General features: G+C 40.3%; 1 long non-coding RNA gene across 1 annotated transcript; it reads right to left on the bottom strand.

Moving 5' to 3' along the window:
* Window positions 1-34,012: 34,012 nt before the first annotated feature.
* Window positions 34,013-50,046, bottom strand: LOC144994570 (uncharacterized). The gene is made up of 2 exons (XR_013658133.1): window positions 48,537-50,046; window positions 34,013-47,510 (listed from the first exon to the last, which is right to left on the bottom strand). It is a non-coding gene; the product is annotated as an uncharacterized LOC144994570 (long non-coding RNA).
* Window positions 50,047-70,575: the final 20,529 nt, after the last annotated feature.

Genomic DNA, 70,575 nt, shown 5'->3' on the forward strand with positions numbered 1-70,575 from the left:
ATGAGTGTGGTGTCGTCAGCAAACTTCAGGAGTTTGACAGACAGGTGACCAGCTGTGCAGCTGTTTGTGTACAGGGAGAGTAACAGGGGTGAAAGGACACAGCCCTGGGGGGATCCGGTGCTTGTGGTCCGAGTATCTGAGACGAGCTTCCCCAGCCTCACATACTGCTGTCTGTCCGTCAGGAAGTCTGTGATCCACCTGCAGGTGGAGTCAGGCACATTCATCTTGGAGAGTTTTTAATACTAAAGATGTATGAAAGACATACCGAAAAAATATGTCTTTCAGTGTTTAACTGGCTGTCTTTGGATTATGCATGCCTGAGTAATGACCATTCTTACTCCTCATCTCTCTGTTCACTGCTTGCTAATTTACATAGCAGGGGTCCCAGCAGGAGGGGGCGGGGTTGTAACACGACTCCTTCAGCAGAGCCAGGCTGAGAGAGGCTTTGACATGTAAGATGTTAGATGTTAGAATGCCAGATGTTAGAATGACCAGTTCATTTTATATCTATATAAATATACAGGTAGCTATGGGACATGTTCAGCTTTAGGTCTGTGAAAATTGGTGTCGATTGTTGAAACATAAGTTACCATAAAAAAATGTTTGTTTGGAGTCTAGACAGATTTAACACAGGTTTTTGGATGAAAAGGATTTTTTATAAATCATCTGTTACACTTTTAAGTCTGAAAAAAATATGGAAGGCAGCAAACACAGATCCCTACCGTTTTTAATTTTTTTGTGCTGATATTTGAAAGATAAGTTATGCAAAAAAATAGGTGTTTGCAGTTTTGCCTAAAAAGACGTTTTCGGACCTTTTTGGATGTAATGCTCTCTAAGATGTCACCTGTAACTTCAATCATTCTGAATTTTTTTAGGAAGCAGTAGCACATAAATGCCTATGAAAGTTGAATTCTTGGTGCTGATAACCTAAACAGAATTTATGCTAAAAATCTTTGTTCAGTCCAAAATTTCATTAAAAAAATCAAGTGATGAAGTTTCTCGTAGACCCTATAGTGTTACATATCAAAGCTGGAGGTTATTAAAGGCATCTAATTCTGAAATCTCAGCTTCCTGAGACAAACGGCTGATTTATAATAAATTTCTATTATTTGGGTGCACATAATCGACCACTTCCTGTTACGCAGGCACCGTCAGGTGTACACCCATGAAACTTTACATGATGAGAGAGGACCCTTCTGAGTATCTCCAGTTTTAATTTCATGCACATCGGACAAAGCAAAGAGAAAATACAGGGCAGAATGTGCCCAATGCAATAACTAGGTGGCGCTATAGAGCTCGTCCAAGATTGTCATATCCATGGGTTCAGAATAGAAGCTTCATCATATCCATTGAATTTCAGTGAGATTGGACAAGGAATGTGCACGTGAGAGCAACTTTTGTGTGCATAGCGAGATGCCCAACTTTGCCGCTCTGTCACGACCACACCCCCGCATTGAAAGTTATGGTTTTTTGTCAGAGTAAACTTCAATGGCTTTTCAACAGGTGGACGTCATTTTCAGGTGTGTCGGCTCATCCTACTCGGAGCAGTGATGCTCCAAGTCAAACATGTCATTTCCTCTTGCCAGCAGGTGGCGCTACACTTTTTCCAGATTCTTTCACTGCAGATGTGTTCAGAGTCAGACTACAATCATGCATATCAATTTTTGATCAGATTGGATTATGCATGGCTGAGTAATGGCCATTTTTCTTTTCATGGCGTGTTTTCGAAACAACGTCGAATTTCTACGCGCCGCCACGGTCACAAACTTCTGTAAAAACTTAAAAGCTTTGCAATTTAACATCGGACATGTGTCTAGTTTACAAAACCAAAGTTTGGAGTCATTATTCACAAATCTCTAGGAGGAGTTCGTTCTAGAAGGAGGCCTGCAAATGTCCAAAATAGAGCAAAAATGACATATTGACATCAATATAGCAGACTTCCTGTGCGACTGACAGCTTGGTACCTACAGACTTTTTTGTAGGTTTCCATCTGATGAACATGCCCTGAAAAAATCAAGCTTGTACGTTAAAGCGTATGCGGGGCGTCGGGACAAAAGTCAGTGTAGGTGGCGCTGTCGAGCCATTTTTGCGCACCCATGCCAATTTCTCATAAAATACGAAATTTTTCGCGACCCCTGATGTGTGTGCCAAATTTGGTGAGTTTTGGGGTATGTTAAAGGCCTCAAAAATGCGATTCTTCCGGCAGAAGAAAAATAATAATAATAATTAAAGCTACAAGTAGCATTTAGCGGGCCCGAGCACGTGCGACCGCATGGCACGAGCGACCGCCCCGTGAGCAACGCCCTGCTCGAGCCATTCTCGTCGTTTTTTCTTGTCCATTCTGGAGCTCCAAGCTATTGTTAACACGACAGCAGCCTGGGGGGGGGGGGGGGGGGGGGGGGGGGGGGGGCTGTAATCTGTTGCCTTAAGGGACAAAGACTTTTGCATATAGCATGAAAAAAATTCAAGCAATGATGATAATTGCTATCACTGTCCCTAAGGATGGGAACAATAGAACTCATTCAATTTCCACTACAATGTCTAGATGAGTGTCAGCTATGTCTGATAACTTGGCCAATTAGCTGGACCGGGATCTTGCAAAGTGCAGGTGGTTAACGTCCAGTGTGATGAGTCTGTGGACGGCAACAGTACAGCATAGCTTTTGGTTTCCACAAGAGAAGAACTCCTGACACATCTGCCCTAACAGACAACTACAAGAGGAGTTGAAATGTATAACACGGTGAAGGAGTTTTTGTGCAGAAAAAGGTACAATTAGAAAAGCTGGTAGCAGTGACTGCAGATGGGACTCCTGCTATGATCAATAGACAAACAGGTTTCATCACTCACTGTAAAGCTGACCCAGACTTTCCAAAATGTCTGCATTACTGCTGCGTCATTCACCAGCAGGCCTTATGTGCAGAAGTGATTGGCTCTGGACATATAATGACTCTGAAAATCGTAAACAACCTCAGCTGCAAAGCAAAACAGCACAGGATTTTTAAGGTGCTATTGGAGGAGATGTCTGTTGAATATGGTGAATATGAACATTGTGAATCTGAACTTGCATTCTTGACTGACATTACTGGAAAACTAAACCACTTGATCTGCGAGCTGCAAGACAATGGCAAAACTATTTTTTTTTGACCAGCCTGCCTGAGCCAGTGTTTTTCTTGTGGGGATCTTTTCTGCCAGGGCTTGTCAGCTTGGTCAGTGGATGTTGCTGCAGTTGTCTACCTTGCTGGGACAGCTGGAGTTAAACACAGCAGCTCACGGCTCTGAAGTGGACCCCGTTGCTGTCCCAGTCTGGATGGGCACTGTGGCGATGTTCCAATGGCCAGGCTGGCTCCTGGTATAAAGAGATTCCCAAATACCATTTCCTAACCGCAGAGCCAAGGATGTGTTTACATGTTTAGGTCAAAAATGTGATGGACAGCTTCATGTTGTCTAAACATGCCACCCTGTTATTAATCCAGTTGATATGGTTCTCCATCTGTGTCTAGGTGATAGAAAAGCAATTTTTTTATATTTAGAGCTCTAAGCAAACAAACAGTTGTCTATATAAAAGAGCTTTTACAATTGTGCACTTTTAGCAGGTCTCTGAGTTCATGTGACCAATGTATGGTGGATTTTCACAGACCTTGTTTAAAACTGAAGGTGAGAGAGACTTAGAGAAATGGCTTCATTGTTCTGGAGTTCTTTGTTTCATCCACAGAAGAGTAGAATTGGTGATTGATTTTGAAAAGCTGCTGAAAAAAGTATCTTTTTCAAATTGCAATTTCTAACTTGGGTTTTACATTTTGTGTTCCATTTTTTGTGCTTTAATTGGGAAGCATTTGTTATTTGTTTGGTGTTTTTAAGGTTCTGCAAATATACACATCATTTTTTAGAGACATTTGTTATCAGTTGTGTTTGTTGATTTGTAGTTTAATTTCATTGGATGTATAGATGTCGTGTGGGGGGGAGGCTCGAGAGCAGGTAGGACCCAGGCGCAGAGACGGGAGGCAAACGGGTTCAGGGCAAGTGGGTTTATTTAACTAACAAAAAGCGCTGCAGAGCAGGATGACAAAACTAAAAACAAAAACTTACTGTGGCATGGCAAGGGACATGGACGCCAGACAAGAAGACGTGATCAACATGAGCAGAAGTTAATGGACCAGCACAGGAGGAAGGCAGAGACAAGACTTATATACAGACAGGGCAGACAAGACACAGGTGAACACGATTAGGGCAGATGGGGACCAAAGGAAGTAAAACTCAAGAAACATGACAAGACAGGAAACCTTTCAAAATAAAACAGGAAACAGAACCAAACAAGACAGAACAAGAACTAAAGCGAAAAAAAAGACAACAAACTGAAACCATGACAATAGAAAGGAAAAGAAGTTCAAACATTGATTATAAAAAAGGATATAAGAGATAAAAAAAAAGAAAAAGGAAAAGAAAAAAGATAAACTATTGATTTAATTGCATTTTGAATGAATAAAAAACAATGATTAATAGAATCAGAATCAGAATCAGGAATCAGAAAAAGTTTTATTGCCAGGTTCAGTAGAGCGCACTGTACAAAACGAGGAATTTGACTTGGTGTATAGTGCAATTAAGAATAAGTTAAAAATTAAGTTAACAACAACAACACACTATATACAGTAGAGTAAGGTGAATTAAAGTGGGAGCACAGATGGACTGGGATGGTGGGGCCTGTAAGTGGCACCGACAGTCCTTTGGTGGGCGGGGGGGGAGGGGGGGTCACCTGGGGGAGTTGGGGTTCTGTTCAGCAGGCTGGCTGCAGTGGGGAAGAAGCTGTTCTTGTGGCGCGAGGTCCTGGTCCTGATGGACCGGAGCCTCTTGCCAGAAGGGAGGGGCCGAAAGAGATTATGTCCTGGATGAGAGGGGTTGGCTACAATCCTGGCTGCCCGCCTCCAGGTCCTGGAGATGTGCAGCTCCTGGAGAGACGGGAGGTGGCAGCCGATCACCTTCTCTGCTGAGTGGATGACGCGTTGCAGCTTGGCCTTGTCTCTGGCCGTGGCCGCAGCGAACCAGACTGTGATGGAGGACGTGAGGGTGGATTCGATGATGGCGGTGTAAAAGTCTACCAGCATCTTTTCAGGGAGGTGAAACTTCTTCAGCTGCCTCAGGAAGTACATCCTCTGCTGGACCTTCTTAGTGATGGAGCTGATGTTCTGCTCCCACTTGAGGTCCTGGCTGATGATGGTTCCCAGGAAGCAGAAGGACTCCACAGAGGTCACCGGGGAGTCACAGAGGATGACAGGGGGGAGGGGGGCTGGGGCCTTCCTGAAGTCCACTGTCATCTCCACTGTCTTCAGAGCATTAAGCTCCAGGTTGTTAGCGCTGCACTATGACACCAGCCTGGCTATTTCACTCCTGTAGGCCGACTCATCTCTGTCAGAGATGAGGCCGATGAGTGTGGTGTCGTCAGCAAACTTCAGGAGTTTGACAGACAGGTGACCAGCTGTGCAGCTGTTTGTGTACAGGGAGAGTAACAGGGGTGAAAGGACACAGCCCTGGGGGGATCCGGTGCTTGTGGTCCGAGTATCTGAGACGAGCTTCCCCAGCCTCACATACTGCTGTCTGTCCGTCAGGAAGTCTGTGATCCACCTGCAGGTGGAGTCAGGCACATTCATCTTGGAGAGTTTTTAATACTAAAGATGTATGAAAGACATACCGAAAAAATATGTCTTTCAGTGTTTAACTGGCTGTCTTTGGATTATGCATGCCTGAATAATGGTCATTCTTACTCCTCATCTCTCTGTTCACTGCTTGCTAATTTACATAGCAGGGGTCCCAGCAGGAGGGGGCGGGGTTGTAACACGACTCCTTCAGCAGAGCCAGGCTGAGAGAGGCTTTGACATGTAAGATGTTAGATGTTAGAATGCCAGATGTTAGAATGACCAGTTCATTTTATATCTATGAAAATATTCAGGTAGCTATGGGACATGTTTAGCTATAGGTCTATGAAAATTGGTGTCGATTGTTGAAACATAAGTTACCATAAAAAAATGTTTGTTTGGAGTCTAGACAGATTTAACACAGGTTTTTGGATGAAAAAGGATTTTTTATAAATCATCTGTTACACTTTTAAGTCTGAAAAAAATATGGAAGGCAGCAAACACAGATCCCTACCGTTTTTAATTTTTTTGTGCTGATATTTGAAAGATAAGTTATGCAAAAAAATAGGTGTTTGCAGTTTTGCCTAAAAAGACGTTTTCGGACCTTTTTGGATGAAATGATGTCTAAAAGTTCACCTGTAACTTCAATAATTCTGAATTTTTTTAGGAAGCAGTAGCACATAAATGCCTATGAAAGTTGAATTCTTGGTGCTGATAACCTAAACAGAATTTATGCTAAAAATCTTTGTTCAGTCCAAAATTTCATTAAAAAAATCAAGTGATGAAGTTTCTCGTAGACCCTATAGTGTTACATATCAAAGCTGGAGGTTATTAAAGGCATCTAATTCTGAAATCTCAGCTTCCTGAGACAAACGGCTGATTTATAATAAATTTCTATTATTTGGGTGCACATAATCGACCACTTCCTGTTACGCAGGCACCGTCAGGTGTACACCCATGAAACTTTACATGATGAGAGAGGACCCTTCTGAGTATCTCCAGTTTTAATTTCATGCACATCGGACAAAGCAAAGAGAAAATACAGGGCAGAATGTGCCCAATGCAATAACTAGGTGGCGCTATAGAGCTCGTCCAAGATTGTCATATCCATGGGTTCAGAATAGAAGCTTCATCATATCCATTGAATTTCAGTGAGATTGGACAAGGAATGTGCACGTGAGAGCAACTTTTGTGTGCATGGCGAGATGCCCAACTTTGCCGCTCTGTCACGACCACACCCCCGCATTGAAAGTTATGGTTTTTTGTCAGAGTAAACTTCAATGGCTTTTCAACAGGTGGATGTCATTTTCAGGTGTGTCGGCTCATCCTACTTGGAGCAGTGATGCTCCAAGTAAAACATGTCATTTCATCTTGCCAGCAGGTGGCGCTACACTTTTTCCGGATTTTTTCACTGCAGATGTGTTCAGAGTCAGACTACAATCATGCATATCAATTTTGGATCAGATTGGATTATGCATGGCTGAGTTATGGCCATTTTTCTTTTCATGGCGTGTTTTCGAAACAACGTCGAATTTCTACGCGCCGCCACGGTCACAAACAACCGTAAAAACTTAAAAGCTTCGCAATTTAACATTGGACATGTGTTTAGTTTACAAAACCAAAGTTTGGAGTCATTACTCACAAATCTCTAGGAGGAGTTCGTTCTAGAAGGAGGCCTGCAAATGTCCAAAATAGAGCAAAAATGACATATTGACCTCAATATAGCAGACTTCCTGTGCGACTGACAGGTGGGTCCTTTCAGACTTTTTTGTAGGTCTCCATCTGAAGAACATGCCCTGAAAAAATCAAGCTTGTACGTTAAAGCATATGCGGGGCGTCGGGACAAAAGTCAGTGTAGGTGGCGCTGTGGAGCCTTTTTTGCGCACCCATGCCAATTTCCAATAAAATACGAAATTTTTCGCGACTCCTGATGTGTGTGCCAAATTTGGTGAGTTTTGGGGTATGTTAAAGGCCTCAAAAATGCGATTCTTCCGGCGGAAGAAAAATAATAATAATTAAAGCTACAAGTAGCATTTAGCGGGCCCGAGCACGTGCGACCGCATGGCACGAGCGACCGCCCCGTGAGCAACGCCCTGCTCGAGCCATTCTCGTCGTTTTTTCTTGTCCATTCTGGAGCTCCAAGCTATTGTTAACACGACAGCAGCCTGGGGGGGGGGGGGGGGGGGGGGGCTGTAATCTGTTGCCTTAAGGGACAAAGACTTTTGCATATAGCATGAAAAAAATTCAAGCAATGATGATAATTGCTATCACTGTCCCTAAGGATGGGAACAATAGAACTCATTCAATTTCCACTACAATGTCTAGATGAGTGTCAGCTATGTCTGATAACTTGGCCAATTAGCTGGACCGGGATCTTGCAAAGTGCAGGTGGTTAACGTCCAGTGTGATGAGTCTGTGGACGGCAACAGTACAGGATAGCTTTTGGTTTCCACAAGAGAAGAACTCCTGACACATCTGCCCTAACAGACAACTACAAGAGGAGTTGAAATGTATAACACGGTGAAGGAGTTTTTGTGCAGAAAAAGGTACAATTAGAAAAGCTGGTAGCAGTGACTGCAGATGGGACTCCTGCTATGATCAATAGACAAACAGGTTTCATCACTCACTGTAAAGCTGACCCAGACTTTCCAAAATGTCTGCATTACTGCTGCGTCATTCACCAGCAGGCCTTATGTGCAGAAGTGATTGGCTCTGGACATATAATGACTCTTATTCTGAAAATCGTAAACAACCTCAGCTGCAAAGCAAAACAGCACAGGATTTTTAAGGTGCTATTGGAGGAGATGTCTGTTGAATATGGTGAATATGAACATTGTGAATCTGAACTTGCATTCTTGACTGACATTACTGGAAAACTAAACCACTTGATCTGCGAGCTGCAAGACAATGGCAAAACTATTTTTTTTTGACCAGCCTGCCTGAGCCAGTGTTTTTCTTGTGGGGATCTTTTCTGCCAGGGCTTGTCAGCTTGGTCAGTGGATGTTGCTGCAGTTGTCTACCTTGCTGGGACAGCTGGAGTTAAACACAGCAGCTCACGGCTCTGAAGTGGACCCCGTTGCTGTCCCAGTCTGGATGGGCACTGTGGCGATGTTCCAATGGCCAGGCTGGCTCCTGGTATAAAGAGATTCCCAAATACCATTTCCTAACCGCAGAGCCAAGGATGTGTTTACATGTTTAGGTCAAAAATGTGATGGACAGCTTCATGTTGTCTAAACATGCCACCCTGTTATTAATCCAGTTGATATGGTTCTCCATCTGTGTCTAGGTGATAGAAAAGCATTTTTTTATATTTAGAGCTCTAAGCAAACAAACAGTTGTCTATATAAAAGAGCTTTTACAATTGTGCACTTTTAGCAGGTCTCTGAGTTCATGTGACCAATGTATGGTGGATTTTCACAGACCTTGTTTAAAACTGAAGGTGAGAGAGACTTAGAGAAATGGCTTCATTGTTCTGGAGTTCTTTGTTTCATCCACAGAAGAGTAGAATTGGTGATTGATTTTGAAAAGCTGCTGAAAAAAGTATCTTTTTCAAATTGCAATTTCTAACTTGGGTTTTACATTTTGTGTTCCATTTTTTGTGCTTTAATTGGGAAGCATTTGTTATTTGTTTGGTGTTTTTAAGGTTCTGCAAATATACACATTATTTTTTAGAGACATTTGTTATCAGTTGTGTTTGTTGATTTGTAGTTTAATTTCATTGGATGTATAGATGTCGTGTGGGGGGGAGGCTCGAGAGCAGGTAGGACCCAGGCGCAGAGACGGGAGGCAAACGGGTTCAGGGCAAGTGGGTTTATTTAACTAACAAAAAGCACTGCAGAGCAGGATGACAAAACTAAAAACAAAAACTTACTGTGGCATGGCAAGGGACATGGACGCCAGACAAGAAGACGTGATCAACATGAGCAGAAGTTAATGGACCAGCACAGGAGGAAGGCAGAGACAAGACTTATATACAGACAGGGCAGACAAGACACAGGTGAACACGATTAGGGCAGATGGGGACCAAAGGAAGTAAAACTCAAGAAACATGACAAGACAGGAAACCTTTCAAAATAAAACAGGAAACAGAACCAAACAAGACAGAACAAGAACTAAAGCGAAAAACAAGACAACAAACTGAAACCATGACAATAGAAAGGAAAAGAAGTTCAAACATTGATTATAAAAAAGGATATAAGAGATAAAAAAAAAAGAAAAAGGAAAAGAAAAAAGATAAACTATTGATTTAATTGCATTTTGAATGAATAAAAAACAATGATTAATAGAATCAGAATCAGAATCAGGAATCAGAAAAAGTTTTATTGCCAGGTTCAGTAGAGCGCACTTTACAAAACAAGGAATTTGACTTGGTGTATAGTGCAATTAAGAATAAGTTAAAAATTAAGTTAACAACAACAACACACTATATACAGTAGAGTAAGGTGAATTAAAGTGGGAGCACAGATGGGCTGGGATGGTGGGGCCTGTAAGTGGCACCGACAGTCCTTTGGTGGGCGGGGGGGGGAGGGGGGGTCACCTGGGGGAGTTGGGGTTCTGTTCAGCAGGCTGGCTGCAGTGGGGAAGAAGCTGTTCTTGTGGCGCGAGGTCCTGGTCCTGATGGACCGGAGCCTCTTGCCAGAAGGGAGGGGCCGAAAGAGATTATGTCCTGGATGAGAGGGGTTGGCTACAATCCTGGCTGCCCGCCTCCAGGTCCTGGAGATGTGCAGCTCCTGGAGAGACGGGAGGTGGCAGCCGATCACCTTCTCTGCTGAGTGGATGACGCGTTGCAGCTTGGCCTTGTCTTTGGCCGTGGCCGCAGCGAACCAGACTGTGATGGAGGACGTGAGGGTGGATTCGATGATGGCGGTGTAAAAGTCTACCAGCATCTTTTCAGGGAGGTGAAACTTCTTCAGCTGCCTCAGGAAGTACATCCTCTGCTGGACCTTCTTAGTGATGGAGCTGATGTTCTGCTCCCACTTGAGGTCCTGGCTGATGATGGTTCCCAGGAAGCAGAAGGACTCCACAGAGGTCACCGGGGAGTCACAGAGGATGACAGGGGGGAGGGGGGCTGGGGCCTTCCTGAAGTCCACTGTCATCTCCACTGTCTTCAGAGCATTAAGCTCCAGGTTGTTAGCGCTGCACTATGACACCAGCCTGGCTATTTCACTCCTGTAGGCCGACTCATCTCTGTCAGAGATGAGGCCGATGAGTGTGGTGTCGTCAGCAAACTTCAGGAGTTTGACAGACAGGTGACCAGCTGTGCAGCTGTTTGTGTACAGGGAGAGTAACAGGGGTGAAAGGACACAGCCCTGGGGGGATCCGGTGCTTGTGGTCCGAGTATCTGAGACGAGCTTCCCCAGCCTCACATACTGCTGTCTGTCCGTCAGGAAGTCTGTGATCCACCTGCAGGTGGAGTCAGGCACATTCATCTTGGAGAGTTTTTAATACTAAAGATGTATACCGAAAAAGACATACCGAAAAAATATGTCTTTCAGTGTTTAACTGGCTGTCTTTGGATTATGCATGCCTGAATAATGGTCATTCTTACTCCTCATCTCTCTGTTCACTGCTTGCTAATTTACATAGCAGGGGTCCCAGCAGGAGGGGGCGGGGTTGTAACACGACTCCTTCAGCAGAGCCAGGCTGAGAGAGGCTTTGACATGTAAGATGTTAGATGTTAGAATGCCAGATGTTAGAATGACCAGTTCATTTTATATCTATGAAAATATTCAGGTAGCTATGGGACATGTTTAGCTATAGGTCTGTGAAAATTGGTGTCGATTGTTGAAACATAAGTTACCATAAAAAAATGTTTGTTTGGAGTCTAGACAGATTTAACACAGGTTTTTGGATGAAAAAGGATTTTTTATAAATCATCTGTTACACTTTTAAGTCTGAAAAAAATATGGAAGGCAGCAAACACAGATCCCTACCGTTTTTAATTTTTTTGTGCTGATATTTGAAAGATAAGTTATGCAAAAAAATAGGTGTTTGCAGTTTTGCCTAAAAAGACGTTTTCGGACCTTTTTGGGTGAAATGATGTCTAAAAGTTCACCTGTAACTTCAATAATTCTGAATTTTTTTAGGAAGCAGTAGCACATAAATGCCTATGAAAGTTGAATTCTTGGTGCTGATAACCTAAACAGAATTTATGCTAAAAATCTTTGTTCAGTCCAAAATTTCATTAAAAAAATCAAGTGATGAAGTTTCTCGTAGACCCTATAGTGTTACATATCAAAGCTGGAGGTTATTAAAGGCATCTAATTCTGAAATCTCAGCTTCCTGAGACAAACGGCTGATTTATAATAAATTTCTATTATTTGGGTGCACATAATCGACCACTTCCTGTTACGCAGGCACCGTCAGGTGTACACCCATGAAACTTTACATGATGAGAGAGGACCCTTCTGAGTATCTCCAGTTTTAATTTCATGCACATCGGACAAAGCAAAGAGAAAATACAGGGCAGAATGTGCCCAATGCAATAACTAGGTGGCGCTATAGAGCTCGTCCAAGATTGTCATATCCATGGGTTCAGAATGGAAGCCTCATCACCTCTATTGAATTTCAGTGAGATTGGACAAGGAATGTGCACGTGAGAGCAACTTTTGTGTGCATGGCGAGACGCCCAACTTTGCCGCTCTGTCACGACCACACCCCCGCATTGAAAGTTATGGCTTTTTATCAGAGTAAACTTCAATGGCTTTTCAACAGGTTGACATCATTTTGAGGTGTGTCGGCTCATCCTACTTGGAGCAGTGATGCTCCAAGTCAAACATGTCATTTCCTTTTGCCAGCAGGTGGCGCTACACCTGTTCTGGATTTTTCCACTTCTGATGTGGTCAAAGTCAGACTACAATCATGCATATCAATTTTGGATCAGATTGGATTTTGCATGGCTGAGTAATGGCCATTTTTCTTTTCATGGCGTGTTTTCAAAATGACCTCCATTTTCGACGCGCCGCCACGGTCACAAACATCCGTAAAAACTTAAAAGCTTCGCAATTTAACATCGGACATGTGTGTAGTTTACAAAACCAAAGTTTGGAGTCATTACTCCAAAATCTCTAGGAGGAGTTCGTTCTAGAGCGAGGCCTGCAAATGTCCAAAATGAAGCAAAAATGACATATTGACCTCAATATATCAGACTTCCTGTGCGAGTGACAGGTGGGTCCTTTCAGACTTTTTTGTAGGTCTCCATCTGAAGAACATGCCCTGTAAAAATCAAGCTTGTACGTTAAAGCGTATGCGGGGCGTCGGGACAAAAGTCACTGTAGGTGGCGCTATCGAGCCGTTTTTGTGCGCCCATGCCAATCTCCTATAAAATACGAAATTTTTCGCGACTCCTGATGTGTGTGCCAAATTTGGTGAGTTTTGGGGTATGTTAAAGGCCTCAAAAAGGCGACTCTTCCGGTAGAATAATAATAATAATAATAATAATTAAAGCTACAAGTAGCATTTAGCGGGCCCGAGCACGTGCCACCGCCTGGCACGAGCGACCGCCCCGTGAGCAACGCCCTGCTCGAGCCATTCTCGTCGTTTTTTCTTGTCCATTCTGGAGCTCCAAGCTAATGTTAATATGACAGCAGCCTGTGGGGGGGGGGGGGGGGGGACTATAATCTGTTGCCTTAAAGGACAAAGACTTTTGCATATAGCATGAAAAAAATTCTTAAATCTAAGCCTCGTTTAGACCTGCTCATTTTCTCATCAAGTAGAAGAAGGTTTTTATCAGATTAAGAAACAAGCAATGATGATAATTGCTATCACTGTTCCTAAGGATGAGAACAATAGAACTCATTCAATTTCCACTACAATGTCTAGATGAGTGTCAGCTATGTCTGATAACTTGGCGAATTAGCTGGACCGGGATCTTACAAAGTGCAGGTGGTTTAACGTCCAGTGTGATGAGTCTGTGGACGGCAACAGTACAGCATAGCTTTTGGTTTCCACAAGAGAAGAACTCCTGACACATCTGCCCTAACAGACAATTACAAGAGGAGTTGAAATGTATAACACGGTGAAGGAGTTTTTGTGCAGAAAAAGGTACCATTAGAAAAGCTGGTAGCCATACCTGCAGACGGGGCTCCTGCTATGATTGACCGACAAACAGGTTTCATCACTCACTGTAAAGCTGACCCAGACTTTCCAAAATGTCTGCATTACTGCTGCTTCTTTCACCAGTAGGCCTTATGTGCAGAAGTGATTGGCTCTGGACATATAATGACTCCTATTGTGAAAATCATAAAAAACCTCAGCTGCAAAGCAAAACAGAACAGGATTTTTAAGGTGCTATTGGTGGAGATATCTGCTGAATATGGTGAATATGAACATTGTGAATCTGAACTTGTATTCTTGACTGACATTACTGGAAAACTAAACCACTTGATCTGCGAGCTGCAAGACATTGGTAAAACTATATTTTTTTATTGACCAGCCTGCCTGAGCCAGTGTTTTTCTTGTGGGGATCTTTTCTGCCAGGGCTTGCCAGCTTGGTCAGTGGATGTTGCTGCAGTTGTCTCCCTTGCTGGGACAGCTGGAGTTAAACACAGCAGCCTCACGGCTGTGAAGTGGACCCCGTTGCTGTCCCAGTCTGGATGGGCACTGTGGTGATGTTCCAATGTTCAGGCTGGCTCCTGGTATAAAGAGATTCCCAAGTACCATTTCCTAACCGCAGAGCCAAGGATGTGTTTACATGTTTAGGTCAAAAATGTGATGAACAGCTTCATGTTGTCTATTGATGTAAGTTTAAACCTAAACATGTTTCCCTGTTACTAATCCAGTTGATGTGGTTCTCCATCTGTGTCTAGGTGATAGAAAAGCATTTTTTTATATTTAGAGCTCCAAGCAAACAAACAGTTGTCTATATAAGAGCTTTTACAATTGTGGACTTTTAGCAGGTCTCTGAATACATGTGACCAATGTATGGTGGATTTTCACAGACTTTGTGTAAAACTGAAGGTGACAGAGACTTTGGAGAAGTGGCTACATTGCTCTGGACTTCTTTGTTTCATCCACAGAAGAGTAAAATATGTGATTGATTTTGAAAAGCTGCTGAAAAATGTATCTTTTTAAAATTGCAATTTCTAATTTGGGTTTTACATTTTGTGTTCCATTTTTTGTGATTGTATTAGAAAGATTTGTTATTTATTTGGTGTTTAAAGGTGGTACATAATGTATATACACAATCTTCTTAGAGACATTTGCTATGTGTTGTGTTTGTTGTCGTTGTAGTTTAATTTCTTTGGATGTATTGAAAGGAAATGAAAAGAAGTTGCAGCATTGATTAAAAAAGCATAAAAGAGACATTTACTGTCTGATGTTACATCTGTAGGAGTGTACTGAGACTGGGTTTTGTTTTGGAGCACATTCATATATTTTGTTTGTAAAAAAAAAAAGATAAAATATAAAGTTAATTGTATTTTGGATGAATAAAAAAGCAATGATTAGTGCTAAGGATGTATAAAAGACAAACAAAACAAAGGAAATTGCTGTATTTTAGTGTTGAACTAGGCTTTCTAACTGTTCTACTTTCTGTCTGCCACTCCTGGCTAATTTACATGTGAGCACACAGCCGGGGGTTGGGGGGGGGGCTAACTCCACTCCTGCAGCAGGGGAGACTGATGAAAAGCTTGAGGATGTAAGATTGAATAAAATAAAATCCTAGAGTTGACCAGTTCATTTTATAAATGTAAATATTTTTTATTTTGGTGCTGATAAACTAAACAGAAGTTATGATAAAAATATTTGCTTGAGTCAAAATGTCCAAAAATTTGCTTTCAGCACAATAGGGTGATTAAGGTGGTTAAATGTTTCTCGTACGTATAGTGCTGCTTTTCAAACGTGGAGCTTTGTAAGACGCATCTAATTCTGAAATCTCAGCTTCCTGAGACAAACGGCTGATTTCCTATGAAGCTTGATTATATGATCATGCTTCATGATCATTTATGAACATATATAGCTCGTCCAAAATTGTCATATCCATGGGTTCAGAATGGAAGTTTCATCAAATCTATTTAATTTCAGTGAGATCAGACAAGGAATGTGAACGTGAGAGCAACATTTGTGCAGGCGAGATACCCAACTTCGCCGCTCTGTCACGACCACACCCCCGCGTTGAAAGATTTGTTTTTCATCAGAGTAAACTTCAATGGTTTTTCAACAGGTGGACGTCATTTTGAGGTGTGTTTGCTCATCCTACTTGGAGCAGTGATGCTCCAAGTAAAACATGTCATTTCCTGTTGCCAACAGGTGGCGCTACACCTGTTCCGGATTTTTCCACTGCAGATGTGTTCAAAGTCAGACTACAATCATGCACAACAAATTTGGATCAGATTAGATTATTTATGGCTGAGTAATGGCCATTTTTCTTTTCATGGCGTGATTTCGAAACGACCTCAAATTTTGACGCGCCGCCACGGTCACAAACAACCGTAAAAACTTAAAAGCTTCGCAATTTAAGATCGGACATGTGTTTAGTTTACAAAACCAAAGTTTGGAGTCATTGTTCAAAAATCTCTAGGAGGAGTTCGTTCTAGAACGAGGCCTGCAAATGACCAAAATACAGCAAAAATGACATATTGACACCAATATAGCAGACTTCCTGTGCGACTGACAGCTTGGTCCCAAGAGACTTTTTTGTAGGTTTCTATCTGATGAACATGTCCTGTAAAAATCAAGCTTGTATGTTAAAGAACATGGCGGGGCTCTCAAAAACAAACATGGTAGGTGGCGCTATTGAGCCGTTTTTTGTTCACCCATGCAAGTGCTGTGTATTTAAGTTGGAGATATGTAAGAGGCCTCTCATTCTGAAATCTCAGCCTCGTGATACAAACGGCTGATTTTTTATGAATTTTTAATTATCTGACTGCAACGCAATCAACCACTTCCTGTTTGGTGGTGGCTTGCGCAGGCACCGTCAGGTGTACACCCATGAAACTTTAGACGATGAGAGAAGACCCTTATGAGTATCTCCTGTTGTAATTTTATGAATGTCGGACAAAGCACAGAGAAAAGATAGGTCAGAATGTGACATAAAATGTATTTGTCAATATCTAGGTGGCGCTATGGAGCTCGTCCAAGATTGTCATATCCATTGGTTCAGAATGGAAGCCTCATCACCTCTATTGAATTTCAGTGAGATTGGACAAGGAATGTGCACGTGAGAGCAACTTTTGTGTGCATGGCGAGACGCCCAACTTCGCCGCTCTGTCACGACCACACCCCCGCATTGAAAGTTATGGCTTTTTATCAGAGTAAACATCAATGGCTTTTCAACAGGTGGACATCATTTTGAGGTGTGTCGGCTCATCCTACTTGGAGCAGTGATGCTCCAAGTAAAACATGTCATTTCCTTTTACCAGCAGGTGGCGCTACACCTGTTCTGGATTTTTCCACTTCTGATGTGTTCAGAGTCAGACTACAATCATGCATATCAATTTTGGATCAGATTGGATTTTGCATGGCTGAGTAATGGCCATTTTTCTTTTCATGGCGTGTTTTCAAAATGACCTCCATTTTCGACGCGCCGCCACGGTCACAAACATCCGTAAAAACTTAAAAGCTTCGCAATTTAACATCGGACATGTGTTTAGTTTACAAAACCAAAGTTTGGAGTCATTATTCACAAATCTCTAGGAGGAGTTCGTTCTAGAGCGAGGCCTGCAAATGTCCAAAATGGAGCAAAAATGACATATTGACCTCAATATATCAGACTTCCTGTGCGAGTGACAGGTGGGTCCTTTCAGACTTTTTTGTAGGTCTCCATCTGAAGAACATGCCCTGTAAAAATCAAGCTTGTACGTTAAAGCGTATGCGGGGCGTCGGGACAAAAGTCACTGTAGGTGGCGCTATCGAGCCGTTTTTCTGCGCCCATGCCAATCTCCTATAAAATACGAAATTTTTCGCGACTCCTGATGTGTGTGCCAAATTTGGTGAGTTTTGGGGTATGTTAAAGGCCTCAAAAAGGCGACTCTTCCGGTAGAATAATAATAATAATAATAATTAAAGCTACAAGTAGCATTTAGCGGGCCCGAGCACGTGCCACCGCCTGGCACGAGCGACCGCCCCGTGAGCAACGCACTGCTCGAGCCATTCTCGTCGTTTTTTCTTGTCCATTCTGGAGCTCCAAGCTAATGTTAATATGACAGCAGCCTGTGGGGGGGGGGGGGGGGGGGACTATAATCTGTTGCCTTAAAGGACAAAGACTTATGCATATAGCATGAAAAAAATTCTTAAATCTAAGCCTCGTTTAGACCTGCTCATTTTCTCATCAAGTAGAAGAAGGTTTTTATCAGATTAAGAAACAAGCAATGATGATAATTGCTATCACTGTCCCTAAGGATGAGAACAATAGAACTCATTCAATTTTCACTACAATGTCTAGATGAGTGTCAGCTATGTCTGATAACTTGGCCAATTAGCTGGACCGGGATCTTACAAAGTGCATGTGGTTTAACGTCCAGTGTGATGAGTCTGTGGACGGCAACAGTTCAGCATAGCTTTTGGTTTCCACAAGAGAAGAATTCCTGACACATCTGCCCTAACAGACAACTACAAGAGGAGTTGAAATGTATAACACGGTGAAGGAGTTTTTGTGCAGAAAAAGGTACCATTAGAAAAGCTGGTAGCCATACCTGCAGACGGGGCTCCTGCTATGATTGACCGACAAACAGGTTTCATCACTCACTGTAAAGCTGACCCAGACTTTCCAAAATGTCTGCATTACTGCTGCTTCTTTCACCAGTAGGCCTTATGTGCAGAAGTGATTGGCTCTGGACATATAATGACTCCTATTGTGAAAATCATAAAAAACCTCAGCTGCAAAGCAAAACAGAACAGGATTTTTAAGGTGCTATTGGTGGAGATATCTGCTGAATATGGTGAATCTGAACTTGTATTCTTGACTGACATTACTGGAAAACTAAACCACTTGATCTGCGAGCTGCAAGACATTGGTAAAACTATATTTTTTTATTGACCAGCCTGCCTGAGCCAGTGTTTTTCTTGTGGGGATCTTTTCTGCCAGGGCTTGCCAGCTTGGTCAGTGGATGTTGCTGCAGTTGTCTCCCTTGCTGGGACAGCTGGAGTTAAACACAGCAGCCTCACGGCTGTGAAGTGGACCCCGTTGCTGTCCCAGTCTGGATGGGCACTGTGGTGATGTTCCAATGTTCAGGCTGGCTCCTGGTATGAAGAGATTCCCAAGTACCATTTCCTAACCGCAGAGCCAAGGATGTGTTTACATGTTTAGGTCAAAAATGTGATGAACAGCTTCATGTTGTCTATTGATGTAAGTTTAAACCTAAACATGTTTCCCTGTTACTAATCCAGTTGATATGGTTCTCCATCTGTGTCTAGGTGATAGAAAAGCATTTTTTTATATTTAGAGCTCCAAGCAAACAAACAGTTGTCTATATAAGAGCTTTTACAATTGTGGACTTTTAGCAGGTCTCTGAATACATGTGACCAATGTATGGTGGATTTTCACAGACTTTGTGTAAAACTGAAGGTGACAGAGACTTTGGAGAAGTGGCTACATTGCTCTGGACTTCTTTGTTTCATCCACAGAAGAGTAAAATATGTGATTGATTTTGAAAAGCTGCTGAAAAATGTATCTTTTTAAAATTGCAATTTCTAATTTGGGTTTTACATTTTGTGTTCCATTTTTTGTGATTGTATTAGAAAGATTTGTTATTTATTTGGTGTTTAAAGGTGGTACATAATGTATATACACAATCTTCTTAGAGACATTTGCTATATGTTGTGTTTGTTGTCATTGTAGTTTAATTTCTTTGGATGTATTGAAAGGAAATGAAAAGAAGTTGCAGCATTGATTAAAAAAGCATAAAAGAGACATTTACTGTCTGATGTTACATCTGTAGGAGTGTACTGAGACTGGGTTTTGTTTTGGAGCACATTCATATATTTTGTTTGTAAAAAAAAAAAAAAGATAAAATATAAAGTTAATTGTATTTTGGATGAATAAAAAAGCAATGATTAGTGCTAAGGATGTATAAAAGACAAACAAAACAAAGGAAATTGCTGTATTTTAGTGTTGAACTAGGCTTTCTAACTGTTCTACTTTCTGTCTGCCACTCCTGGCTAATTTACATGTGAGCACACAGCCGGGGGGGGGGGGGGCTAACTCCACTCCTGCAGCAGGGGAGATTGATGAAAAGCTTGAGGATGTAAGATTGAATAAATAAAATCCTAGAGTTGACCAGTTCATTTTTATAAATGTATATATTTTTTATTTTGGTGCTGATAAACTAAACAGATGTTATGATAAAAATATTTGCTTGAGTCAAAATGTCCAAAATTTGCTTTCAGCACAATAGGGTGATTAAGGTGGTTAAATGTTTCTCGTACGTATAGTGCTGCTTTTCAAACGTGGAGCTTTGTAAGACGCATCTAATTCTGAAATCTCAGCTTCCTGAGACAAATGGCTGATTTCCTATGAAGCTTGATTATATGATCATGCTTCATGATCATTTATGAACATATATAGCTCGTCCAAAATTGTCATATCCATGGGTTCAGAATGGAAGTTTCATCAAATCTATTTAATTTCAGTGAGATCAGACAAGGAATGTGAACGTGAGAGCAACATTTGTGCATGGCGAGATACCCAACTTCGCCGCTCTGTCACGACCACACCCCCGCGTTGAAAGATTTGTTTTTCATCAGAGTAAACTTCAATGGTTTTTCAACAGGTGGACGTCATTTTGAGGTGTGTTTGCTCATCCTACTTGGAGCAGTGATGCTCCAAGTAAAACATGTCATTTCCTGTTGCCAACAGGTGGCGCTACACCTGTTTCGGATTTTTCCACTGCAGATGTGTTCAAAGTCAGACTACAATCATGCACAACAAATTTGGATCAGATTAGATTATTTATGGCTGAGTAATGGCCATTTTTCTTTTCATGGCGTGATTTCGAAACGACCTCAAATTTTGACGCGCCGCCACGGTCACAAACAACCGTAAAAACTTAAAAGCTTCGCAATTTAAGATCGGACATGTGTTTAGTTTACAAAACCAAAGTTTGGAGTCATTGTTCAAAAATCTCTAGGAGGAGTTCGTTCTAGAACGAGGCCTGCAAATGACCAAAATACAGCAAAACTGACATATTGACATCAATATAGCAGACTTCCTGTGCGACTGACAGCTTGGTCCCATGAGACTTTTTTGTAGGTTTCCATCTGATGAACATGTCCTGTAAATATCAAGCTTGTATGTTAAAGAACATGGCGGGGCTCTCAAAAACAAACATGGTAGGTGGCGCTATTGAGCCGTTTTTTGTTCACCCATGCAAGTGCTGTGTATCTAAGTTGGAGATATGTAAGAGGCCTCTCATTCTGAAATCTCAGCCTCGTGATACAAACGGCTGATTTTTTATGAATTTTTAATTATCTGACTGCAACGCAATCAACCACTTCCTGTTTGGTGGTGGCTTGCGCAGGCACCGTCAGGTTTACACCCATGAAACTTTAGACGATGAGAGAAGACCCTTATGAGTATCTCCTGTTGTAATTTTATGAATGTCGGACAAAGCACAGAGAAAAGATAGGTCAGAATGTGACATAAAATGTATTTGTCAATATCTAGGTGGCGCTATGGAGCTCGTCCAAGATTGTCATATCCATTGGTTCAGAATGGAAGCCTCATCACCTCTATTGAATTTCAGTGAGATTGGACAAGGAATGTGCACGTGAGAGCAACTTTTGTGTGCATGGCGAGACGCCCAACTTCGCCGCTCTGTCACGACCACACCCCCGCATTGAAAGTTATGGCTTTTTATCAGAGTAAACATCAAAGGCTTTTCAACAGGTGGACATCATTTTGAGGTGTGTCGGCTCATCCTACTTGGAGCAGTGATGCTCCAAGTAAAACATGTCATTTCCTTTTACCAGCAGGTGGCGCTACACCTATTCCAGATTCTTCCACTGCAGATGTGTTCAAAGTCAGACTACAATCATGCATATCAACTTTGGATCATATTGGATTTTGCATGGCTGAGTAGTGGCCATTTTTCTTTTCATGGCGTGTTTTCAAAATGACCTCCATTTTCGACGCGCCGCCACGGTCACAAACATCCGTAAAAACTTAAAAGCTTCACAATTTAACATCGGACATGTGTCTAGTTTACAAAACCAAAGTTTGGAGTCATTACTCCAAAATCTCTAGGAGGAGTTCGTTCTAGAGCGAGGCCTGCAAATGTCCAAAATGAAGCAAAAATTACATATTGACCTCAATATATCAGACTTCCTGTGCGAGTGACAGGTGGGTCCTTTCAGACTTTTTTGTAGGTCTCCATCTGAAGAACATGCCCTGTAAAAATCAAGCTTGTACGTTAAAGCGTATGCGGGGCGTCGGGACAAAAGTCACTGTAGGTGGCGCTATCGAGCCGTTTTTGTGCGCCCATGCCAATCTCCTATAAAATACGAAATTTTTCGCGACTCCTGATGTGTGTGCCAAATTTGGTGAGTTTTGGGGTATGTTAAAGGCCTCAAAAAGGCGACTCTTCCGGTAGAATAATAATAATAATAATAATTAAAGCTACAAGTAGCATTTAGCGGGCCCGAGCACGTGCGACCGCATGGCACGAGCGACCGCCCCGTGAGCAACGCCCTGCTCGAGCCATTCTCGTCGTTTTTTCTTGTCCATTCTGGAGCTCCAAGCTATTGTTAATACGACAGCAGCCGGGGGGGGGGGGGGGGGGGGGGGGGCTGTAATCTGTTGCCTTAAGGGACAAAGACTTTTGCATATAGCATGAAAAAAATTCAAGCAATGATGATAATTGCTATCACTGTCCCTAAGGATGAGAACAATAGAACTCATTCAATTTCCACTACAATGTCTAGATGAGTGTCAGCTATGTCTGATAACTTGGCCAATTAGCTGGACCGGGATCTTGCAAAGTGCAGGTGGTTAACGTCCAGTGTGATGAGTCTGTGGACGGCAACTGTACAGCATAGCTTTTGGTTTCCACAAGAGAAGAACTCCTGACACATCTGCCCTTACAGACAACTACAAGAGGAGTTGAAATGTATAACACGGTGAAGGAGTTTTTGTGCAGAAAAAGGTACAATTAGAAAAGCTGGTAGCAGTGACTGCAGATGGGACTCCTGCTATGATCAATAGACAAACAGGTTTCATCACTCACTGTAAAGCTGACCCAGACTTTCCAAAATGTCTGCATTACTGCTGCGTCATTCACCAGCAGGCCTTATGTGCAGAAGTGATTGGCTCTGGACATATAATGACTCTTATTCTGAAAATCGTAAACAACCTCAGCTGCAAAGCAAAACAGCACAGGATTTTTAAGGTGCTATTGGAGGAGATGTCTGTTGAATATGGTGAATATGAACATTGTGAATCTGAACTTGCATTCTTGACTGACATTACTGGAAAACTAAACCACTTGATCTGCGAGCTGCAAGACAATGGCAAAACTATTTTTTTTTGACCAGCCTGCCTGAGCCAGTGTTTTTCTTGTGGGGATCTTTTCTGCCAGGGCTTGTCAGCTTGGTCAGTGGATGTTGCTGCAGTTGTCTCCCTTGCTGGGACAGCTGGAGTTAAACACAGCAGCTCACGGCTCTGAAGTGGACCCCGTTGCTGTCCCAGTCTGGATGGGCACTGTGGCGATGTTCCAATGGCCAGGCTGGCTCCTGGTATAAAGAGATTCCCAAATACCATTTCCTAACCGCAGAGCCAAGGATGTGTTTACATGTTTAGGTCAAAAATGTGATGAACAGCTTCATGTTGTCTATTGATGTAAGTTTAAACCTAAACATGTTTCCCTGTTACTAATCCAGTTAATATGGTTCTCCATCTGTGTCTAGGTGATAGAAAAGCATTTTTCTTTATATTTAGAGCTCTAAGCAAACAAACAGTTGTCTATATAAAAGAGCTTTTACAATTGTGCACTTTTAGCAGGTCTCTGAGTTCATGTGACCAATGTATGGTGGATTTTCACAGACCTTGTTTAAAACTGAAGGTGAGAGAGACTTAGAGAAATGGCTTCATTGTTCTGGAGTTCTTTGTTTCATCCACAGAAGAGTAGAATTGGTGATTGATTTTGAAAAGCTGCTGAAAAAAGTATCTTTTCAAATTGCAATTTCTAACTTGGGTTTTACATTTTGTGTTCCATTTTTTGTGCTTTAATTGGGAAGCATTTGTTATTTGTTTGGTGTTTTTAAGGTTCTGCAAATATACACATCATTTTTTAGAGACATTTGTTATCAGTTGTGTTTGTTGATTTGTAGTTTAATTTCATTGGATGTATAGATGTCGTGTGGGGGGGAGGCTCGAGAGCAGGTAGGACCCAGGCGCAGAGACGGGAGGCAAACGGGTTCAGGGCAAGTGGGTTTATTTAACTAACAAAAAGCGCTGCAGAGCAGGATGACAAAACTAAAAACAAAAACTTACTGTGGCATGGCAAGGGACATGGACGCCAGACAAGAAGACGTGATCAACATGAGCAGAAGTTAATGGACCAGCACAGGAGGAAGGCAGAGACAAGACTTATATACAGACAGGGCAGACAAGACACAGGTGAACACGATTAGGGCAGATGGGGACCAAAGGAAGTAAAACTCAAGAAACATGACAAGACAGGAAACCTTTCAAAATAAAACAGGAAACAGAACCAAACAAGACAGAACAAGAACTAAAGCGGAAAAAAAAGACAACAAACTGAAACCATGACAATAGAAAGGAAAAGAAGTTCAAACATTGATTATAAAAAAGGATATAAGAGATAAAAAAAAAGAAAAAGGAAAAGAAAAAAAATAAAATATTGATTTAATTGCATTTTGAATGAATAAAAAACAATGATTAATAGAATCAGAATCTGAATCAGGAATCAGAAAAAGTTTTATTGCCAGGTTCAGTAGAGCGCACTTTACAAAACGAGGAATTTGACTTGGTGTATAGTGCAATTAAGAATAAGTTAAAAATTAAGTTAACAACAACAACACACTATATACAGTAGAGTAAGGTGAATTAAAGTGGGAGCACAGATGGGCTGGGATGGTGGGGCCTGTAAGTGGCACCGACAGTCCTTTGGTGGGCGGGGGGGGGAGGGGGGGTCACCTGGGGGAGTTGGGGTTCTGTTCAGCAGGCTGGCTGCAGTGGGGAAGAAGCTGTTCTTGTGGCGCGAGGTCCTGGTCCTGATGGACCGGAGCCTCTTGCCAGAAGGGAGGGGCCGAAAGAGATTATGTCCTGGATGAGAGGGGTTGGCTACAATCCTGGCTGCCCGCCTCCAGGTCCTGGAGATGTGCAGCTCCTGGAGAGACGGGAGGTGGCAGCCGATCACCTTCTCTGCTGAGTGGATGACGCGTTGCAGCTTGGCCTTGTCTCTGGCCGTGGCCGCAGCGAACCAGACTGTGATGGAGGACGTGAGGGTGGATTCGATGATGGCGGTGTAAAAGTCTACCAGCATCTTTTCAGGGAGGTGAAACTTCTTCAGCTGCCTCAGGAAGTACATCCTCTGCTGGACCTTCTTAGTGATGGAGCTGATGTTCTGCTCCCACTTGAGGTCCTGGCTGATGATGGTTCCCAGGAAGCAGAAGGACTCCACAGAGGTCACCGGGGAGTCACAGAGGATGACAGGGGGGAGGGGGGCTGGGGCCTTCCTGAAGTCCACTGTCATCTCCACTGTCTTCAGAGCATTAAGCTCCAGGTTGTTAGCGCTGCACTATGACACCAGCCTGGCTATTTCACTCCTGTAGGCCGACTCATCTCCGTCAGAGATGAGGCCGATGAGTGTGGTGTCGTCAGCAAACTTCAGGAGTTTGACAGACAGGTGACCAGCTGTGCAGCTGTTTGTGTACAGGGAGAGTAACAGGGGTGAAAGGACACAGCCCTGGGGGGATCGGGTGCTTGTGGTCCGAGTATCTGAGACGAGCTTCCCCAGCCTCACATACTGCTGTCTGTCCGTCAGGAAGTCTGTGATCCACCTGCAGGTGGAGTCAGGCACATTCATCTTGGAGAGTTTTTAATACTAAAGATGTATGAAAGACATACCGAAAAAATATGTCTTTCAGTGTTTAACTGGCTGTCTTTGGATTATGCATGCCTGAATAATGGCCATTCTTACTCCTCATCTCTCTGTTCACTGCTTGCTAATTTACATAGCAGGGGTCCCAGCAGGAGGGGGCGGGGTTGTAACACGACTCCTTCAGCAGAGCCAGGCTGAGAGAGGCTTTGACATGTAAGATGTTAGATGTTAGAATGCCAGATGTTAGAATGACCAGTTCATTTTATATCTATGAAAATATTCAGGTAGCTATGGGACATGTTTAGCTATAGGTCTGTGAAAATTGGTGTCGATTGTTGAAACATAAGTTACCATAAAAAAATGTTTGTTTGGAGTCTAGACAGATTTAACACAGGTTTTTGGATGAAAAAGGATTTTTTATAAATCATCTGTTACACTTTTAAGTCTGAAAAAAATATGGAAGGCAGCAAACACAGATCCCTACCGTTTTTAATTTTTTTGTGCTGATATTTGAAAGATAAGTTATGCAAAAAAATAGGTGTTTGCAGTTTTGCCTAAAAAGACGTTTTCGGACCTTTTTGGATGAAATGATGTCTAAAAGTTCACCTGTAACTTCAATCATTCTGAATTTTTTTAGGAAGCAGTAGCACATAAATGCCTATGAAAGTTGAATTCTTGGTGCTGATAACCTAAACAGAATTTATGCTAAAAATCTTTGTTCAGTCCAAAATTGTATAGGAAAAAAAGAGGTATGAAGTTTCTCATAGACCCTATTGTGTTACATATCAAAGCTGGAGGTTATTAAAGGCATCTAATTCTGAAATCTCAGCTTCCTGAGACAAACGGCTGATTTATAATAAATTTCTATTATTTGGGTGCACATAATCGACCACTTCCTGTTACGCAGGCACCGTCAGGTGTACACCCATGAAACTTCAGATTATGAGAGAGGACCCTTCTGAGTATCTCCAGTTTTAATTTCATGCACATCGGACAAAGCAAAGAGAAAATACAGGGCAGAATGTGCCCCATACAATAACTAGGTGGCGCTATAGAGCTCGTCCAAAGTTGTCATATCCATGGGTTCAGAATGGAAGCTTCATCATATCCATTGAAATTCAGTGAGATTGGACAAGGAATGGGCACATGAGAGCAACATTTGTGTGCATGGCGAGACGCCCAACTTTGCCGCTCTGTCAAGACCACACCCCTGCGTTGAAAGATATGTTTTTTATCAGAGTAAACTTCAATGGTTTTTCAACAGGTGGACGTCATTTTGAGGTGTGTCGGCTCATCCTACTTGGAGCAGTGATGCTCCAAGTAAAACATGTCATTTCCTGTTGTCAGCAGGTGGCGCTACACCTTTTCCGTATTCTTCCACTCCAGATGTGTTCAGAGTCAGACTACAATCATGCATACCAATTTGGGATCAAATTGGATTATGCATGGCTGAGTAATGGCCATTTTTCTTTTCATGGCGTGATTTCGAAACGCCTTCGAATTTTGACGTGCCGCCACGGTCACAAACGACCATAAAAACTTAAAAGCTTCGCAATTTAACATCAGACATGTGTCTAGTTTACAAAACCAAAGTTTGGAGTCATTGTTCACAAATCTCTAGGAGGAGTTCGTTCTAGAACGAGGCCTGCAAATGACCAAAACACAGCAAAAATGACATATTGACATCAATATAGCAGACTTCCTGTGCAACTGACAGCTTGGTCCCAAGAGACTTTTTTGTAGGTTTCCATCTGATGAACATGTCCTGTAAATATCAAGCTTGTATGTTAAAGAACATGGCGGGGCTCGCGAAAACAAACATTGTAGGTGGCGCTATTGAGTCATTTTTGTGCACCCATGCGAGAGCTGTATATCTAAGGTGGAGATATGTAAGAGACATCTCATTCTGAAATCTCAGCCTCGTGATACAAACGGTTGATTTTTTATGAATTTTTAATTATCTGACTGCAACGCAATCAACCACTTCCTGTTTGGCGGTGGCTTGCGCAAGCACCGTCAGGTGTACGCCCATGAAACTTTAAACAATGAGAGAAGACCCTTGTGAGTATCTCCTGTTGTAATTTTATGAACGTCTGACAAAGCACAGAGAAAAGATAGGTCAAAATGTGACAAAAAATGTATTTGTTTATATCTAGGTGGCGCTATGGTGCTCGTCCAAGATTGTCATATCCATGGTTTCAGAATGGAAGCATCATCATCTCCATTGAATTTAAGTGAGATCGGACAAGGAATGTGCACGTGAGAGCAACTTTTGTGTGCATGGCGAGACGCCCAACTTCGCCGCTCTGTCACGACCACACCCCCGCATTGAAAGTTATGGCTTTTTGTCAGAGTAAACTTCAATGGCTTTTTAACAGGTGGATATCATTTTGAGGTGTGTCGGCTCATCCTACTTGGAGCAGTGATGCTCCAAGTCAAACATGTCATTTCCTCTTGCCAGCAGGTGGCGCTACACCTGTTCCGGATTCTTCCACTGCAGATGTGTTCAGAGTCAGACTGCAATCATGCACATAAATTTTGGATCAAATTGGATTATGCATGGCTGAATAATGGCCATTTTTCTTTTCATGGCGTGTTTTCAAAATGACCTCGAATTTTGACGCGCCGCCACGGTCACAAACAACCGTAAAAACTTAAAAGCTTCGCAATTTAACATCGGACATGGGTCTAGTTTACAAAACCAAAGTTTGGAGTCATTATTCATAAATCTCTAGGAGGAGTTCGTTCTAGAACGAGACCTGCAAATGTCCAAAATGCAGCAAAAATGACATATTGACATCAATATAGCAGACTTCCTGTGCAACTGACAGCTTGGTCCCAAGAGACTTTTTTGTAGGTTTCCATCTGATGGACATTCCTTGAAAAAATCAAGCTTGTATGTCAAAGCATGTGGCGGGGCTCGCCAAAACAAATTTTGTAGGTGGCGCTATCGAGCCATTTTTGTGCACCCATGTCAGTCTCCCATAAAATATAAAATTTTTCGCGACTCCTGATGTGTGTGCGAAATTTGGTGAGTTTTGGGGTATGTTAAAGGCCTCAAAAAGGCGACTGTTCCGTCGGAAGAAAAATAATAATAATAATTAAAGCTACAAGTAGCATTTAGCGGGCCCGAGCACGTGCCACCGCCTGGCACGAGCGACCGCCCCGTGAGCAACGCCCTGCTCGAGCCATTCTCGTCGTTTTTTCTTGTCCATTCTGGAGCTCCAAGCTAATGTTAATATGACAGCAGCCTGTGGGGGGGGGGGGGGGGGGGGCTGTAATCTGTTGCCTTAAGGGACAAAGACTTTTGCATATAGCATGAAAAAAATTCTTAAATCTAAGCCTCGTTTAGACCTGCTCATTTTTTCATCAAGTAGAAGAAGGTTTTTATCAGATTAAGAAACAAGCAATGATGATAATTGCTATCACTGTCCCTAAGGATGAGAACAATAGAACTCATTCAATTTTCACTACAATGTCTAGATGAGTGTCAGCTATGTCTGATAACTTGGCCAATTAGCTGGACCGGGATCTTGAAAAGTGCAGGTGGTTTAACGTCCAGTGTGATGAGTCTGTGGACGGCAACAGTTCAGCATAGCTTTTGGTTTCCACAAGAGAAGAACTCCTGACACATCTGCCCTAACAGACAACTACAAGAGGAGTTGAAATGTATAACACGGTGAAGGAGTTTTTGTGCAGAAAAAGGTACCATTAGAAAAGCCGGTAGCCATACCTGCAGACGGGGCTCCTGCTATGATTGACCGACAAACAGGTTTCATCACTCACTGTAAAGCTGACCAAGACTTTCCAAAATGTCTGCATTACTGCTGCTTCTTTCACCAGTAGGCCTTATGTGCAGAAGTGATGGGCTCTGGACATATAATGACTCCTATTGTGAAAATCATAAAAAACCTCAGCTGCAAAGCAAAACAGAACAGGATTTTTAAGGTGCTATTGGTGGAGATATCTGCTGAATATGGTGAATCTGAACTTGTATTCTTGACTGACATTACTGGAAAACTAAACCACTTGATCTGCGAGCTGCAAGACATTGGCAAAACTATATTTTTTTATTGACCAGCCTGCCTGAGCCAGTGTTTTTCTTGTGGGGATCTTTTCTGCCAGGGCTTGCCAGCTTGGTCAGTAGATGTTGCTGCAGTTGTCTCCCTTGCTGGGACAGCTGGAGTTAAACACAGCAGCCTCACGGCTGTGAAGTGGACCCCGTTGCTGTCCCAGTCTGGATGGGCACTGTGGTGATGTTCCAATGTTCAGGCTGGCTCCTGGTATGAAGAGATTCCCAAGTACCATTTCCTAACCGCAGAGCCAAGGATGTGTTTACATGTTTAGGTCAAAAATGTGATGAACAGCTTCATGTTGTCTATTGATGTAAGTTTAAACCTAAACATGTTTCCCTGTTACTAATCCAGTTGATATGGTTCTCCATCTGTGTCTAGGTGATAGAAAAGCATTTTTTTATATTTAAAGCTCCAAGCAAACAAACAGTTGTCTATATAAGAGCTTTTACAATTGTGGACTTTTAGCAGGTCTCTGAATACATGTGACCAATGTATGGTGGATTTTCACAGACTTTGTGTAAAACTGAAGGTGACAGAGACTTTGGAGAAGTGGCTACATTGCTCTGGACTTCTTTGTTTCATCCACAGAAGAGTAAAATATGTGATTGATTTTGAAAAGCTGCTGAAAAATGTATCTTTTTAAAATTGCAATTTCTAATTTGGGTTTTACATTTTGTGTTCCATTTTTTGTGATTGTATTAGAAAGATTTGTTATTTATTTGGTGTTTAAAGGTGGTACATAATGTATATACACAATCTTCTTAGAGACATTTGCTATATGTTGTGTTTGTTGTCGTTGTAGTTTAATTTCTTTGGATGTATTGAAAGGAAATGAAAAGAAGTTGCAGCATTGATTAAAAAAGCATAAAAGAGACATTTACTGTCTGATGTTACATCTGTAGGAGTGTACTGAGACTGGGTTTTGTTTTGGAGCACATTCATATATTTTGTTTGTAAAAAAAAAAATAAAATAAAATATAAAGTTAATTGCATTTTGGATGAATAAAAAAGCAATGATTAGTGCTAAGGATGTATAAAAGACAAACAAAACAAAGGAAATTGCTGTATTTTAGTGTTGAACTAGGCTTTCTAACTGTTCTACTTTCTGTCTGCCATTCCTGGCTAATTTACATGTGAGCACACAGCCGGGGGGCTAACTCCACTCCTGCAGCAGGGGAGACTGATGAAAAGCTTGAGGATGTAAGATTGAATAAATAAAATCCTAGAGTTGACCAGTTCATTTTATAAATGTAAATATTTTTTATTTTGGTGCTGATAAACTAAACAGATGTTATGATAAAAATATTTGCTTGAGTCAAAATGTCCAAAAATTTGCTTTCAGCACAATAGGGTGATTAAGGTGGTTAAATGTTTATCGTACGTATAGTGCTGCTTTTCAAACGTGGAGCTTTGTAAGACGCATCTAATTCTGAAATCTCAGCTTCCTGAGACAAACGGCTGATTTCCTATGAAGCTTGATTATATGATCATGCTTCATGATCATTTATGAACATATATAGCTCGTCCAAAATTGTCATATCCATGGGTTCAGAATGGAAGTTTCATCAAATCTATTTAATTTCAGTGAGATCAGACAAGGAATGTGAACGTGAGAGCAACATTTGTGCATGGCGAGATACCCAACTTCGCCGCTCTGTCACGACCACACCCCCGCGTTGAAAGATTTGTTTTTCATCAGAGTAAACTTCAATGGTTTTTCAACAGGTGGACGTCATTTTGAGGTGTGTTTGCTCATCCTACTTGGAGCAGTGATGCTCCAAGTAAAACATGTCATTTCCTGTTGCCAACAGGTGGCGCTACACCTGTTTCGGATTTTTCCACTGCAGATGTGTTCAAAGTCAGACTACAATCATGCACAACAAATTTGGATCAGATTAGATTATTTATGGCTGAGTAATGGCCATTTTTCTTTTCATGGCGTGATTTCGAAACGACCTCAAATTTTGACGCGCCGCCACGGTCACAAACAACCGTAAAAACTTAAAAGCTTCGCAATTTAAGATCGGACATGTGTTTAGTTTACAAAACCAAAGTTTGGAGTCATTGTTCAAAAATCTCTAGGAGGAGTTCGTTCTAGAACGAGGCCTGCAAAGGACCAAAATAGAGCAAAACTGACATATTGACATCAATATAGCAGACTTCCTGTGCGACTGACAGCTTGGTCCCAAGAGACTTTTTTGTAGGTTTCCATCTGATGAACATGTCCTGTAAATATCAAGCTTGTATGTTAAAGAACATGGCGGGGCTCTCAAAAACAAACATGGTAGGTGGCGCTATTGAGCCGTTTTTTGTTCACCCATGCAAGTGCTGTGTATCTAAGTTGGAGATATGTAAGAGGCCTCTCATTCTGAAATCTCAGCCTCGTGATACAAACGGCTGATTTTTTATGAATTTTTAATTATCTGACTGCAACGCAATCAACCACTTCCTGTTTGGTGGTGGCTTGCGCAGGCACCGTCAGGTGTACACCTATGAAACTTTAGACGATGAGAGAAGACCCTTATGAGTATCTCCTGTTGTAATTTTATGAATGTTGGACAAAGCACAGAGAAAAGATAGGTCAGAATGTGACATAAAATGTATTTGTCAATATCTAGGTGGCGCTATGGAGCTCGTCCAAGATTGTCATATCCATTGGTTCAGAATGGAAGCCTCATCACCTCTATTGAATTTCAGTGAGATTGGACAAGGAATGTGCACGTGAGAGCAACTTTTGTGTGCATGGCGAGACGCCCAACTTCGCCGCTCTGTCACGACCACACCCCCGCATTGAAAGTTATGGCTTTTTATCAGAGTAAACATCAATGGCTTTTCAACAGGTGGACATCATTTTCAGGTGTGTCGGCTCATCCTACTTGGAGCAGTGATGCTCCAAGTAAAACATGTCATTTCCTTTTACCAGCAGGTGGCGCTACACCTATTCCAGATTCTTCCACTGCAGATGTGTTCAAAGTCAGACTACAATCATGCATATCAACTTTGGACAATATTGGATTTTGCATGGCTGAGTAATGGCCATTTTTCTTTTCATGGCGTGTTTTCAAAATGACCTCCATTTTCGACGCGCCGCCACGGTCACAAACAACCGTAAAAACGTAAAAGCTTCGCAATTTAACATCGGACATGTGTTTAGTTTACAAAACCAAAGTTTGGAGTCATTATTCACAAATCTCTAGGAGGAGTTCGCTCTAGAGTGAGGCCTGCAAATGTCCAAAATGAAGCAAAAATGACATATTGACCTCAATATATCAGACTTCCTGTGCGAGTGACAGGTGGGTCCTTTCAGACTTTTTTGTAGGTCTCCATCTGAAGAACATGCCCTGTAAAAATCAAGCTTGTACGTTAAAGCGTATGCGGGGCGTCGGGACAAAAGTCACTGTAGGTGGCGCTATCAAGCCGTTTTTCTGCGCCCATGCCAATCTCCTATAAAATACGAAATTTTTCGCGACTCCTGATGTGTGTGCCAAATTTGGTGAGTTTTGGGGTATGTTAAAGGCCTCAAAAAGGCGACTCTTCCGGTAGAATAATAATAATAATAATAATAATTAAAGCTACAAGTAGCATTTAGCGGGCCCGAGCACGTGCGACCGCCTGGCATGGGCGACCGCCCCAAGAACAACGCCCTGCTCGAACCGTTTGGCTTCAGTCTTCCTTCTGGTTTCTGGAGCTGCAAGCTACATTTAACATGATTGACACAACTGCCCTAACAGACAACTACAAGAGGAGTTTTAATGTATAACACGGTGAAGGAGTTTTTGTGCAGAAAAAGGTACCATTAGAAAAGTTGGTAGCCATACCTGCAGACGGGGCTCCTGCTATGATCAATAGACAAACAGGTTTCATCACTCACTGTAAAGCTGACCCAGACTTTCCAAAATGTCTGCATTACTGCTGCTTCATTCACCAGCAGGCCTTATGTGCAGAAGTGATTGGCTCTGGACACATAATGACTCCTATTGTGAAAATCATAAAAAACCTCAGCTGCAAAGCAAAACAGCACAGGATTTTCAAGGTGCTATTAGAGATGTCTGCTGAATATGGTGAGTATGAATAAGAATATGGTAAATTTGAACTTGCAGTTTTGACTGACATTACTGGAAAACTAAATCACTTTTACTGTGATCTGCAAGGCAATGGCAAAACTATATATTTTTTTGGAACAGACTGCAGTGTTTCTTGTGCGGATTTTTTCTGCCAGGGCTTGTCGGCTTGGTCTGTGGTTGTTGCCCTTTCTGGGGAAGCTGGAGTTTAACTTTGCAGCCTCACGGCTGTGAAGTGGACCCCGTTGATGTTCTAGTCTGGGTGGGTGCGGTGGGGATTCTCCTATGGCGAGATTTATAGAAATTTCTCTGATTAAAAAAGTTAATTCATGAAGACATATATTCACTGACATTAAAAAAATGTTTATGTGACCTCAGAACACGGACATTGTAGGGAATCGAACCCCATCCCAGTAACTGGGAGTACCATTACCAATGTCTTTTGCTTTTTTGAAGTCACATGGCAAGGAAAGCAAAACCTGCATCATGAATAACTAGGCCATAGGAATGCAATAGATACATAAATTTCAATTACTTTCTGAAGTACTTTTTGAGTACTTGTAATATGTTTGTAAATCAGATGGTTTGAAATTTAGAAATATGCAAAAAAAGGATTTTGATTCTTTACTCAATTGCTAACTACAGAAAAAAATGTAAATTTGTAATGCCTTATATGTATTCATGATGCAGGAAAAGAAACCATATTTCCATAAAGTCAGAGGATTGTGACTTAACAGAGATAAAGATGTCACCATCTCTCCCCGTCTCCTTCGCCACAAAAACTGACACCAGCATGTATTTAGTTAAACATTTGACGTTTTAATTTAAGTCAGACGTTGTGACTCAACAGAGATAAAGATGTCACCATCTCTCCCCGTCTCCTTCGCCACAACAACTGACACCAGCATGTATTTGGTTAAACATTTGACGTTTTATATCAAGTCAGACGTTTGTGACTTAAAAGAGATAAAGATGTCGCCATCTCTCCCCTTCTCCTTCGCCACAACAACTGACACCAGCATGTATTGAGTTCAACATTTGACGTTTTATATTAAGTCAGACGTTTGTGACTTAAAAGAGATAAAGATGTCGCCATCTCTCCCCGTCTCCTTCGCCACAACAACTGACACCAGCATGTATTTGGTTAAACATTTGACGTTTTAATTTAAGTCAGACGTTGTGACTTAACAGAGATAAAGATGTCACCATCTCTCCCCGTCTCCTTCGCCACAACAACTGACACCAGCATGTATTTGGTTAAACATTTGACGTTTTATATTAAGTCAGACGTTTGTGACTTAAAAGAGATAAAGATGTCGCCATCTCTCCCTTTCTCCTTCGCCACAACAACTGACACCAGCATGTATTGAGTTCAACATTTGACGTTTTATATTAAGTCAGACATTTGTGACTTAAAAGAGATAAAGATGTCGCCATCTCTCCCTTTCTCCTTTGCCACAATCATCAACAGTCACTTACATGTGTAAAACGACAAAGAACCCCATCATGATCACTAAAGTATGTTTGTACAACTGTACATTCGACTTTATAGTTTGTTGTTTTTAAGTACACATGATCGATTATCGTATTTTTTAACGTTGTGTTTTCAGAAACCAGTTGAATGAAACCTTTATGTGCCATGAAATCAGTTATTGTCTTAGAGTTTACTAAGTTTTCATTAAAATCACCCATTATAGCAATGGTATCACCCAGGGGCTCCAAAAGATCAACTAATTTCTTAAGGTTCTCTCTAAATAATGAAATGGCATATGATGGTGGACGATACAGAACTGCCACGACTATGTTTGATGTAATAAATCTGTGCACTAAACATTCAATATCTACATTTTGTATCTCTACATGTTCAAACAGGATATTTTCAACGGTGTACATTCCAACACCACCATGTTTTAAGCCTTTAATCACATTCAGTCTAGGATCTACTCCACTATAAGACAGTGAGCGTGGCATACTATAAAAATTATACCCACTGATGTTCAATGCATCAGTTAAAGGTGCATTTGGAAGCCATGTTTCAGTTACAGCTATGCAGTTAACATGTAACTGTTTTGTGCACAAAGCTAAGTCCTTTACATGCCACTGTAAATTTTGCACATTCATGAGGAAAATGCTGAATTCACATGAACTAGAAGTGAGATTTTCTTTATTTATCAGATATTGAGGCATGTTTGCCACATATTCAGAAACTGTTTTGTTACAGTAAATGGCCTGTTCCTTAAAATCTTGAATAATTAAACCAGACAAACTTGTTACGCGGCTTAATGCAACATAAGCCTGCCCAGGAGCAAAAGTTTTTTTCAAAGACACAACAACATTATCAATGGTAAGACCCTGAACTTTATGAACAGTACAAGCCCAAGCAAGTTTTAGAGGAAACTGACGTCTCAGACCACCTCTTCCTGTGACTCGTTCCTCTTCTGGAACAATGGCTACAGAACCTGAGACAAGCCCTGGATGATTTTCATACTGTTTCTTCCGTTGTCTTCCAATGTCTTTATTATCAAAATTCACAAAAACAATTTGTGGAAAGTCAGAGTTTCTATAGACAATATCAGTCACAATTCCACATGCACCATTGACAAGACCATCTGCCACATCAACATTTTTACAGAGCATGACACGTGCATTCTTCCCCAAAAGAAGTCTTTCTGCTAGACAAGTATTGTTAGCATTTGAATGATTACCACTTAGTAACACTTGTCTACCTGTTTCCTTACAATTTACATAATCTTGAGCTTTAATAGTTACATACTCTGGACAGGATGAGTGTAGATGGGTTAAATTATGTTGATTTACTTGACCATTAGTTGGGAAAATATGTAAAGCAGAGCTGCCTTCTCCCGTTTCACGTGACTTCAATTGTTGGATATCACTTTTTAACATTTCAGTACCTTTGCATCGTGTCCTAACTCTGCCGAGTAATTTGGCAAATTCCTGATCTTTTTGGCGTACAATGGTTTCTAGGCAAACAATTTCAAACACACCACACCAAAGATCCATACCCACATTTTCTACATACAATGGTTTTCCTCTCACTGGAGGTAATTGAAAGAAATCCCCAACTGCAATAATACAAACATTTCCAAACAATGCAGAGTTACCAGTTTGCTTTATTTGCCTCAGACGCCCATGAATATATGCTAATAAATTATGATCTACCATGGATATTTCATCAATTATCAAAATCTGTAAACTGCTGTAAATGGCACGTAAAGAATTTAATTTTTCCTCACCCAGTGGTGTGTAAGGTAAGCGGACATCTTTACCAATACAAAAAGTGTTGTGTATAGTACTTGCTTGTACATTAAACGCAGCAATTCCTGTGGGAGCCGTCAACAAAACACAGATGTCATCTACATGACGACAAAGAGGAGACAATAGTCTATTTGATTCATATTTTATTGCTTTAATTAGGTGAGTTTTACCAGTCCCTGCACCTCCTGTTATGAACAGGTGGAATGGTTCTGGCTTTTTTCCCAAAACCTTTTCCACACACCATTTTCTCACTTGGTAAAAAATATCCATCTGAATTTCATTTAAAGAGCGAATTAAAGCCAAGCCATCACTACGAGGCATTTTTGTGTTATTCAGTTGAAAGAAATGGCTATGTTGAGCAGAAACTCTTAAATCAGGAATATCAAATTCCTGTTCATCATCGACACTTTTTTGGTTCTGCAACAACTCTTGACACTCAAGTCTTTCCAATTCTTGCTCAGGGCATAATTCACACCAGGCATCTTCAACTACACCAGCATTATCTATCCCTTGCTGAGCATTAACCAATTTATCACCATCAATTTCAAATTTACTTCTGTTTAATGTTACCACGGACTTTACCAACTGCAGACCTGAATTACCAAGTCTTATCGTGCCCTTATGAAAAAAGTCTTGATACGTTTCAAAACCTTGAGGTTTCAGCTGGCTATCGCTGTAGTATGGCAAAAACAACTGCAGATTGCTTTGATAAAACAATTCAGGCTGTTTTGTTTCAGAGAACTTAACGTAACGTACAACAGCAGGTTGTGTGCGGGTTCTTTTTACAACATATCCAGTGTTGTTGTTCAACTTTATTCGCTTAGCAGCACTTTCATTTTTTGACAACACACGAAATTCGGAAGCAAATACTGCTAAACACATTGAAGGAAAATCATCACTCTTAGGTCTGTTCTTATATCTATCCACAATGCTTGTCATCCACATATCATCTGTGCTAACAGAATGCTTTGATGCTTTTTCTTTAAGTACTTTTAACGGTAAACTCATTTTAACAGTATTTTCACCAACAGGAAGAAACACAACTTTCCGAGAGCACTCTTTCAAATGTGCATTTGTCAGTCTATAAACACTTTCTTGAGCAGATACATCTCTGTTGTGCAAATATGTACTGCCTAATGTTTTTAGACTCTCTTTGGCAGAAGCATTTCCATCCCTGCATGCTTCCTTTTGTGCACACTGCAATAATAAACCCATTTCCTTCTCTGATTTAGAGATGTAAGAAATGATGTACACAACACATGCGTATGCGTCGACAACAAACTGTATATCCATATTAGCATTCCAGCATTTTAACAGTGGCTTGCTATATTGATTAATCCAAACTTCTTTAAGTTGACGTTTCAGCACAACATGGGTTTTCCGAGCACAACAGTTATATGCAGTTTCAAATGTGCTTTGGTTTAACCCAACAGATTCAAACAAATCCTCAACATTGTCATAAGTTGGCCCATCAGTTGAGAGAGCAGCTTTAATGTGTGCAATCAATGCAGAAGCCTCTTTTTTCTTCAATTGCGGTGTCTGTGCATTTTCTTTACAGTTGCAAGACTCTTTCTGTGATAACACACATTGACAAGACTGTGTCTCTTCAGCACTTGTGCTACGTGATATGAATGTACGCGCAGAAGGTGGTCTAGGAAAATTAAAACGACACACAGTTCCTTTTTTTTTACATGTTTTCGCATGTGTTTCAGAGTGTTTTTGCACAGATGTTACAATTTCCAGTAAGTCAATATTTGATGGTAACTCACAAGTCACATAACGATCAATAAATGCAATCACTTCAGCATCTGTATTTCTGTCAATTACAGGTGCATCCTCTATCCAAAACAGGCAATGAAGATGTGGTGAGCCTCGTTGCTGAAACTCCACCCTATAAAAATAATCCTTAATTTTTCCTATAGGACATGCAGGCGACATAAGAACCTCTTTCAGAAAACAATGCCAACGAAAATCAAACATCCGAGCAGCAGTGACAGGATTACGACGCAAAAGCTCACATCTGTCTGCCCATTCCAACTGCTCCACAGTTTCAGTTCTACCTTCGTGCTTCAGAATGCAGGAAAGTAAATTCTTCCAACGCATATCAGCTGAAGAAAATGAACAGAACCATGTGGGGATTCCAAGCTGCCTCACACAAGCCATGAGGTCTTTCTGGGCCGCCTGCCAAAAAGCTGGCGTACCTCTAATTGGTTTTAAAAATCGGTACCCATCATCAAATTCCAACATCCTTTTAATAGAATCATCACTTTTCAACAACTCTCCAGTAACTACTCGTTTATTTTTAAAATTATACTTACCTTTTCTTACTGCAATCGAAACATTTGAAACGACCTTTTCTAATTCTGTCATATATTGGGCAAAAAAAATATATTCCACATTTTGTGCAAAACGACAATCAGCATTAAGAATCCTGTTGTTAAAATATCGTGATAGAGTTAAAGGATGTTGTCTTCCATCATGATATGTTGGTCCACCCTTAGGAAACAACACAGGAAAACACTTAGCCTCATTTGTAATATCGGACAACAACTTCACCGGACTATTGCCTTCAGCGGGAGCTACATTCAAAATGTGATCAAAATATTGATCCAAAGCCTCTTGACCAATGTCTACTGGCATTAGACAAGTGTCCTGGAACATGCAATGCTGCTGTCTATCATGCAGAAGTTCATCTCCTAAAACATTTGAATCGTCAACATTTGCAGTGCATTCAACATCTTTTTCTACCACATCAGATGTTTCTTTACAAAAACCATTAATCCAATCATTATTAAATTTCACGTTGTTATAATAATAATTATGGGTTTGTAAAAACTGTAAAGCCTGCTTAACACGTTCCGTATCAACATACTGATATTCATAATGTCCTTTATAAGTAAGCTTCCGTTTTAATTTCACAGGCACAAGAGAACCCTCAATAGACATGCGTGGTAACAAATAAGTTGTTTGTTCAGTATTTGCAGGAACACAAGTAATAGGTCCATGCACGCCATTCTGTCCACCTTTGGGCAATGCTAACAGTTTCATAAATGGAATATGTAACGCTATTAGATGTTGTTCTAATTGATTTAAACATGCCAATTCCGCTGGTATAGGTTCAAGTTCTAAGTTATTTTTAACACTTTCAGCTGGTACTTTACCTTTCTTGATTTTAGCATGACACGTGTAACAAATCCACAATTTGCTTCTTGATGTTTTCATCCATTCACAATTTTTTGAGCAGTTTGCATTGCAGATATGCAAATAACCAGAAGTGATACATTGATCAGCGATAAGTCCAAGTCCTGCATTACTGTACAACTCTTTTTTACAATGTAATACTTGATGTTCAAATAACAACCTATGACATACACAACAAACAAACCCAGGTCCATCTTTAACTTTATCCAAAAATTGTTTCATAACAACATCAAACTCTTCCAACTGTTTTTTATTCAATTGTCGCTTCAATTTCATCCCATCCAACACACTTTTCCTAAAGTGAGGATCTTGACGATATTTTCTAGAACTCAGTGCTTTAACATTTTCTCTATGAGTAACATTACTCTGATATTTTCTAGAACTCAGTGCTTTAACATTTTCTCTATGAGTAACATTACTCTGATATTTTCTAGAACTCAGTGCTTTAACATTTTCTCTATGAGTAACATTACTCTGATATTTTCTAGAACTCAGTGCTTTAACATTTTCTCTATGAGTAACATTACTCTGATATTTTCTAGAACTCAGTGCTTTAACATTTTCTCTATGAGTAACATTACTCTGATATTTTCTAGAACTCAGTGCTTTAACATTTTCTCTATGAGTAACATTAATCTGATATTTTCTTTTACTCATTTCCTTAACATTATGTTTGTGTAACAAATCAAATTTATACTTGCTTTTACTCCCATTTTTAACACGATGTCTGTGTAAATCATCAGTTCTGTATTTTGCAGAACTACGTTCTTTAACCCACATTTTATGCATAGCATTTTCCCTATATTTATTTTTACTCAATTCTAATGCTCTGGATCTACGCAAAGAATCAGATGCATATTTCCTTTTACTCATATCTTTTTTCTTCTGTTTATGCAGTTCACTTGTTTGATATTGCATTTTGTGGTAAAAAGATCTCCTTTTTTTTAGATACTTTGAAAAGGAAGATTCACCAACTGAATCACAACTAACATTATGTGGTTGAAAAGAACGACATCTTAACAGTGGTTTCTCAGAACAAATACTATTGCTTTTACACCAATTGGCACACCCAATTTTACCACTACAATGAACACAAACAACAACCTCGTAATATTTCTCACCACATTCTCGCAAATAAATTGCTTGATTTCCAAGTATTTTATTTACAGGGTTATACTTTCTCCATATGCTACCATTGTGTACAAAAATTTCTACTCCCAAAACATTTGAAGTAGCTTGAATGTCAATCTCACATACAAAACTGCCAACATATTTCATACGTGACTTTTGAATGTACTCAGACACTGTGGCATATCCTTTCTCCAGCAACTTCATATGAATGTCACTGTTCTTTAGCATAAACTTAACAACAGCCAGTCGAACTCTTCTATGACAATTTTCAGATCCACTAATGACTCGAGAAATAGCACGAAAAAAACTATTGCCATCATTTAATGTGACCTCTGTCTTACAAATAGAACCAAGCGTTACATTATTAGTTGGAATGTCTTCATACTGCTTCACAAAATCTAAATCAATATGTTTTGACAACAAAACTGCACTCTCAAACGACAATGGATAAAAACTGAAAGCATTTTCAACTAAATTGTTACTTTGATAAATTTCACTGTTTTGGTGATCATTGTTAACCAATGCACTAAACAAAACTTCATTACAATCACCAACTTCAGACCTGCCATGTTTAACACTCTTGCAATCTCCTTCTGACAGCATTTCTGAGTCTCTTTTGCGTTGCCTCATATTATGACCCAAATTATTTTTTTCCATAGATTTACACAACCCAAAACAACGCTGCTGCTGAAACATTTCAACGCAAGTTACAACTTCATAATGACACTCATTTATATTTTGCAAATATATGCCTTGTTTAGATATGGCCTTACGTTGACAGGCATATTTCAACCAACGTTCATTGTGAAATGTATACACACTCACACCCAAGTAGTCAGCTGTAGCTTGAATTTCAACCTCTGTAGCCCAACTACCAGAAAATCTCATTCTAGAAACATTGAGATATTCATCCACAGACATATTTTCAGATCTCAAAAGAGAACTATAATTTCCAACATTCTTTTGTAAATGTGTGACAACTGCACGTCTTAACTTTATGTGATTTTTCTCTGTACCACTAATAACTTTGGACACAGCCCTAAAAAAACAATTGCCATCGGCTACTATATGATCAGTTTGACATGGAATTCCCAACATATCAACCTCTAGAGGGTTAGAACAAGCAGTGTTTTCACAATGCACATTCAGTTGTTTACACAATGCTTGTGTAACATCAAAATCAACAGGGTAAAACTCAAGTTTCTTTGATGAAACATCAAGAAACTCAACATCCAAACTAGCTTCATTAGCATCATACCATTTTGTCTTCTTTGATTCACGTTGCACAGTAGAAAGCTTACGCTTTCTGTTACTTTCATGCAACGGTAAGGGACCAGTTTGAACATCTAAACTGCACCCGAAACCAAACTGTGACCCAGTATTTAATCCAGTTTTACAATCCTTCTCAAGCACACTTTGTTTATTTTTCTCACTATGATCATTGTCAGTAACAGCAACGGATGCAATTTCAAAAGCCATTTCTTTCCCTGCAAGTGAAATACTCAGGCAACAAATATAATTGTATAAATCATTAAGACTAGGAAGGTACATGATAATACTTCTTCCATTTACATCTGCCATTCCAGTACCACTGCGTGCATGTGAATCCACCACAGCATAATGGCCGTTTTCTGAAATAACAGCACAAGTACTACTGCCTATGGTCAAAAAACATGTTTTATACTTGACAAGCATGTGCTCCAGTCCCTTTTTAAGAGTTATCACTTCACCACTGTCAACAAATTTACCATTACTCACATTAACAATCCCAGAAACGTATTCACCATACTCAAACTTAAATAATTTACCATCAATTTCAGAATCCATGGGCAAATCAGGTACTGACAAAAACTTCAAATTTCCAGGGATGATTTTGTTTTCACACACCGAGGAGTAAAGCTGATCACCAAGAAACACAACATGGTCCAAGTCTGTTGCCTCCCACTCAAAAACACTACGATGCGTGTGTTTAGCCATACTCACCAGGGCTATTGCCATGCACTGCACACCTCTGTTTTGAAGCTGCCGATCTCCTTGATGAAAAGATCCCCTTACACAACGTTCTGTGTCAAATCTGTTACAATTGTTTTCATTTAAAATCACTGAAGATGATTTTTTTTTTAAATTACTGCCCTTTTTTCCAATTTTCAATGTATTTTTGCATTCCATTAACACTTTACATTTATCGCCAACCACAATTTTGTCATTTAACTCCTGAACATGTTCTTTTATAAAACCAGTCTGTCTTTTGCCCAAAACTGACTGATTCACACGTGCATCCTCTGCTCCCAAACCAAATGTATTATTACACCCGTCCCAAGAAGCTTCTTTCACAAACATTGAACTAATGCCAAACCATTCTGCATTCAAAGACTTTTTCAAGTTCCAAATGTGCAACATCAAGTCATTAAAGCAACTGTTGAAGACAGCCACAGATGTTCCAATATTAGAAAACATTCCAGATGAATCTCGTGCACCACAATCAACCACAACAAAATACTCTTTGTGATGAATGACAGCACAAACGAAACCCTGCAAATCCAACAAACACAGATCTTCCTCCATCAGTCGCTCCTGCATCATTTCATACAACAGTGAAAAATCTTCACTCTTTGAATCACCAGAATACACAGGCTCATTGATAGCAACATCCCAAATTCTTCCAAACACACTGAGCTTTTCAGAAACCTTGAATAACTTTTCGGAATTGTTCACACATCCATCACTTCCATTAAATGAACAAACCAACTGCACACCTTCATTTCTAATATTATCAACATCAGCGTCCCTCCATGTACACACTGGAGCAACAACATGGTTGATTGCAGCCACAACACAACATGTAAGCGATGTTGTACTATCACTTGAATTTGTCAATCTTACTTTCATTCCAGAAATCAAAGGCCTCTGTATTTGCTCCAGACAAACACAACCAGAAGTTTTACCTTCTTCCTGAACCTTACACACTTTGGTGCGACGCATATTAAATCCCTTCTTTCGTGGCATCTAAAAAAAAAATAAAAAAATGAAACCACCATTAAAATAAAATTCTCATTTCTATTATGTATACATAAAGCAATACATTTATACCACACAGACAAATAATCAAAAACATAAAATTAAATATTCAGACTATTGGAAAATAGTTATACACAAATAAATGTAACATGTGTCCTATAATACAGTGGTCCCCAACCCCCGGGCCGCAAATAATAAATAACTTACTTTACTTCCGGTTTATTTATATCTGAATCTGAAAGATGTTTTATTTTGAAAAGATGCCCGATTCTCTGTGTGACTGTCACACCCGTCTATGTCACCAGTAATGTATGGAAGCGATTCAGTAGCATTAATAAAAAGCAAAGTTAAAACCAGAAATGCTTTTTCATTTTCAAAAAGAAGCTGCATTTTGTTGACTCAAAAATAAAATGAAAAAACAATCCCCCAAAATGCTTTCTTTTCCTTCCTCAAAGCTTATTCTGTCACTTAATTAAAATGAAAATGGTATTTGACATTTCATTTTCAAGTCGTTCTCTGGTAAATGTGTAGCATAATTCATTTAGAAATGTTTAATTTGACCTTTAAAATGGATTAATAGAAATGCTTTTCTGATTTTCAAAATGAAGCTGCATTTTTTGACTCAAAATTAAAAAGAAAAAGCAATACTTCAAAATGCTTTATTTCCTTCCTCAACACAGCTTATTCTGTCACTTAATCAAAATGATAAAGAAAATGGTGTTTGACATTTCATTTTAAAAAAGGTCCACGGTAAATGTCTAGCAAAATTCATTTAGAAATGTCTAATTTGACAATTAAAATGGATTAACAGAAATGCTTTTTAATTTTGAAAATGTAGCTCAAAATTCAAATATAAAAGCAATATTTCAAAATGCTTTTTCATTTTATACTTCAATCCGCCTATTCTGTGTCATAATTAAAACGAAAATGCAAAGAGGGGATTGCATTTTAACATCCACCCTGCAAAACTTGGAGCAATATTCATTTCTTAAACACATTAGCAGAGGGGGGGTGGGGCGATGACGTCACTGCTTTCTCCGTGTGTACGGCCGCTGTCGCTGAGAGACCTGGTGTGTCTGTGTTCGCATTAAGATCACCTAAAACTGGGTCCTGTTCACAAACCGCTGGACCTGGCCTGCTCAAACCTGGATTCCTGGATCTTAATGCGAGAAATGCAGCAGAATGTTCCTTTAGCTCCCTCTTGAATCAGAAGCTGTGAATCCCAACCCAACTTCTTCAGCGTCGTCTGACCGCACGGATTTACAAACATATGATCAAGCAGAGCAGGCCTTTAATAATAATCATAACAGTAATAAAAGCACATTATGAAGATAGTCTCCTGCAGCTTCACGCTGAGTGAGTGTTTTTGGTCCAACCAGCAACCGTTTAGCATGGAGAAATCTGTCTGTTGATGGAGCTCCAGCTGTCAAACAGCAAATTTAGCTGCAAATAAATTTGTAAATATGTGAGAATTACATCAGTTTTTATTTTGTTCTGGACACCACTGGAAACACAAATTCATATGATGGTTTCTCGGATCATCGTAGCAGCATTTCCGCCTTCAGCGATCGGAGCTTCGCGCTCCGCTATGAAAAGGCAGCTGGCGGTCCGAAGATAAAAAGCTTGTCTGCGTGCGTCAGGAGGAGGACCGCAGAAGACGGACATGCTGCTAGTTAGTCCTGAGAAGCTGTGCAAACTCATCAGAAGTTCACAACCATCACAAAACCCTCTTCTCTGCCACTAACAGTCTGCTCCTGGTGCGTGTGTCTTTCAGCAGGCGGACACACGGAGAAAGCAGTGACGTCATCGCCCCGCCTCCCCTCTGCTAATGCTTTTAAGAAATGAATATTGCTCCAAGTTTTGCAGGGTGGATGTTAAAATGCAAATGCAATCCCCTCTTTGCATTTTCATTTTAATTATGACACAGAATAAGCGGTTTGAAGTATAAAATGAAAAAGCATTTTGAAATATTGCTATTATATTTGAATTATATTTGAATTTTGAGCTATTTGATGCAGCTACATTTTGAAAATTAAAAAGCATTTCTGTTAAACCATTTTTATTGTCAAATTAGACATTTCTAAATGAATTATGCTACACATTTACCATGCACCTTTTTTTAAATGAAATGTCAAATACCATTTTCTTTATCATTTTAATTAAGTGACAAAAAAGCTGTGTTGCAGTATAAAATGATAAAGCATTTTGAAGTATTGCTTTTTCTTTTTAATTTTGAGTCAAAAAATGCAGCTTCACTTTGAAAATAAAAAGCATTTCTATTAATCCATTTTAAATGTCAAATTAGACATTTCTAAATGAATTATGCTACACATTTACCATGGAACGTCTTGAAAATGAAATGTCAAATACCATTTTCATTTTAATTTTAATTAAGTGACAGAATAATCAGTGTTGAAGAAGGAAATGAAAAAGCATTTTGGTGGATGGCTTTTTCATTTTATTTTTGAGTCAAAAAATGCAGCTTCATCTTGAAAATTAAAAGGCATTTCTGGTTTTGACTTTGCTTTTTATTAATGCTACAGAATCGCTTCCATAGTAACACAGACCAAGGTGCTCCTCTCAGTCACGTGATAAGTTATCGCTAAAATAAAACCCAGGAGCTAGCAAAATGAGTAAAAAACAAACGTCTTTGGAAAGTTTTTTTTGCATAGGTGAAAAGGCCCAGCCAGGAGACAGAAGAGGAGCCTTCTACTTCCAGAAAAAAATAGCTACATTTTTCTTTTTTGCACCATGAGTGGCAGAAGGGGGGAGGATGATGAGAGCCATGCAATGTTCTATCCATGGGTGTCTAAATTAAAGCTGGGATGTGTGATGTCACACATCTGTTCCTCCTTCTGCGTGGCGTTGCTACAGTAATCCTCCACCAACATCTCAAAGACCTGTCCGTTAACTTAAAAAATGTGCAATCAAGTTTATTGAAACAAGGTTGGGGATCACTGCTATAATAGATTATTAAACACTGCAAATTTAACTTACCTTTACCAAACTCTTTAATGGCTTACAAAACACAACGTTCTCTGGAAAAAACAGCAAACAGCTCCTCTCTCTGTTGTCCAGACAAAGGTTTAGTCACTGGTGTGGAAGATCCCTCAGAGGAAAACTCTGGAGTTACAAATAAAAATGTAAAAGGAAAAACATTTAATTCAAACAAAAATAAATACATAAACAAACTTTAATAGACATGAAATGGTAGATGCTCTCTGGGAGGCTAATCCATAGAGGAGGTCCATTAAAACTGAATGAGGCCTTGCCGTGTGTTTTAACTTTTGGGATAACCAAAAGGCCTGTATCAGAGGACCTCAGGGTCCACAGGGGATCATACATTAAAATCATATCAGACAAATATGAAGGCCCAAGACCATAAAAACATTTATAAACTAATAATAACGTTATCAATCCTAAAGCGAACAGGAGGCCAAGCAGCCATTTTAAAATCTGTGTGTGTTCCTGCAAATATATTCATACTGGCTGCCACACTTATAGATTATATGAAAACATTTATACACAAATAAATTTAACATGTGTCCTATGAAATTATTAAACACTGAAAATTTAACTTAAAACCTAAAAAGTACAAAATAGGTTGGAACTGATCTTCAGTGGAAATACTCACGGGTCGGCACGCGTTCAAAATGTATTATATGTGAACTGCTATGTATTTGATCAATTAGAAAGGAGTTTCACTGGTTAATGTGGTTTAAAAACCGTAAAAACTACATTCGAATATTTAATTGAGAACTACAAAGATGGTGGATAGACTACAAAAAAAAACGATCTCTGAAACTGATAGAAACTTGTTGTTTGTCGACCAGTATCGATTCTACATGTCATTTTGTACATTTGTGTCCGTTTAAAAAGAAAATTCGTCGGTTGGTTTGCTTTGAAAAGTCTTTTTAAAATTACGTTCGAAACAAAATGCCCGCCATCACTTCCGGTTCAACGAAGTAAAAGGTCAAATTATTTGCGTTCGTCTAATCAATTTTAAGCAACTTTTACGGTTTTTTATTCAATAAAATTGATAATCAGAAGGTGAGTAGTCGTTGTGGCGATGTAAAAAAGTGTCGATGGTCGATTAAAGTAATGGTTCGTTTACAAGTCGCGGGAAAATTCATAATGGTCGTGACAAACCTCGAGTCAAATTGAAGGCGTCCTCGGCGCAGTGCGTCTGGCAAGGTCGAGTTCTTCTCACTGGGGGTCCTGTAGTCTTCCTTGCTGGTCAGGAGCGTCGAAGATCGAAGTGCAGAGGAAATGAGAAAGTTCTGAAAAGAACTGATTTGCTCAAATTCGGCAAGCTTCAGCGAAATTCTCTGTGGGGTGTGATTCTCCAGTCGTCCAGCAGGGGTCGAGCAGAGGGAGTACTCAGACGAAAATGCCCTGCCTTCAATGGCTTGACCAGCTGCTTGACTTGTGGTTTTTCCCATCATGCATTTTATCGTTCGTATTTGATGAAGTAGATTGATTACATGTTATTGCTTTCATGAAATAATAGAAGTTCTACTTCGTTTAGTTCCGTATGTATGTGTAGAACATTTTATAGTAATTATTTTATTGATCATTAGTCCGTTAGGGAACATTGTAGCTGTTGGGTTTGTGCCCCATTGGCATGAGTTCTCCCATGGACCAATCAGACAGCTCCGTTTTTAGTTTGATCCCAAGGGTTAAAATCTAATAAAATTACATTCCAATCCCAAAGTGGTGGTGTGTTGTCTTCTTTGTGTTATGTCTGTGTTCAAAAAAATGTTTTGTGGGTGATTCTGTTAGATACATCTCACAAGAAACGTTTGCTATTCAGGGGTTGTGACGTCATACTTCCCATGATGCTTTGCTGGTGGGGGAAGCCTGCTGCATGTGAACTTTGTCAAAGAACAACAAAATCTTTTACAGCATAAATACTTAACGGTCACCTGCTACCTAGAGGCCGAATTGTAATCCCTTTGACTCTCTCTGGTGGACTTTTCTTAGAAGTTCAATCGGCTGCTTTATTTAAGTTGAGAAATCTTCATATCTATAAATATAAAGAAGTCTAAAAAATTTTTCAAAACACAACTGCCCTTACAGACAATTAAAAGAGGAGTTGAAATGTATAACACGGTGAAGGAGTTTTTGTGCAGAAAAAGTACCATTAGTAAAGCTGGTAGCAGTGACTGCAGACGGGGCTCCTGCTATGATCAATAGACAAACAGGTTTCATCACTCACTGTAAAGCTGACCCAGACTTTCCAAAATGTCTGCATTACTGCTGCTTCATTCACCAGCAGGCCTTATGTGCACAAGTGATTGGCTCTGGACACATGATGACTCCTATTGTGAAAATCAACACCTCAGCGGCAAAGCAAAACAGCACAGGATTTTCAAGGTGCTATTGGAGGAGATGTCTGCTGAATATGGTGAATTTGAATTTGGTGAATCTGAACTTGCATTTTTGACTGAAATTACTGAAAAACTAAATCACTTGAACTTCGAGCTGCAAGGCAATGGCAAAACTATATTTTATTTATGGAACAGCCTGCAGTGTTTCTTGAGGGGATCTTTTCTGCCAGGAAACTTCAGGAGTTTGACAGAAAGGTGACCAGCTGTGCAGCTGTTTGTGTACAGGGAGAGTAACAGGGGTGAAAGGACACAGCCCTGGGGGGATCGGGTGCTTGTGGTCCGAGTATCTGAGACGAGCTTCCCCAGCCTCACATACTGCTGTCTGTCCGTCAGGAAGTCTGTGATCCACCTGCAGGTGGAGTCAGGCACATTCATCTTGGAGAGTTTTTAATACCAAAGATGTATGAAAGACATACCGAAAAAATATGTCTTTCAGTGTTTAACTGGCTGTCTTTGGATTATGCATGCCTGAGTAATGGCCATTCTTACTACTCATCTCTCTGTTCACTGCTTGCTAATTTACATAGCAGGGGTCCCAGCAGGAGGGGGCGGGGTTGTAACACGACTCCTTCAGCAGAGCCAGGCTGAGAGAGGCTTTGACATGTAAGATGTTAGATGTTAGAATGCCAGATGTTAGAATGACCAGTTCATTTTATATCTATGAAAATATTCAGGGAGCTATGGGACATGTTCAGCTTTAGGTCTGTGAAAATTGGTGTCGATTGTTGAAACATAAGTTACCATAAAAAAAATGTTTGTTTGGAGTCTAGACAGATTTAACACAGGTTTTTGGATGAAAAGGATTTTTTATAAATCATCTGTTACACTTTTAAGTCTGAAAAAAATATGGAAGGCAGCAAACACAGATCCCTACCGTTTTTAATTTTTTTGTGCTGATATTTGAAAGATAAGTTATGCAAAAAAATAGGTGTTTGCAGTTTTGCCTAAAAAGACGTTTTCGGACCTTTTTGGATGTAATGCTCTCTAAGATGTCACCTGTAACTTCAATCATTCTGAATTTTTTTAGGAAGCAGTAGCACATAAATGCCTATGAAAGTTGAATTCTTGGTGCTGATAACCTAAACAGAATTTATGCTAAAAATCTTTGTTCAGTCCAAAATTTCATTAAAAAAATCAAGTGATGAAGTTTCTCGTAGACCCTATAGTGTTACATATCAAAGCTGGAGGTTATTAAAGGCATCTAATTCTGAAATCTCAGCTTCCTGAGACAAACGGCTGATTTATAATAAATTTCTATTATTTGGGTGCACATAATCGACCACTTCCTGTTACGCAGGCACCGTCAGGTGTACACCCATGAAACTTTACATGATGAGAGAGGACCCTTCTGAGTATCTCCAGTTTTAATTTCATGCACATCGGACAAAGCAAAGAGAAAATACAGGGCAGAATGTGCCCAATGCAATAACTAGGTGGCGCTATAGAGCTCGTCCAAGATTGTCATATCCATGGGTTCAGAATAGAAGCTTCATCATATCCATTGAATTTCAGTGAGATTGGACAAGGAATGTGCACGTGAGAGCAACTTTTGTGTGCATAGCGAGATGCCCAACTTTGCCGCTCTGTCACGACCACACCCCCGCATTGAAAGTTATGGTTTTTTGTCAGAGTAAACTTCAATGGCTTTTCAACAGGTGGACGTCATTTTCAGGTGTGTCGGCTCATCCTACTCGGAGCAGTGATGCTCCAAGTAAAACATGTCATTTCCTCTTGCCAGCAGGTGGCGCTACACTTTTTCCAGATTTTTTCACTGCAGATGTGTTCAGAGTCAGACTACAATCATGCACATCAATTTTGGATCAGATTGGATTATGCATGGCTGAGTAATGGCCATTTTTCTTTTCATGGCGTGTTTTCGAAACGACCTCCAATTTTGACGCGCCGCCATGGTCACAAACATCCATAAAAACTTAAAAGCTTTGCAATTTAACATCGGACATGTGTCTAGTTTACAAAACCAAAGTTTGGAGTCATTACTCTCAAATCTCTAGGAGGAGTTCGTTCTAGAGCGAGGCCTGCAAATGACCAAAATACAGCAAAAATGACATATTGTCATCAAAATATCAGACTTCCTGTGCGACTGACAGCTTGGTCCCAAGAGACTTTTTTGTAGGTTTCTATCCGATGAACATGCCCTGTTAAAATCAGGTTTGTACTATAAAGCATATGGAGGTGCTCGCGAAAACAAATTTTGCAGGTGGCGCTATCGAGCCATTTTTGTTTACCTATGCCGTTCTCCTATAAAATATGAAATTTTTCGCGACTCCTGATGTGTATACAAAATTTGGTGAGTTTTGGGGTATGTTAAAGGCCTCAAAAAGGCGACGGAAAAGTCGGAAGAATAATAATAATAATAATAATAATAATAATTAAAGCTACAAGTAGCATTTAGCGGGCCCGAGCACGTGCGACCGCATGGCACGAGCGACCGCCCCGTGAGCAACGCCCTGCTCGAGCCATTCTCGTCGTTTTTTCTTGTCCATTCTGGAGCTCCAAGCTAATGTTAATACGACAGCAGCCTGGGGGGGGGGGGGGGGGGGGGGGCTGTAATCTGTTGCCTTAAGGGACAAAGACTTTTGCATATAGCATGAAAAAAATTCAAGCAATGATGATAATTGCTATCACTGTCCCTAAGGATGAGAACAATAGAACTCATTCAATTTCCACTACAATGTCTAGATGAGTGTCAGCTATGTCTGATAACTTGGCCAATTAGCTGGACCGGGATCTTGCAAAGTGCAGGTGGTTAACGTCCAGTGTGATGAGTCTGTGGACGGCAACAGTACAGCATAGCTTTTGGTTTCCACAAGAGAAGAACTCCTGACACATCTGCCCTAACAGACAACTACAAGAGGAGTTGAAATGTATAACACGGTGAAGGAGTTTTTGTGCAGAAAAAGGTACAATTAGAAAAGCTGGTAGCAGTGACTGCAGATGGGACTCCTGCTATGATCAATAGACAAACAGGTTTCATCACTCACTGTAAAGCTGACCCAGACTTTCCAAAATGTCTGCATTACTGCTGCGTCATTCACCAGCAGGCCTTATGTGCAGAAGTGATTGGCTCTGGACATATAATGACTCTTATTCTGAAAATCGTAAACAACCTCAGCTGCAAAGCAAAACAGCACAGGATTTTTAAGGTGCTATTGGAGGAGATGTCTGTTGAATATGGTGAATATGAACATTGTGAATCTGAACTTGCATTCTTGACTGACATTACTGGAAAACTAAACCACTTGATCTGCGAGCTGCAAGACAATGGCAAAACTATTTTTTTTTGACCAGCCTGCCTGAGCCAGTGTTTTTCTTGTGGGGATCTTTTCTGCCAGGGCTTGTCAGCTTGGTCAGTGGATGTTGCTGCAGTTGTTTCCCTTGCTGGGACAGCTGGAGTTAAACACAGCAGCTCACGGCTCTGAAGTGGACCCCGTTGCTGTCCCAGTCTGGATGGGCACTGTGGCGATGTTCCAATGGCCAGGCTGGCTCCTGGTATAAAGAGATTCCCAAATACCATTTCCTAACCGCAGAGCCAAGGATGTGTTTACATGTTTAGGTCAAAAATGTGATGGACAGCTTCATGTTGTCTTTTGATGTAAGTTTAAACCTAAACATGCCACCCTGTTATTAATCCAGTTGATATGGTTCTCCATCTGTGTCTAGGTGATAGAAAAGCATTTTTTTTTATATTTAGAGCTCTAAGCAAACAAACAGTTGTCTATATAAAAGAGCTTTTACAATTGTGCACTTTTAGCAGGTCTCTGAGTTCATGTGACCAATGTATGGTGGATTTTCACAGACCTTGTTTAAAACTGAAGGTGAGAGAGACTTAGAGAAATGGCTTCATTGTTCTGGAGTTCTTTGTTTCATCCACAGAAGAGTAGAATTGGTGATTGATTTTGAAAAGCTGCTGAAAAAAGTATCTTTTTCAAATTGCAATTTCTAACTTGGGTTTTACATTTTGTGTTCCATTTTTTGTGCTTTAATTGGGAAGCATTTGTTATTTGTTTGGTGTTTTTAAGGTTCTGCAAATATACACATCATTTTTTAGAGACATTTGTTATCAGTTGTGTTTGTTGATTTGTAGTTTAATTTCATTGGATGTATAGATGTCGTGTGGGGGGGAGGCTCGAGATCAGGTAGGACCCAGGCGCAGAGACGGGAGGCAAACGGGTTCAGGGCAAGTGGGTTTATTTAACTAACAAAAAGCGCTGCAGAGCAGGATGACAAAACTAAAAACAAAAACTTACTGTGGCATGGCAAGGGACATGGACGCCAGACAAGAAGACGTGATCAACATGAGCAGAAGTTAATGGACCAGCACAGGAGGAAGGGAGAGACAAGACTTATATACAGACAGGGCAGACAAGACACAGGTGAACACGATTAGGGCAGATGGGGACCAAAGGAAGTAAAACTCAAGAAACATGACAAGACAGGAAACCTTTCAAAATAAAACAGGAAACAGAACCAAACAAGACAAAACAAGAACTAAAGCGAAAAACAAGACAACAAACTGAAACCATGACAATAGAAAGGAAAAGAAGTTCAAACATTGATTATAAAAAAGGATATAAGAGATAAAAAAAAAGAAAAAGGAAAAGAAAAAAGATAAAATATTGATTTAATTGCATTTTGAATGAATAAAAAACAATGATTAATAGAATCAGAATCAGAATCAGAAATCAGAAAAAGTTTTATTGCCAGGTTCAGTAGAGCGCACTTTACAAAACGAGGAATTTGACTTGGTGTATAGTGCAATTAAGAATAAGTTAAAAATTAAGTTAACAACAACAACACACTATATACAGTAGAGTAAGGTGACTTAAAGTGGGAGCACAGATGGGCTGGGATGGTGGGGCCTGTAAGTGGCACCGACAGTCCTTTGGTGGGCGGGGGGGGGGGGGGGGGGTCACCTGGGGGAGTTGGGGTACTGTTCAGCAGGCTGACTGCAGTGGGGAAGAAGCTGTTCTTGTGGCGCGAGGTCCTGGTCCTGATGGACCGGAGCCTCTTGCCAGAAGGGAGGGGCCGAAAGAGATTATGTCCTGGATGAGAGGGGTTGGCTACAATCCTGGCTGCCCGCCTCCAGGTCCTGGAGATGTGCAGCTCCTGGAGAGACGGGAGGTGGCAGCCGATCACCTTCTCTGCTGAGTGGATGACGCGTTGCAGCTTGGCCTTGTCTCTGGCCGTGGCCGCAGCGAACCAGACTGTGATGGAGGACGTGAGGGTGGATTCGATGATGGCATCGTAGAAGTCTACCAGCATCTTTTCAGGGAGGTGAAACTTCTTCAGCTGCCTCAGGAAGTACATCCTCTGCTGGACCTTCTTAGTGATGGAGCTGATGTTCTGCTCCCACTTGAGGTCCTGGCTGATGATGGTTCCCAGGAAGCAGAAGGACTCCACAGAGGTCACCGGGGAGTCACAGAGGATGACAGGGGGGAGGGGGGCTGGGGCCTTCCTGAAGTCCACTGTCATCTCCACTGTCTTCAGAGCATTAAGCTCCAGGTTGTTAGCGCTGCACTATGACACCAGCCTGGCTATTTCACTCCTGTAGGCCAACTCATCTCCGTCAGAGATGAGGCCGATGAGTGTGGTGTCGTCAGCAAACTTCAGGAGTTTGACAGACAGGTGACCAGCTGTGCAGCTGTTTGTGTACAGGGAGAGTAACAGGGGTGAAAGGACACAGCCCTGGGGGGATCCGGTGCTTGTGGTCCGAGTATCTGAGACGAGCTTCCCCAGCCTCACATACTGCTGTCTGTCCGTCAGGAAGTCTGTGATCCACCTGCAGGTGGAGTCAGGCACATTCATCTTGGAGAGTTTTTAATACTAAAGATGTATGAAAGACATACCGAAAAATATGTCTTTCAGTGTTTAACTGGCTGTCTTTGGATTATGCATGCCTGAGTAATGGCCATTCTTACTCCTCATCTCTCTGTTCACTGCTTGCTAATTTACATAGCAGGGGTCCCAGCAGGAGGGGGCGGGGTTGTAACACGACTCCTTCAGCAGAGCCAGGCTGAGAGAGGCTTTGACATGTAAGATGTTAGATGTTAGAATGCTAGATGTTAGAATGACCAGTTCATTGTATATCTATGAAAATATTCAGGGAGCTATGGGACATGTTCAGCTATAGGTGTGTGAAAATTGGTGTCGATTGTTGAAACATAAGTTACCATAAAAAAATGTTTGTTTGGAGTCTAGACAGATTTAACACAGGTTTTTGGATGAAAAAGGATTTTTTATAAATCATCTGTTACACTTTTAAGTCTGAAAAAAATATGGAAGGCAGCAAACACAGATCTCTACCGTTTTTAATTTTTTTGTGCTGATATTTGAAAGATAAGTTATGCAAAAAAATAGGTGTTTGCAGTTTTGCCTAAAAAGACGTTTTCGGACCTTTTTGGATCAAATGTTGTCTAAAAGTTCACCTGTAACTTCAATCATTCTGAATTTTTTTAGGAAAACTAAACCACTTCAACTGTGATCTGCAAGGCAATGGTAAAACTATATTTTTTATGGAACAGCCTGCAGTGTTTCTTGTGGGGATCTTTTCTGCCAGGGCTTGCCGGCTTGGTCGGTGGTTGTTGCTGTTACCAATCCAGTTGATATGGTTCTCCATCTGTGTCTAAGTGATATAATCAGAATCAGAATCGTTTATTGTCATTGTACATGGGGATACAATGAAATTGCAGCAGCCTTGGAGTGAAGGAGTTACATAAAATAAAAATAAAAATAGAATAGAAAAAGAAATACTGTATTTACAACTCTTAACAAAAAATGAACAATATGGACAGAAACTGTTAAATATTAAATATTTGTGAATAAAATAGAAAGGAATTACATGAGTTGCTGTGAGCACAGCTTAATAAATATCAAGTTATTGCACAGTGACCCGGTTAGACAGTCAGGATATTGCACGCATTGTAGTAAAATTAGAGTGAGGTGTGGTTGGTGGACGTATGTGCATTCCGTATGATAATTGCCTATGGAAAAAAGCTGTTTCTTAGTCTGTTTGTCCTGGTTCTGATGGACCTGTACCTCCTTCCAGAGGGCAGCAGTTCAAACAGAGGGAAAGCAGAATGGGTGGAGTTAGTGGTGATGCTAGTCACTCTGCTGATGCAGCGAGACTGGTAAATGTCCTTCAGTGAGGGGAGGGGGCAGCCGATGATCCTCTGCGCTGTCTTTACCACTCTCTGGAGACTCTGCCGTTCTGCTTCAGTGCAGTGGGAAAACCACACTGTGATGCCATAGGACAGAATGCTCTCAATGGTTGAGCGGTAGAACGTTACCAGCAGCTCCTGGCTGACGTCGTTCCTCCTAAGTTTTCTCAGGAAGTGCAGGCGTTGCTGGGCCTTCCTGATGACAGTCATGGTGTTGTTAGACCATGTGAGGTCAGCAGAGATGGTGGTGCCCAGGAGGGTGAAGCTGTGGACCCTCTCCACACAGTTTCCATCGATGTAGAGTGGGGGTGGATCTGTTCTGTTCTGCAAACTGGTGGGGGACGAAGATTGGAGGGAGGGAGTCTTTGATGTGTCCCAGGAGCAGCCGCTCCAGACACTTTGTGATTACAGCAGTGAGTGCAACTGGGCGGAAGTCCGTGAGGAAGGCTGTGGATGAGGACTTTTTGGGTATCGGGATGATAGTGGATGACTTCAGGCAAGCAGGGATGAAAGCCTGAGCTAGCGACAGGTTGAAGATTTTTGTGAAGACCTGGGAGAGTTGATCGGCGCAGGCCCGCAGAACCTTTCCGGGAACTCCATCAGGTCCCGCCGCTTTCCTGGGGTTTACCCTGCTGAACATCCGTGCCATCCGTGCCACGTCCATAAAGGCATTGTTTTTATATTTAGAGCTCTAAGCAACCAAACAGTTGTCTATATAAAAGAGCTTTTACAATTGTGCACTTTTAGCAGGCTGAAAAAATTATCTTTTTAAAATTGCCATTTCAAATTTGGGTTTTAAATTTTGTGTTCCATTTTTCTGTGCTTGTATTGGAAGGATTTGTTATTATTTTGTTTAAAAGTGCTACATATTGTATATACACATAATTTATTTAGAGAAATTTGCTATAGGTTGTGTTTTTTGGTTTTGTAGTTTAATTTCATTGGATTTATATTAAGGAAAAGAAGTTGCAGCATTGATTAAAAAAGGATAAAAGAGACATTTACTGTCTAAGTCTTATGTTACATCTGTAGAACTGTACTGAGAGTTGGGTTTTGTTTTGGAGCACATTCATATGTTTTGTTTGTAAAAAAAAAAAGATAAAATATTAAGTTAATTGCATTTTACATGACTAGAAAAGCAATGATTATTCATAAAAATCTATGAAAGACATACAAAACAAATGAAAAAGCAGTCTGCCCTCCCTCTTGTGTCTAAACTATTGTCACCTCACTTCTGGGTTAGTTAGCATATAAACAGGCAGCTGGTGTGTGTGTGTGTGGGGGGGGGGGGGGTGAAATTTGACTCCAGCAACAGGAAAGATTGAGGAGCAGGCTGCAGCATGAGAAAAAGACTGAACCATGTAAGAGGAAATGACATCCTACAGTTGACCAGTTCATTTTATATCTGTAAAGAATATTCAAGAAGCATTTAGACATGTTCAACTATATGCGTGTTAAACTTGGTGTGGATATTTGAAGCATAAGTAATTTTAAAACACACTTGTTTGGAGTCCAGACGGAAAAAGCACAGGTTTTGGGATGAATCAGGATTTTTTTAAAATCATCTGTTTCACCTGGACTTCTGAAAAAAATATGGAAGGCAGCAAACACAGATCCCTACATTTAAAAAAATAAATGGTGTTGATATATGATGATTAAGTTATGAAAAAAAATAGGTGTTTGTAGTTTTGCCTAAAAAGACGTTTTCGGACCTTTTTGGATGAAATGTTCTCTAAAAGTTCACCTGTAACTTCAATCATTCTGAATTTTTTTAGGAAGCAGTAGCACATAAATGCCTATGAAAGTTGAATTCTTGGTGCTGATAACCTAAACAGAATTTATGCTAAAAATCTTTGTTCAGTCCAAAATTTCATTAAAAAAATCAAGTGATGAAGTTTCTCGTAGACCCTATAGTGTTACATATCAAAGCTGGAGGTTATTAAAGGCATCTAATTCTGAAATCTCAGCTTCCTGAGACAAACGGCTGATTTATAATAAATTTCTATTATTTGGGTGCACATAATCGACCACTTCCTGTTACGCAGGCACCGTCAGGTGTACACCCATGAAACTTTACATGATGAGAGAGGACCCTTCTGAGTATCTCCAGTTTTAATTTCATGCACATCGGACAAAGCAAAGAGAAAATACAGGGCAGAATGTGCCCAATGCAATAACTAGGTGGCGCTATAGAGCTCGTCCAAGATTGTCATATCCATGGGTTCAGAATAGAAGCTTCATCATATCCATTGAATTTCAGTGAGATTGGACAAGGAATGTGCACGTGAGAGCAACTTTTGTGTGCATAGCGAGATGCCCAACTTTGCCGCTCTGTCACGACCACACCCCCGCATTGAAAGTTATGGTTTTTTGTCAGAGTAAACTTCAATGGCTTTTCAACAGGTGGACGTCATTTTCAGGTGTGTCGGCTCATCCTACTCGGAGTAGTGATGCTCCAAGTAAAACATGTCATTTCCTCTTGCCAGCAGGTGGCGCTACACTTTTTCCAGGTTTTTTCACTGCAGATGTGTTCAGAGTCAGACTACAATCATGCACATCAATTTTGGATCAGATTGGATTATGCATGGCTGAGTAATGGCCATTTTTCTTTTCATGGCGTGTTTTCGAAACGACCTCCAATTTTGACGCGCCGCCATGGTCACAAACATCCATAAAAACTTAAAAGCTTTGCAATTTAACATCGGACATGTGTATAGTTTACAAAACCAAAGTTTGGAGTCATTACTCTCAAATCTCTAGGAGGAGTTCGTTCTAGAGCGAGGCCTGCGAATGACCAAAATACAGCAAAAATGACATATTGTCATCAAAATATCAGACTTCCTGTGCGACTGACAGCTTGGTCCCAAGAGACTTTTTTGTAGGTTTCTATCCGATGAACATGCCCTGTTAAAATCAGGTTTGTACTATAAAGCATATGGAGGTGCTCGCGAAAACAAATTTTGCAGGTGGCGCTATCGAGCCATTTTTGTTTACCTATGCCGTTCTCCTATAAAATATGAAATTTTTCGCGACTCCTGATGTGTATACAAAATTTGGTGAGTTTTGGGGTATGTTAAAGGCCTCAAAAAGGCGACGGAAAAGTCGGAAGAATAATAATAATAATAATAATAATAATAATAAACCTAACAGATACAATAGGGTCCTTGCACTCCGTGCTCGGGCCCTAATAAACCTAACAGATACAATAGGGTCCTTGCACTCCGTGCTCGGGCCCTAATAATAAACATTCGAATTACAATAGGGTCCTTGCACTCCGTGCTCGGGCCCTAATAATCCGAGTAAATACAATAGGGTCCTTGCACTACGTGCTCGGGCCCTAATAATAATAAACATTCGAATTACAATAGGGTCCTTGCACTCCGTGCTCGGGCCCTAATAATAAACATTCGAATTACAATAGGGTCCTTGCACTCCGTGCTCGGGCCCTAATAAACCTAACAGATACAATAGGGTCCTTGCACTCCGTGCTCGGGCCCTAATAATAAACCTAACAGATACAATAGGGTCCTTGCACTCCGTGCTCGGGCCCTAATAAACCTAACAGATACAATAGGGTCCTTGCACTCCGTGCTCGGGCCCTAATAAACCTAACAGATACAATAGGGTCCTTGCACTCCGTGCTCGGGCCCTAATAACTCTTACAGATACAATAGGGTCCTTGCACTCCGTGCTCGGGCCCTAATAATAAACATTCGAATTACAATAGGGTCCTTGCACTCCGTGCTCGGGCCCTAATAAACCTAACAGATACAATAGGGTCCTTGCACTCCGTGCTCGGGCCCTAATAATAACTCTTACAGATACAATAGGGTCCTTGCACTCCGTGCTCGGGCCCTAATAATAATAAACATTCGAATTACAATAGGGTCCTTGCACTCCGTGCTCGGGCCCTAATAATAAACCTAACAGATACAATAGGGTCCTTGCACTCCGTGCTCGGGCCCTAATAATAAACATTCGAATTACAATAGGGTCCTTGCACTCCGTGCTCGGGCCCTAATTTTATCAGAGACTCTGCAAACAAAAATAGCTCAAAACAGAAGTTTACCTTGATTGTTGATAAATTCCAGCAACAGCCTCAGAACACATTTCCCTCCGTTTATATTTCTCAGCAAGTACATCCTCAGGTGACCTTAAGGTAGGCTCCTAACCCAAATTGGAGTGAGTTAATCTGGGTTTTGTACTGGGTATGAATGTGAAACAGCACAAGTGTGATCAGGGTGTCCTTCAAGTTGGGAGTTCTGTCTTGATGGACTTTCCCTGTATTACATTTTTTTTCTTTTTTTTTTTAACTCTTGCTCTTTAACTCTCTTTGCCTCTATACCCTTAAAAACTGGTTAAAATGTTTCAATGCATTTAAACAGTTAAGCACCTAAAGCCAGGGGGGTTAATCCTGGCTTAAGGTTTTTGGGGTGTCCTGGCTGTGCAGGGTCATAGAGAGGAGTGGCTGCATCTTAAGAGCTGCAGAGGTGTATATTGCAGTTCCCTTGAGGCCTGTGCAGCGCATGGAATGGATGATTGTTGTGTGAATGCTAAGCGTATCGGGAAGTATTTATAAGGAAAATATGAGTTGCTCCCACTTACACTGTTGTACGGTGTCCTTACGGCGAAGTAGTTGTTTGTTGGGTGCATGTACTGACTCCTTACTGACCACAGAAAAGGGCTGCACACATGGAGTGTGTAAACGATTTGTTAATGCCTGTAGGATGCCAATATGATGCAGACACAAATTAAACTCTAAGTTTCTGAATACAAACTGGGAGTGCACGCAGGGAACATGTTGGAGACGCAATGGGCACACAAGAGTTTACTGTTCTGTACCTGTACTGTACCTTCTGAACAGCACTAATGGGCTCCTTGCTCAGAATGTGGAAGGGTTGGAAAAATGACAAAATGTGCAAAATGCCTGAGTCTTAACTAATTCTCCCTGACTCATGCTTGCTTGATGTGTTGGCCTTTAACATGCACGTAGAGAAAAATGTGCATTAACATTTTTGCTTTACATGTTCATTAAGTGTTCTACAACCTTGATATGTCATCTGTACCCCATAAACGTTTGCCTTTTGTTTTTGCCTGCAGAATCTTATCTACCCATAAAATCAGTTGTATTGTATCATTTCAATAAGCAGCACAAAAAAATTTCAGCAACAAACATAAAATATGGGAACCATTTCTCCACTGCCTGATTGTATTACATCCACATGAATTTCTTGTTGGAAAGAAATGTTTTTACAAAATGAGTTAATCTTTTTTTTTTTACTTATTCAAAGTCTTTTTCATTTGGAAATAAAAGGGCACCAAACTTTTTGTGTGGTTGCTGTTAAACACATCTATATGGAAACCCAGGGAAGAGCATAATGGGAACCATTTATCATGGAAATTCCCTAAAGGAAATTTTCCACGAGCAAATGTCCCTATTATTTTTACAGATCCTCCTTAAACTGTGTTAGTGGTGTAGATAATCACATCTAAAGGAGTTTCAGCAGCACAACATGCACCCCTCTGTAAGATAAAATATGTCTGGTTAAAAAAAAAGGCTTCAAAGAGTTTACTAGACATGATAACCTGATCAATTGCCTTTTTCTTGTTTTTTTTCCTCCCACAGTCTTTGACTCATTAATGTAAAAAATAAGCTTTGGCAGATTTGTTCAACGGAGTCCTGTGAATCCTGTAGCTATATTAAATAAATGTGTGCACAATTTAACTCTTTTTATTAATTTTTTTTGCTTCTTTTCCCTCCAGTAAAAAAACCAGTTATTGGTGTGCAATTTAGAGGCCATGGCTGGCTTCAGCTGCTATTTCTTTAATGTGGTTAAGTGGCTGGAACTCATCAAAACACGTGTTGGCTGTACAAATGAAGTATAATCATTTTGTTAATACATTGATGCTGGGGCGCTGTACATGGCTTTCATAACGATGTTTTCTTTCATTTTTGGCTTTTTCAGAAAAAACGTAGGAAATGGATCTCACTAGAGCTGCATGATTACAGCCACTTTGCAAAATAGTGAGGTGGTTAACATCAGCTTTGATTTACTGACGGTGAGTCTAGCCTCATCAGCGAATGACTGAAGCTGGACATGAATGTTCTTGACGCAGCATAAGTGTCATCATCCCTGAAGACTGCAGAGTCGTGAAAAAGTGTCTTTATTCTGCTCTGGTTTTGAACTGTTATCTGCTTTTAGGATCTGTATTGCTTGCTATTTTATTTAGTTCCTTAGTTTTTTTTTCAGATCCTTAAGGGATTTTTGTAAAACCTGAATGGTTAAAATCAGAAGGATTTTTTTCCCCCCTCAAATTCGGATTTTTCAGACGCATCTTTCAAAGACTTGTCGTCTTTGCCTTTCATCCCCCTAGTTCAAATTCCAAGTGATGCCATGTTCCCAGGGATCACAGAGCAATAATAGTGGTGACTCATTTAATGGGATGAGAGGGAAATCATATATGTGCCGATAACCTTCTTTTATCCTCACTGATAAAAAAATAAAAAAATAAAATACCCGGTTCATGTCTGACTGGGTTTCCTGACTCAAAAGTATTTAAGAGAGACTGCATTAACGCAGGGTTGTGGTGTTAACTTTGACATCTCTGACTGCAGTTGCAGACATTTTGATTGTGTGCTCTACCCCTGGAAATGGTACTCTGAAAGCAGGATGAATGGGTGCACCATAGATTCCAAGAGCTCAAAATGAAAAGCAGAAAAACTGGCTTAATCCTTTAATACGTTTTATCTGCACCAAGGAGAAAAACCCTGTTCCAACACACAACACAATGAACCCCAGAGGCGTCATATAGATGGCAGAGCAGACAAAGCAGACTTGCTGAGCCATTCTTGGAGAAAAATGCAAAAATCTGACAAAATCTCTGATCTCTTTTTCTTTCATACAAATATGTCTTATTCCATCCCAATCCCTCCAAACTTTTGTCTGTTAATCATTATTTCAGCAGAATAAGAGTACGGTTAAGTTTTTTTTTAAACATCGTACTATAAAGCAAACAAAACGCAAATATATATATATTTTTAAGCTTGGTTTATAGAGACCTGGACTAATACTCCTGACGTCACCCATATATGTTTAAATAGTAAAAAATTATGCCTCTAGTGACACAAAAACGTCACTCGAGTTTTGTTTTTGTACATCCATTATTCCAACTAACTTTCATTTCCAAAAGAACAACAAAAAATCACCCTTAAAGTGCCACTTTTCTTTTGATCTACTTTCAAAGCATTCCCAGCTGTCTTTTAATTATAATTATTTATGCAGTTTTTAGCCAAAATTAAGAAACCTGTGTCCTTTTCTAGAACATAGTTTCTGCAGAGGCACTATTTCATTAGGGGTCGAAAGTTTGGCACTGTCTAATCCTTCTCCATTTCCCATCATCCCTTTGTTTACACTCTCTCCCGCTAGCTTGCAGTCTCTCACCCCCAACCTAATTTCGTGTGCAACAAAAATGGTGAGTCATATTGGAGCTAGCCAGCCGTATAGTTTTGAGCCAGATGGCAGCTCGAACAAGGAAAATTAAGTCATCAAAGGATCTAGTCGTCTACAAATAGATGAATCAGAATGGCTCTAAGCACGTGTTTTGTGGCTAGCCATTGTAGACCTTACAACACAGCAACACACTTTTTCAAACAGCATTTTTTCCATTTGTTCCTGATTCACAATTAAACAAAGAGACTCAGAAATACTAATTTGAATTTATCTGGAGAAAAAAAAAAAGCTTCCATCAGAAACCAGCCTCCACATTTAAAGAACTACAACATTTGGTGTTCCCTGGGTTCAGGAACAGAATCTAGGAGAAGTTGGTTTGATTTAAAAAAAAAAAGAAAAAAAGAAAAAAAAACATCTGGTGTGTGTTTGTATGCGTAGCTATAGGTGTGTGTGTATAGGTGTGTGTTTGTTATTGGTGTGGAGAGGTGTGTGTGTGTATGTGTGAACTACAGGGGTTTTGTATGTGGTCTTTGAAGTTTTTTTTCTGGCGTTTACAAGCTTTTGTAATTCATGGGTCAAAAACGACCCATAAGACAATCTTAATACCCTAGTGGTGACAGCCTACATATAAACAAACAAAAACAAAGTGTCACTCTTTTAATGATGGAGCCTTTTCTGGAAAAGTGATAAAATTTGACCTTTGAAACGATAGCCTAAGGTACTTTCTTTCCTACAACTAAACATGGTCGTGAGTTAGTTTTTAAAGGTAAATCGTGGAATAAAACAGCAAACACCATGCAAGCCCATGTCCTCCCCTCACCAAACAGCTTTGCAGTGAAAAAACACACCTCGGAGTCTTTTCAGTGGGTGAGTGAGCCTGTGATGGAACACACTGACTTGTGCCCCATGAGCCATCTGTAACAAACCTGATAAATGAACTTCAGTGGACTAAAGACAGTGAGAAAAAGAATTGGGCCAGCAGCCCTTTAGGTTGGGTGGTGGTGTCTATTGCAAAGCTCTTTAATGATTGTGCTGTTGATCTGTGAAGGAAAAGGGAAAATGGGCCGTTTAGTGAAAGAAACGGCCAACCTGCTGTCTCGTTCACTGTCTTAGATTTAAGCAAGAAAATCAATTTGTCATTACACTTTGCCAATAAAAGTAATTCCCACCGTTTTTTCTCTGCAAGGCAGTCTTGTGACATGGGCTCCTGCATTTGCACCAAGAAATGTCTTTTATGGAATGACTGCTAACAACTTTGATTCGGACGATCGGCTCTAAAAAAAAAAGCTTAAATTCATGCTGCTGCTGTTTTGCCTTGCTTTTTAAATGCAGGTGTCTTTTATGCATCATGTAAGATGTGAACTAAAAAAACTCAGACTACGGGGGCACAAAAGGAAAAATCGGAAATGGGGTGGGGGGACCTTAAGCTTGGGATGCTATGCGTCTTGGAAGTGCAGCACATGACACTTGTGCCTCTCTGTAGGACTTGGAGGAGGGAATTTATTATTAGGCAAGATATTTGGTCTTGATGGCCGGCCTGACAAAGTTTTCCCTGGGTTCAATCAATCACGCGTGTCCTCCACCACCACAAGAGGCTATCAGAGACTCTGCCATCACATTGGTCACAGGCAAGGCCTGTTTCTACAGCTGTGAGGGTCCAAGGATGGAATGAAGAAATTTTGGTGGATCAAAGCTTTGGCTGATTGGTGTGCCTTCAGCCAAATCAAAGTAATCATGTCTGTAACTTGTTGAGCATGTGAAATGAAGCAAAGATCTTTTTTTTTTTGTATGAAAGAAATAAAACAGGATTAAAAAACGACTTCATAAAAGAAGATGATCCCAAATTAGAAAATGTACATTAACAATATTTTACCATTTATTGCATTAAGTGTATGTCCTTATTACTGGATAAGTAATTTGCAAGAATATACAGATCAGGATTGCCCTTTTTCAAGTTTTCCACTTCTGAGCATTTTGGTAAAGAACTTGTTCAAAACATACATTAAAAAATTTTAAAAATGTAAGAAATACTTTAAATATTCAAATTAAAAAGAAGAACTACCAATTCGTATAAATAACCTGTTATCTTTTTTGTCTAATGGAGGATACAATTGGATAGTTTTACTATAGTATTTATTCATAAAGTCCAAATCAAAATATTTTATGCTGTGATGTAAACATAATTCTAATTTTGCCAAAGTGATGGTTAAAACTGCCCCATAGTTGTTTTTGGTGTTTCAGTTTGTAGAAACATTTTGAAAGCTGTCCTCAGATGTGACGCAGTACCTAATTAAACCTGTTAAAGCATCATTCATAATAAAGTTTTGTTGTTCAAAAAATTAAATAATACTTTTGTTAAGATATACATAAAATAATTAAATAAGTATTTATTGCATATTTTTGAGTCAGACATAAAATGCCATAAGATAAATAACTTCATCTGCATACATTTTAGTCTTTAAAGCAAGTTTGAAGAAAGTAGGACGTCATGTAGATATTTTATATGTACTTGTGTGCAACATGACATTTTAAAGAGTTAAACATGTATTGCTTACATGTAATGCATGTTTGTAATGTAGGGTTTATGATGGTTGATAATGAACAGTCACCCTAGTTACAGACTGTGCTGAAGGTTTTCATGCTAGCAAAATGTGTATACATCACTGCTGTGAAATTGATCATTCATAATACCGGTCATTGATTTATTGCAATTGTGCACATTAAAATTAGTCAAAAAGACAAGTATAACAAATTTAGCTTTTTGTGTTAATCTGATCATGTGTCCAATTCTCTTTTTTCCTCTTCTTTTAACAAATTCCCTTTGTATTTGTTAAGCCAGGGGGGAAATAAATAAATGGGTGCTTCACAACTGTAAAATACCACAGATTTAGACTACAAAAACATCACACCTTTCCAAGAGTTCAAAAATCCGTCTTGAGCAAGTTACTTTCCAACTGTGACACATTACACATCATTCAAAAGTAATCCTTACATTACTATATTGCTGTCTCAAAGGTGTAAAACATTACAAGACTCCTGCTTTACCTCAAAATTATTTTCTTTGCAATACTAGATATGTAAGTAGAATAAAATATGATTTGCCTATAAATAATAGAACGATTTGTTTGTGACATAATTATATCCTTTTTATTTAGGGAAGTAAGCTGTTTCATACACAAGTCATGGAAAATGTACAGAGTAAAATGGATAAAAAAATCATGCTTAATCCCATAAAATACACGCACATTTAATGCATGATATAGCCCTTGGTGTTTACACTGGATATGCAGGGAGAGTCGTCTTCTTCTTTTTCTACTTTCTACTAGCGCTTGTCCCCCACCTACAGTTGGAAGAGGCTTGGAGCGAAATGTTGAAGTACTGCAAATTCCGCACTTGGGCACAAAACACAAACAATTCTGTTGATTGGAATATCATCACATCAGGAGGGTGGCCTTGGTTTATTTTTATTTTAAAAACAAACGCAGACGTCGCCAGGCTCAGATGAACTAAATCCATATGTCAATACCAAATCAAAGTATCTGATTGGTGAATGTTTGACCTGGTTTAGTTTGCCACCTGTCTTTGTACGTTGAGCCTGAAAACGGTCGTAAAAATGTTCGTAGCTGTGCGTTAACGCCAGAATTCTAAAGTCAGAAGCCAGAAACATGCATTTACACAGACCTTTCACTGGAAGTGTCCTCTTAAACAAGTGTCGACAAGGGCAGTGTGAATGTAGTTTTAAACTTCTTCGCGACAACAAAAAGTAAATTGTTACTACCGTATATGATTTAGTAGTGAACTAAGTTAATCTCAGTACTGCTAATAATTTCCTTTTTGCCACAGCTTCCTAAGGCATGGGGAACATGTTTGTTGATTTCTTTCCCCAGAGGTTAGTATAGATGTGAAAATATAATATATACTTTCCTTGTGATTGTTGTGTAAAGCCTCAAAAAACAGCCAGCCATCTCCCCAGAGAGTTTTTCTTTGGTAATACCCATTAAATCCTCCAGTGAGCGGAGTGCGAGTTCAGAGTCTTGGCCACTTAAGTTTGAGCATGACCTCACTTTGTGCTTACAACTGCCTAATGTTTTTTGTCCACCGTTTGGCTGCTTACTAGCTCAGGTTTTTATCCACTCACTCCTCCGCAAATGCATATAGAGGGAAGAAGGGCGTGAGTTGACACTATAGGACCTCTTACTCTCTGAGGTACATCATGTGTGAGATTAGATGTGGAAAAAGTTCTAAACTTTAACTTTCAAAACTTGGACTCCCTTTTTTGTCCACTGTTCTTTCCTAAAGGTTGTTCATGTAATGTGGGAATAGTTCAATATCAGTTCAAACCTAATAAACAAAGGGTGTAAATTCTAGAAAAATGCCAATTTAGTGACTAAAATAGGAGATTTAACGTTGATGCATACCCTCTTATCTGGGCTAGGGACGGACACAGGTAGACCCAGAATCAGACCCCCCTGTGGCTATATAGTTAATAGGAGATGTGAGGTAAGTCTTATTTGTTTGTATTCTTCTTTTACTTTCGGCTTTTCCCATCAGGGGTTGCCACAGCGAAACAGCCCTCCCTTGAGGACGAGTTGCATGGCTTAACTTGGCAACGTTTTTACGCCAGATGCCCATCCTGACGCAACCCTTTCAATGTAGCCGGGCTTGGGACTGGCACAGCAGCAGAGAGGGGAATAGGGAGCAGCCCAGAATTGAACCCAGGTTTCATGGACGAGAGGCGCCGCAAACCAGCACGAGCTAAACCTGCCCCTTTTATTTGTTTGTATTCATTATGTTAAAAGAAAAATAAAGTATTTGCGAAACAATACATTTTTAGGCTGATAACATTATTTTGGAAAAAAAAAAAAGTAGTGCAGTTTTTCTGCATTTTGTAGAGAGACAACAAACAAAGATGAAGAGTTCCTTTGAGGAAAATATCTATAACTCACTAGAGGGAGAAATAATATGATTAGTATTTAAAACGAAGTATCAAATAAATCATGTTTTCTGCACATTTAAAGATACTAAAAAAAAAAATGTATCATGAAAACTCCAGACTGCTTTAAAGTTTATAAATAATTATACTCCTAGTGAACATAGATCATTGATCAAGTTTATTGTTAAAGAGGTGACTTTTCCCAAACCTCTTATATTTACTCAAAATGGGCTGTTTTTTTCTCAATCTGGCAACACTGCAGACAGTTAGATGCTGTGCTTGCATGAAACTCTGTAAGTAAATTCTTACAGATTGAAGAAATACTGTGAGAAAAACATTGAAAGTATCAATCTAATTACAATAGTATAAATACTTTACCTTGGTATCATTACCATAGATACTCAGATCGATAGGCCCACCCCTAGTTTTTAGTTATTTAGTTTAGTTTACTTTTAATTCTTCAACTTGTTTTTTCATGATACTGACTGGTGGGATTCAACCAATTACAAGATTTAAGTGAAAAAAAACATGATTTTTAATGTAATTGTTCTGCTTAAAATTATTTCAATCGAACAGTGGGATCTTAATAGTGTAACCAACTTCCTGGATCTTTTATTTTGGGAGAGGTGTGTCCCTCCCGGGTTACCCTAGAGACCAGGGGGCGTGGCAAGTTCAGAGAGTTTTGTAAATTTGGGGAGTAGAAGAAGAAGAATAAAGAAGTGGTGAGCGGATCCACTAAATGGCGGACCTGTTGTCCCGTGTCGTTTATGACCACAGAGTGAATGATTATTAAACCTCCCCCATCGCTCTACCATGCCATCTGATTTCGGGTTGTAGGCCGCAGTACGCGTCTTAGCAATGCCCAGCAACCGGCACAGGTTCTGAATCACCTCTGCTTCAAACTGCCGACCCTGGTCGCTGTGCAGCACCTCAGGGACCCCGTGCACCAGCATATAGTCCTCAAAAGACAGCGGGCAACTGTCTCTGCAGTCTGGTTGGGCAGAGCATACACATTCACAAATTTTGTGAAGTAATCCTCTACTACCAAAACATACCGGTGGCCCCGAGACGTTAGAGGCAGCTCCAGGATATCTGCTGCCACCCGCTGTAATGGACGACAGACTGGAGACCCTCCCATAGGCGCCTTGGCATTTGGAAGCGGGGATCTGCGTGTCTGGCAGGCCCTACACTGCTAAGATCACTGTCTGATGTCTTTAAGCATGCCAGGCCAGTAAT

The sequence above is a fragment of the Oryzias latipes genome, chromosome 1 (genome assembly GCF_053564925.1).
Source record: "Oryzias latipes strain Hd-rR chromosome 1, Olatipes_Hd-rR_3.1".
NCBI classification, from domain to species: Eukaryota; Metazoa; Chordata; class Actinopteri; order Beloniformes; family Adrianichthyidae; genus Oryzias; species Oryzias latipes.